Source organism: Apteryx mantelli, chromosome 7 (genome assembly GCF_036417845.1).
Source record: "Apteryx mantelli isolate bAptMan1 chromosome 7, bAptMan1.hap1, whole genome shotgun sequence".
Classification (NCBI taxonomy): Eukaryota; Metazoa; Chordata; class Aves; order Apterygiformes; family Apterygidae; genus Apteryx; species Apteryx mantelli.
In genome coordinates this window covers 24,902,454-24,963,401 of record NC_089984.1, presented here as the reverse complement: position 1 = coordinate 24,963,401, position 60,948 = coordinate 24,902,454, and the positions used below count along the sequence as shown (strand labels likewise).

At 45.4% G+C, this 60,948-nt stretch overlaps 2 protein-coding genes and 1 pseudogene across 2 annotated transcripts; all 3 read right to left on the bottom strand.

Moving 5' to 3' along the window:
• Positions 1-267: 267 nt before the first annotated feature.
• On the bottom strand, positions 268-11,539 carry LOC106487834 (lysosomal acid lipase/cholesteryl ester hydrolase-like). Its single transcript, XM_013946632.2, has 9 exons — positions 11,402-11,539; positions 9,183-9,297; positions 8,338-8,536; positions 7,659-7,768; positions 6,179-6,315; positions 5,441-5,581; positions 3,519-3,590; positions 1,566-1,634; positions 268-501 (listed from the first exon to the last, which is right to left on the bottom strand). Exons 1-9 carry the CDS (start codon positions 11,525-11,527, stop codon positions 268-270), a joined length of 1,203 nt encoding a protein of 400 aa, XP_013802086.2. The 5' UTR covers positions 11,528-11,539.
• A 6,664-nt stretch (positions 11,540-18,203) lies between these two features.
• On the bottom strand, positions 18,204-25,992 carry LOC106487835 (lipase member M-like; annotated as a pseudogene).
• A 19,080-nt stretch (positions 25,993-45,072) lies between these two features.
• TMEM72 (transmembrane protein 72) lies at positions 45,073-51,613 on the bottom strand. Its single transcript, XM_067299524.1, has 5 exons — positions 51,544-51,613; positions 47,106-47,172; positions 46,619-46,690; positions 45,758-45,897; positions 45,073-45,533 (listed from the first exon to the last, which is right to left on the bottom strand). The coding sequence occupies exons 1-5, from the start codon at positions 51,611-51,613 to the stop codon at positions 45,073-45,075; spliced, it is 810 nt and encodes a 269-aa protein (XP_067155625.1).
• Positions 51,614-60,948: the final 9,335 nt, after the last annotated feature.

The window sequence follows — 60,948 nt, the reverse complement described above, 5'->3', positions numbered from 1 at the left end:
AAATATTTTCATGCTTTCAGCAGCCATTCCTATATGCCTCAAACTCCTCTGGAAGACACCAGTCACCTAAATACTGTAGCACTGTGGAAAACCTAAAACTATTAGAAATGCAAGAAAATACAAACCAGTCTACACTGGTTTGTAACCCCCATACCAATATCCATTGTGTGTAACTGTGTGTTTACCCCTTCCCCAGGAATCACCCTTACTGCTAAACAGAAGTCTTTGAGGGCTTTTACTGGATGGATGAGTTCCTTCTGTGAAGCTTTAAGGGTTTTTTCTCATTAGTTCAGTGATTTTCAAATACATTCTCTTAGTTGCATCAAGGCCCCAGATGAAATCTAGGTGTCCCCAATCAGGAAAATCCTCATGGTAAATGAGCTTAGTGATCCGAGGAAGTAGCTTTGCCATGTCTTTTGTATCTGCAAACTTGTCGCGTCCACCGCTCCAAACAGCAACTGCTGTGTTCATCTTCTCTATCTCGTATACAGGAGGAGTAGACTGGAAGGAAGGGAGGAGACTTGAAGTGGATGCTGTCATGCCAGAAGTTGTTCTTAGAGAAAAGATTCTGTGCAAGCATCTCTTTGCTTCCCTCCCTCCCTCCCTCACTACAGGAAAACAGTCAGGACCAAGCCCGCCCTCCCAGCGTTTATTTCCCCCTACTCCATTCCTTGTCTACTGTGAAGAACAATGATCTGTCCTATTCCTCGGCCTCTCCATAGTGCATGGATACACGTCGTGCTGCAGTATGAGTCCTGCTCGTGCCCTTGAGAGGTGGGGCTATGGAGAGAGCAGTATTTGTGTTCATCAAGCAAGGACTGCAGAGCTGTTGTTCGTATGTGTCCCATCCCCACCTAGCCTGGGATGCTCTTCAGGTTTTGCTGGGGGCATGGAGTGAAACTGAAGGGCTTAGCTGTTCTGCTTGGGACTTAAGTAGCAAGAAGCAAGAAATACTTTGGCCATTTATAATCTGACATTAGACGGTTTCAGGGATCATGGGCATGTGTGAAACTGTCAGATATATCTTTGGAGCCTTTCTGCCCATGAAAAGCCACCTGCCCTGATTCAGAACAGGGTGCTGTAAGTAAGTCAAATGTGCTGATTAAAAATCAAACAATTGTCAGCTGATTGGAGAGCTCATCATAGCTTAGGTAAGAGATCCATTTCCTCCCTTAACTGAAAGGCAGACCTTGAGGACTTTTGGGGAAGAGTTATTGCTCCATCCTCATCCAGTCCCAGGACTTGAGTGTGGGTCTTGTCTTTTGGGAATGGCATGTAAATTGACCTGTCATGGGACACATCCCCGCATCAGTAAGGAAGACAGAATCAACCCAAATCAGCTTTTGTTTGCTGTCTACAAGGAACTCCCTATGCTTTGCCTATGAATAGGCTTTTATGCTCATGCGTATTAGGTTCAAGTGAAAGATTATCTATCTCAGACCACTTTCTTCTCCTCTCAGTAGCAGGTGAGGTCACGGGTCCTAAAATCTGAAGTTTTCTATTCTTAGTTTCTATTCTTAGCCAGAACCCAAGGATGAGTTCTCAAGAAAACCATATTGTCTTACCTGGTTGTATTTCTTCATGTTTTCCTTAGCGCCATAGTCATAAGCTTGAAATCGGTCTGCATGCCTTAGCTGTTAATATTGCAACAAGAACAGATACAATGAAAGTATTAAAAGACTGAGAGCAGAGTTCAGGGGCCAGTTTCCTCCCTGTGATTTAATGCAATGCTCAGACACTGAACTGTGAGTGACTCCTACCTTTTCCTCACTGTGGTTGGAGGTTTCCACAAGTAATGAGTACGGATCATAGGGTGAATGGCTTTATTGCCTTTCCCCTTGCTAACATTCCCTGCTGATCCTCAGACACCACCCTTGGCATGTTTTGTTATTAAAATGTTATTTGACTTAGTTGAGTAAACTTGGGCTTGCCATCCTGACCTGTGGCTAGGTACAAGTTTCCTGTTGGAAAGAGGACCTGGATGTCTAGAAGCTGTTGGGGCTATTACTAGTCTAGCGTACTGTGTGTTCTGTCTTCATACATCTTGTCTTTTGGCTGTCAGTTGTGTCTGGTGTGCTCACAGTAGTGGTAACGTTTCCAGAGATTCCATAATTCCTACAAGATTTTGGCTATAAATGTGTTGTGCTTTGAGAGCAATTTTGAGGCAGGACGTTGGATACTAGACATTAGCCACCTTGAGTATGTGTTGTCTACAAGACATGAAATCTGCTCTGCAGGACTGATGAATGAAGAGGTGAGTACATATGTTTGTTCTTTTGTTTTATTTGTTACTGAAACCTGATGAATAGTTTTTTCTTTTTGTTTTTTTTTTCTAGCAGCTGTGTATAATACAGGGTGAGAGAACATCATGGGATGGTTATTGCTGAGTTATTCCTGTAGTGTTTGGCTTGGATTGCGTGATTTAGAAACCCTTGACTTCAAGGCTTCAAGTAAGTGAGAAAGTGCTAGAAACCTGCTAGGGATATTACTCTTGCTTTTTTCTTCTGTTCTACTGTATCTGTGTTTGCTTTGTAGCCGCTTGACCTTGTTAGAGGCTGGCAAAACAGGCTGTAAAGCTACTGGCTGTCAATGGGTTGTCCTCATTTGTTAGCTCTGAGTAGATGTATCCTGAGGGATTGACTGCTGGGAATTTTTTGGGGGTGTCCCCAGGAGCACACCTATATTTAATACCATATTAAGTGTTGGCAGAAATGGGGGATCTGCCTATGGGATGTATGCAGATAGATCCTGGCTCTGCAGGTGCAATTACCTTGGACCCAGTGCTCTGCACGTGCAGTGATGTGTTTCTGGGCTGGAGTTCTCTTCCCTGGTCTGATTCAGAGCACAATCAGAACAAGCTCAGGTCTGCTGGTGCATAAGTAGAAACCTACCTTTAGGGAACTTGACTCCAGGAGCTAGACACTGGCATGAAAGATGAAGAGGGTTTTGGAAAAACCTGGCTGTTAAGAGCCTCCCTATAGAACACTGTTGCTCATCTTGTACTTGGCAGTGGCATAAGGCAGTTTCCCGCTTTCTCATTATGCCAGTGGAAGCATTTGTGTGTTTAACTGGCTCTGGGAGCTGATCCAGGCTGCAATTAGTTCTCTGGGGGAAAGCTTTAACCTGGATCACTTCCCTGTTCTGGCTTATCCCCTGGCTGCCCAAGTTTCCGCTATCCTCCTAGTGCCTGCCAAGTGCCTAGACTGTGCTCGAGTTCATTTGCAGCTTTTCAAGGCAAATGTCTTCAGCAATAAAGATGAAGGCTGGAAGCCACTAGAGGCTATGGAGAGGCCCGATGTGCCACAGGGAAATCTCAGTGCCTGATACTGAAGGTTCAGTTCAGTCCTGCCCTGGCCGGAGGTAAACAGCACTCCCTCTGTGGCAGGTGCTCACGACAGTACGTGAGAAGATGTGTTGGGCAGGTTCCCAGAACCACCGCCTCTGGACTTCCCTGTAGGCTGCCAGCTGAGTAGAAAGCAATAGTTAGAGTCAGTTTATATGTCAGTGCGCAATTATACCTGATGCCAATGAATGATGTTCTGAACCGATGTTCCAGCCGGGGAATGTGCTACGTATGCATCTATTCGACTCTGAAGAGAAAGCAGAAATGCTACAAATGCAGGGATCCAATGTTATGACAGAATAAAACTGTGAAGGACCTGAGTAATGTACGTCTGTGTAAAAACCCCACTTTAACAGGATATTCTTGAAATAGCAAATGGAAAACTGAGGGGCAGACTTGGGAATAGCTGGTTAATGGTACATGTCTACAGGCAAAGCTTTCTCCATGAGAGGGAGTCTGTTCCATAAAGATAGTAGCACTGTAGAAACATGTGGTTCAGCAACAGTAAGGAAAAAAAACAAAACAAACAAAAAATCCAACCATTTCCAGTCCTTTCAAAGGAGAATCGTAACCTCACACTCAACTGTCATGCATCTCTAAGTCTTTTGAAGATTTGTCTTACTCTTCAGTTTGCTCCTGGTGCCAAAGGAAGCCAGCTTACAAAACACCCCCATATAGACTGCCTTTTCTTCTACTTGAATTTTTCTAGTTCTGTTAAGGAGATGTTCTAATGTCTCCTTAGATTCCTCTTCCAGCTTGTTATCCTGCCCCGAGAAGCACATTAGTGGCTTGAATCAAGAAAGATGGTTTAGCTCTACTGTTTGAAAGGGCTGCTATGCCTTTAATTGCTTCTGCATTGGGCATTGGAGTCTCATGACTTTCCTGTATGTGCTATTACAAGTGGTTATAGATTGAGAAAAATGTGCCCAGGTTTTCAAAGATATCCCAGTAATGGGCATTGCTTAGGCCATGCCCACTGTAAAGGGGATTTAAGACACTGCAGTATCTACATGTTGGTAAGTGTGGGGACAACTCTCCTGTCCCTCTTGTCTCCTCTAACTGATATGCTACGCTTTGTGAATCCCGTTTGCAGGCATTCTACACTCAGGTGCATACAAAGACGTTCTGTAGCTCTCTGTGTTGTGGATTGAGCTGTGGGGGTCCAGTTCTGAGGAAAGAGGTGCTCTAATGCTAAGTATGTGGTACCTCAGTTCCCAGGTGGATCAAGGCTGGCAGAGCTTGTGTGGGGAAGACACTGACGAAAGAGTGAAGTTGCAGAGTGTCTCCTATGCTAGTGATTAATCAGATGGAAAAAGAAGTTCAGGGGAGTTCACTAGGAAGGCAGTTCCCGTTTCCCAGGGCCTGAGGTTAGCTCTGATGCCCTTGAGCAGCACTGTGCTTAATTAGTAGGGGATAATTGTTAATGGACTGCCTACTCATACATAATGATACTACATGTGTGGTAGGGTTTTATGGGGCATGGAGGCTTGTTAGATAATCTGAGTGTGAGAGAGCAAAAACCACCAGAGAAACAGATGTATGAGATATGGAAGGACTAGAAAGACAAAGCAGGACCCAGAACAAAAATGGGAATGTGCTACTTTGGGTAGTACTTTGGAACCAAGTTCTGGTGCAAGTAGCTTAAAATGTGGGCAGAGAAACAGCTGTTCCCAGTTCTTTAATTCCTCCAGTGTTTGGAGGACTATGGCGTCTACTTGCTTAGGAAGGAATTTAGGAACTTTATTACTGAGAAGTCCCACTCCGTAATCCCTTGGATCTTTTTAAACAGTATGTGTGTATGGCCAAAATTTGTTCAGCTCAGGCCTGAAAGAGGTTTCAGCTAGGCTCCAGACTGAATTCAGTCCTTTCTTCCTGTGATTTGAATGTGCCTGCTTATTGGTCACATCATTAGCTTTAGTCCTATTCAGTACTGTTCAAACTATACAGTGTCCTTGTATTCCCTCAGTCTATTGAGTATTGTGTTGTTTTATGTATGTTTACATGTGTGATGATTACTACATAAGGATAGAGTGCACAAATGAAATTTCAAAAATTACTTAAACTTTGCTTTGATAAAGTGTTCTTGCATATGCTTACCGTGTTCAGATTTTGTATGCTGCCCCCAGCTATGTAAGAGAGTATAGAGCCACAAAGCTTATCCAGGCTTGTACAGAGCTGTGTCACAGGTCCTTTCAGAAATTCAATCTGGTGCATGGTTCCTTTCCAGCCAAATACTAGCTGAAGGAAGGGAAAAGTACAACACTTTTTTTTTCCTTCTTTTTCTTGTTACAGGAGCATTTAATGCAGGAAACTTGCTGTTGTCTAATAGCCTACACTCTTAGCTCAATATTCTAAGGTTGCTGAAATGGTTTGCGCTCCCGATACTCATTAAAATGTATTCTTTGCCAGAGCACACCATATATCATTCCTGCCTTGTATTACTGGGTATCAATCCTGGTAGCCATCCTTCTTCTCCTAGTACAGTGACCTCAGTGCTCACACATATATGAAGTCCCAGAGATAGCCAGGGCTGTAATTGCAGATCTGTTTTGGCTCTTCTTGCATGAAGCCAGCACAATGTTAGGTAACAGCAAAAGTCCTATGACAAGCCAGTTTCACAAGTCTCTTACTTCACTGGGTCTGCTGCTGCAATCCCATCTTTCTGTTCTCCAGAACCTTCCCCATGGCACTTGAGGATATATTTTTCAAGTGCACTAGGTTATTCCTGAACTCAATATCAGCATATCACCCCTTTGGAAACATTTCTGCTCGGGTTGAGTGAACCCTGTGAATGTAAATCAGGCACTGGGCCTCTTAAGAGGAAAAATGACATACCCTGAGTAGTGATTCAGGAACATTTGTTATCTTAATCAAAGGGCTCGTACTGTGTGTGCATGTGGCTACTGGGCCCAGAGCAAGGAACACTTTGACCCTTTGAGCCAGCTCACGGTATGTAGAAAATGCTATGAACCCTGCAAACACAGAAGAGACAGCCCAAGTTAGTGAAGAGATCTTCCTTAGACAAAAATAAATAAATAAGCAGTAGGCAGCAAACAAGAAGTGAGACTAGATTAGTAGCCCATTGTCTGTCTGGCCATGTTTGTCTGTGCTGCATGTTTTGCCTAAGGAAAGTGTTGATGCTAAGTCCTGAAATGAACTTTATTTGGGAGACAGAGTTCATTCTGAGGATTAGGGGACGTCTGGACATTGACTTTATCAGAATAGTTTTTGTAGGTGATAGTCAGATTTTTATGATACGATCAGATTCCCTCTAAAGTTCACAAAGCTGTCATAAAATGATGAGTTTTCAGGTTGTAGTCTCTAAAGGACTACCTATGTTTATGCCTCCATGAAGTAAAAGAATAATTACCTGAATACCGGGAGCTTTGAGTTTTTTCAACTGATCACTTAAGTCAAAGGCAGCTAAAGACAGCCTAAATGGTTAGTTTGGACGTGAGAGTCTTTAAAGGCTCTTACAAGAGGAAAAGTAAGAAAAGATCTGGAGATGTGGCAACATATGCTTTTCCCACATTTCTTTCTCTATTTTCCAGGTAATTTATTGTAATGAAAGGGCAGTTGCTCCTTACCAATGACTGTCCATTCATGGATCTTAGTAATAAACCATAAACATCAGAAAATCTCAGTTGATGCTGAAGGAAAGTTAGTTGCATTCAAAAGTTATAAAATAAGTTCATGTTAAAGGTTGGAACTAACAGAAAGGAAGTTGTTAGTGTTCTTCCTAATTTTAAGTCTCTGGCAATATGTTTTTAAACAGTAATGTGGCCAATTAGAACCATTCATGAACGATGCTTTAAATTGTAAAACTGGCATTAAGTCATGCGACTTAGTAATGTTGAGGTTCTTTTTCTGTGTCTTCTGTTGTTTGAAATTAAGTAGTTTGTGCGCTGTTTTGGGGGAGGGGGTTGTTTTATTTTTCCTTCCAATTCATAATGAAAAGAATTGTATATCTTAATACAAAAGTTAAACTTAATGAAAATTCCTGTCACTGAGACTTTAAGAAAAATGTCCAGTGTCATATGTGGAGTACCCATTAAATAATGGCTTTTATGTCTCTATAATTTTTTAAAAAGGTGGAACTGTATTTGGATTTTCTATTACATTTCTTTGCTTATTTCTGATAAACAAAGCTGGTTTTAGAAAAGTTTTACGTATTTTGCAAATCTCAACTCAGAAGATGCTTCTACCTTAAATAACTTTCCACAGGCAAGAAGACTAGCTGAGCCAATGGGGAGACCCACCTACTGATTACATTGTAACATGAATGGGTGCGAACCCTGAGCTGTTCTAACCTTACCTATTGCTGAGCCTTCAGAGTGGCCAATGTAATATACACGTTTCTGTCCAGTTTTATTCATGGCGAAGTACAGCTCTGCTGGAAGATCGTATTTACCCATCTCATCAAAGCTACAGAGGAGAAACACAAAAAGCTGACACATGGACAGGTTGGCTCTCACAGTGTGAGTTACTGGATTTCAGCTTTGTTCATGGCACCAGGTAAAACCCATTCAAAGATGAGGTTGCACACTTCATGTGGATTCTTTGTTGTGACATGGGGAAAGGGGGGGAAGCATGCAGCTGCGCTACCAGGCTGCCAGAGGCCTTGTATGTTAGCTGTGGCCCTTGGGGAAGGGCCTAACTAGCATGGGTTAAAAAACACATTTCTCTCTCAGTTGACATCAGCTGTGAGAGATAAGAGATTTTGAGACAAGGCTGAGCAGCCTGCTCTTGTACTTCTCACAGCATTGCCTCTGTCTTCCTCAGCATCCCCTTTCATTTTCTGTTTTCTGAAATCTCTTCCCCAGGCACTGCTCCCAATTGTAAGTACTAGGGAGTATCCTTATTGGTCATGTTCTCTTCTCTCCTCAGCTGATACAGACCCTGCTTTCATACTGCTTTAGGTAAAAACCATCAGGCTGAAGTTATCTAGTCCCCTGGGAGTTGCCACCTTGAGTAATTCTCCCCCCACAGAGTACCTGAACTGCCAGAACTCCTTCTGGGAAGGCTTAAGGATCTTGTGTTTTGAAGACCAAGTGTTCCCTCGGCTGTTTCCCATCCAGACATCATAGCCGGCATCTGCTAGGATGAAGCCGAGGCTGTTGTTGGGCAGGTTAGAAATCCAGTGGGTAGAGTCTCCTAGAAAAGCATGCTGTAGGAAGACTACAGGCTTTTGCCCTGAAAAAAATGGAAGTATTCTTATACTGGAGCAGTAATTAAGTCTATTTAAGATTGGAGTGTAGAGTTTAGTCTGTGAGAGTTTTTAAACCCTTACTTCACAAAGCTCATGGGAGAACTAGGCATAGACATTGGGCTGAGTAACCTGGAGGATCTGATACGATGCAAGCAGTTTAACTGTATTATGTCAGAACTAGCAAATAAAGAAAGTATAGAATCGGCCAGTCTCATGTCCTTTTGCGCTGGAAAGGCAACTTACAGGTCCCCCAATTGAAACCATCTGTCTGCAGCTGAGAAATGTTAGAACAGTATGTGGATGAAAAAGAATAATTCATTCAGAGAAGTGTATCTGACCTTAGGTCTATTCACTATTCAATTGGACAAGACCACAAGAATCCTGATCTAACTTCGGTTACTCTTACTTTGAGAATTGGGTTGGTGCAGATGATTTTCAAAGGAGCCCTGGACAGAGACACTGAAGGTGCAGACTTGAGATGGATTCAGAATTCAGCCCAAATTCCTGACTAGGTGCTTTTGCTGCAGCTGAAGCATGTGGAACATGCTGTTGTATGTGCAAAGGTGAAAGATGGGTGACCCATGTAAGAGCTGGCCCCCAGACCTTCGTTATGTGCTGTAACTGACACACCTGTATTCTGACTGTTCCTCCCGCCAGGAATTCTGAAAACACGAAGCATGTATCCGTCCTCAGTAGTAACTTCATACTCCTCACTGGGGTACCCGTGGTATCTGATAATTTCACTCTGTAGGAAGCCAAAGGAGAGCTTGTTAACAAACTTTGACAGTGTAGAGGTGGGTGGAGAAGGAGGTGTCTGTTTGGAGGCTGCTTCTGTGCCAGAATGCGAAGCTAGCCAAGAAGGTACTCGGCTATGGAGGAGCTGAGGAAGGGCCAGGAAGGCGAATGTGATACCACGGAGCTTACTGTCTTCTGCTGCACCTTGTGCTGGTGGGAAGGGTCCCTAAAAAGATTCCTGCAGGACAGCACAGCACAGCACAGCTTTGCCCATGCCCCTCCCTCCTGGGGAAGAGCGGGTGCGTCCTCTAACGTAGCCATGAAGGGAAGGCTGGAGGATGCAAAAGGCAGTGAGAGCAGGGTAGCTTTGCTTGGGTGATGTGATTTGTGCGTGGTCTTTAATGCTGTGTCTCTCAGATAGAAATACCAAGAACTGCATTGTCCTATTTTGGAAGGTCAACAAGCTGGCCAGTGTGGCTGTGGGCTGTTTGGGGACAGTAGTGCAAGGCTGCTGGCCATGGGGACTGTGGCTGAGAGTTAAACATTACCGGTCTTGTGAAAGATTCATCAAAGGTCTTGTTGACCGCCTTCTGTTTTGGGGGGTAGCTGGGTAGCCAGACCTGTTTAGGTGGTAGTTGGCTGGTAGTTGGACTCCATATGTGCCAAATAGGAACTGCGCTGGGTGACTAACCTGCTTGCCTGAGTGCAGTCCTCAGCTGCATTGACTCCTTGATTGTGTCTGCCGCAGAGCAGAAATGTCAGAATTGCCTTTCAGCACCATCTTCTTCCTAAGCTGTACTGTGTGAAGCAGGTGTGTATATGCAGGAAGGCAGGGAGCTAGCACTAGACTAGGCTCAGCCTTCAGTGCATTACAGAGCTTGAAACCGTGGCTCATTCTCACCAGAACTGCCCCTCTGAAAATGGAATGAATGGATCCATTGCTTGCTGGGAAGTGTGGTGACTTGGGAAAGGAATGAGAAAAGTCGAGGTTCACTGAGTACAGGTGCAGCCTCCTAAGAGGAGGCAGTCTTATCTCCTTCAGCAAATGCAAGTGCAATAGTTTGTTGTGTTGTGCAAGGCTGATGCAAGTTGTGCCTTTCTGGAGAGTAAACATGTGGCAGGATCTGTGTTGGATTAATGCCAAACGATGTGGTCTTGATCCATAAGGAGTGCTTTCTTACCAAAGCATGATTAGGCAAGGCATACATAGGCAAGGCGAGGCGAGTTAGTTGAAGGAACTCCTGAGACCACCTACATGTAGTTTTGCCTGTGCCGTGGGGAGAGCTTTGGTAAGTCAGAGCATGGGGTCTTGTGTTACTTTGTGTTGAGAGAATCTACTGTTAGAAGAAGGGGTTCAGCGTCCCTTGCCACTTGTATTGAGCAAACAGGTTGTTAGCTTCTCTTTAGACAAGAAACCAGCTGCTGCCTCCACGGCTAAGGTGATGTTCTCTCTGGCAGCTCAGACTGTTCAGGTAAAAAGCCATGGTTTCCCCTAGGCTGGTGCTGCCTATCACGTTGCTGGAGGAACTCTGTCCTCTTGCCGTGATCGCACTCTCCCACTCTTCCTGCAGTAGCAGGCGTGACAATGTGAAGGCGCGTTGGGAAGGGTGACTGTGCGACGAAGACTCGGGGTTGCAAGCATAGCCCAGGCTTCTGTTCCTCGTGTATCTGTTGGGGTTCACCCGAAATGTAGGCAGGGAAAGGCTGGTGTTCAGTTTGGGCTGGCCTGGGCTGGGTAGCATGTGCTCTGGCCACAGTCCTGGACTGAGTGACATTGCTGGGGGTCAAAATTCAGTAGCCCAGATCCCAAGAGCCCTTCAGCAGGTCCTGGGGAATTGTTTGTCCTTTGAGTGAAAAGTAGCAGCAGGCCCTCTCTGTTCCAGTGCTTTGTGCCTGTCCTCGTGCAATGTGCAAGGGTGACATCTGTCCCCTGCACGTTCAGAGCTGGCCCTTGTTGCAGTCATGACTCTAATGCAGTTGCTTTGGCAAAGGGAGGTTGGGGAAAGTTAGAAATGGTTTCGGTGTCTTAACGCAGACTGTTAGTGATGGCACAGGGGTACTGCTAGTGCAACCGACGCTTTAAAAAGAAAGGCAGAGACAGCAACACAACTTACAACATTCATGAAGCATTCGGGGTTGCGAAGCTTCCTTTTCTGGATTTCCTCTGAGTTCAGAGTGTAGGGGAATCCTGCCGAAAAGGCAATTCCTTGGAAGCACAGCAGCGTAAGGAGGCACCGCATCTTGGGGCTGTGTGAAAGAGCACATGCACGTGTGTTTTCCTTGCTTTAGAAAAGGGGTCTTTCTGTGCAATGCAAGAGCACTAAGTGGGGAGTCTCCTGAAGGCCAGCCAGGGTGTGTTCCCCCAGGGTCTGACAGAAACAAGTACCTGTGTGAGGAGGGATGGTGTGCAGCTCAGGCCAGGTAACGGGGGTCGTGAGTGAGTCAGGGGCTCCAGGAGGATGTGGAACGGGCTTGGGGAATGTGCTTGTGTGAGATCAGTGCCAGTTTGTGGCACGGGACTATATCTGCTCTGTCTCAGAAATGGCTCTCCCCATTATAAATCTGTGTCGTGGGCAGGTGGAGGCAAGACTGTGCCCTTTCCTGGGTTTCTTGGGCTGACTGCTGGCCACAGGGAAGCTTTTCTGACCAGAAATTGCAGAGCAGCGTCTGCCTAGCACCAGCTTACGATGACTCTGCCTATGGTAGATTTCCTTCAAGGCTTTAGTCTTTTTTCTTTTCTTTTTTTTTCTTTCCTAGAACCTAGTGGATCAGAGCAGAAACATTGCTCTCTGTGTGCCTCCCCAGCATTTTTGTCAACGTGCAAATTTTGTGCAAGAGGCTTCCTAGAAAAGGGAAGGGCAGGTTGCGCGTCGTAGAGAGGTGCTGGGTGTGGGGCTCCCAGCTAAAGCTGTTTGGAGGGGAAGAGAAGTGTTGCCATGTTCAACACTCAGTGCAAGACGACCTTCCTTGCCTCCAAGACAGCTACAGGTAGGTGGGATAGGATTTTTCCTTCCAGTGTGAAGAACTGTACAAAGAGGATTCATCCTGAAGCTCAGACCCGTGCGTAACTGGAAAAGCCCTTTTGCATCTAGCAGTTCTTGTACACTGTGTCTGCACGAGTGAGGAGAGAATGGGGGCTATGAGGAGAAAAGTCACAGTCATTCTGCAGATGGAGAAGGACCTTCAAGATCAGGCAGGCCACCTAAAAATGTGCATCAACAGGATCTGTGGGACAAAAGGGATGCGTAACGCGATGTAAGGTTTCAGCTCGCGAAGGCTGCTTGTAAGACTGCCTCACCATCATGGGGACATTACTGCTCTTGTAGGCTTGTTTTCCTCAGAAGGAAAAGGCGTGTTTATATGACCATGGTGTGTTTATGTTAGTTCACCTTTCTGTCCATCCTGTAATTAACTTCTTGATGTCACTGGTAAATTTCTAGCAAGCTCAACAGTGAGACACAAGCCTGTAAGGTAATGGGGTTCCCAGGAGCTCCTAGGGAGTGTGTGTTGGGGAAGGAGTGTCCACTGGGGGTAGTGCCCTGCTGAGGGGAAGGCAGAAATCAGCTGTTACATGTTCTGTAACCAGCTGAACAGTCACAAGCATGAACTAGCCTGCTAATCAGCATACGAATAGCTTCATAGTAGCCACAGTATGCATGGCTGGGTGTTAGGGTTTGTGAGAGAATTTTGTAGAGAGCGCTGTCTGTATTACAATGTGTGTTAGGAAGTTAAACAGACTCAGGAAACAAGTCTTTCGGAAACCACTCATTGATAGGTCCACCAGAAGCGGAGAAGCCAATTCTTAATAAAGGGCAGAAATTCTTATGCAGTCACATGTTTTGAGAGTCTGCTTCTAGCATAAGACATCTGATATGAGAAGACATGCCTCTCTATGAATTTTTTTGTGCTTGGAAAGAGAGATACAGATCAAGGGAAGGTAGGAGAGCATTCTCTTACAAATAATGGGAAGATGTGCAGGAGCTGTGGGGGTGAGGAAGGGTTGCCCAAGAGATTTTTGCATTCTCTAAAACTCCTTATAGGACAGGGAGCTCCCAGTTTTTCTGGTTTTCAATTTCATCTTTAAATTTGACAGAACAAAATTAAAGAAGTTAAACCTCTTGAGTCATCAGACAAGTAGAACGAAACATAGTTTGGAAACACCCATCACTAAATTTGGCAGCACTCCCTTTGTATGCCAAATACTTCTTAATTTTTGTTGTCAAAACAGGAATCCTCCCAGCTACATACTTAGTACAACACTGTTTTCTGCTTTCTGCTATTTTACTCTTCTAATGGGAGTAAAATATGCCCCCCTCTCTCTGCACCTGAAATCTCATTTGGGAAGAAAACTTAAGTTCTGCTGATGTATCAGCTTGTTTTTGAATCACTGTCAAGACTAGGTGAGGCAATGTGGAGGTTAAATTATTCCTCTTGTTAGTGCAGGCTTTTCTCAGTGAAGTCTATTATCACCTAACTTAGCTAGCCCTCCTCATGGACTTCCAGGTACTTGCTTTTCAAATTAGGTACAGCAGGCTAAGTAACACCTAGCTTGGCAGGCCACTACTCCCTTAAACTTCAGAAGCAAAGACTTGAAAATAGGAGCCTTGAACAGCAATCTACACTTTTTATCTAATGAAATGAAGTCATAAGGAAGCATTGAATACAGTGAATTGTCATAAAACAATGTACTTGGAAGAAAAAAAGGACAGATAGACACACCCATACAAGTTCTTTAGGGACTTTTGAGATTTAATGAAATTAAACCACAAACCCTCTAGAAAGTCATCAATCTACCCTTCTGCTTTAGGCACTCTAAAATTTGTTTCGTGTAGACTCTAAGGGATAAACACAAGCACCAGAGCAGCATCTGTGGCTAAACATATATGAGAATCTACTGCCTTACTAACAAAACATACATGTGCATGAAACTGCAAGAGCAGAATGGCCAATTTAAACACACTTTTGGAATACTGAGACTTTAATTTCTGTGTTCTCAGATTGAAGAAAACAAAATAGTGGAAAATGAAACATTTAGTTGCTGTTTTTCTCCCCTTCGTGCAGGTCAAAACAGGGACCTTTAGGATAGGTTTCTTCCTATCCTAAGTTACAGCAAATACACGCTTCTATGTATAGCTTACAGGCTTACAGATCAGGGAGGAAACAAGCTGTCTACTCTCAGAAGCAACTGCACAAAACCAAGGCTGCACATCTTTCTGGAGACAGGCAAGAAAGAAGAGACCATGAACATATATGCAGAAGAAACTTACCTCTGCTTTGATTGCCTTACTTGTATCTTCTGCTGGCAGTTCCTAGGCTGCCTCCACTAGCTGGCTGATTCACTGGCAGAAACCTATGCCGAACAGACTGAGTATTTCAGGGTAGCACCAATGAGTGTCATGAGTTGGCAGCATGTATTGTAGAGCGTGTTTATGTGCTGATTTGGCAGTACTTCGGAAGTGGAGAAATCTTTATGATGAAAAAGATCTTACAGTTAAATTCACAAAACCAGAATGCACCATGGAGTAAGAGAGGTTAAGAGTTGCCTACGCACCAGTGGTTAGGATATTTAGCAGTATCTGGGTGTTTCAATCCCCTGAGGCTGTGGCAGACCTTTACCTGTACTGTCACCCATCTGGGGGGTGCTCTGAACATGTTATTTAGGTTGAAGTGCGGGAAGTGTCTGGCTTCTCTCAACATATTCTTCCAAGAATGCAGCTTCGGCTACAGCGTTTTACATTTGTGTTAAGTTCAGCATTACACACGTAACTGAACCTATTGCTCAGTGAGCAGCACAACCATGATGCCCATCTTACTCTGGATTAGTCTCTTGGAGTTGACATGGCTCCTGTATGGACCCTCTAGTGCCTAATAAGGCTTGAACATGTTGTGTAACCTTTCTTCCTGTGAGGGAACAGACAGACGTTTTTGTTTCTTCCAAAACATTTACATGCATTCTGTGAAAACATAATGTCTTTGGGGAATGCTGCCTCACCTCACTGAATTAATTTTAATCAGCCCAGAGGCTTAGTCTTCACTGAAATTGGCCAGGTAACCAGGGCCAGAAGGACGCATTCTGTGCACTTAGGTAGCAAGGCTACAAACAAAATAGAATCCTATTATGTTTGCACCCGTTTCTTCGGCTGGTTAACTCAGAGATGACTTCGGAAAAACTTGCTCCTCTTCCTGAACTGGTGAGCAGTCTGAAAACATGTAGAAGAACACCAGATGAAAGTAATGTTTTCTCAGGAACATGTTTGCAAATAATCTGCTGCCTTTGGGTGATGGGGGAAGAAAGCTGTGAACCAAGTCTTTATTAGAACAGGATGTGAGAGTAACCACAGGAACAGTTCTGCTTTACAAGGTAGAGAACTTTCTGTGGGTTGATGAAAAAGACAATTTCTTAGTGAAGAGCATCGGCAGCTCTGATGTCTCTGTGTGACAGTAACTTTCATCAAACCATAAATTCGTCACTCAGAAAGGCTCTGCACCATTGTATCTAGTCCATCCTTAGTGTACCAAGGTGGGATCAACAGTCCCTATGATGTTTCCAGTACGGCTTGCCTAGCCTGTTTTTTACTGATTTTCCATGACAGAAAATTCCACACCAGCCTTTTGTGTGGTCTCCAAAGGTGCAAAGTAGCTATGCAGCTGCAGTCTCTTTGCTAGGGGAGTTTGGAGATGCTCTGGCTTCTTTCAGGGATGTTGATATTGTATTTCCAGTCTTTAGTGTTGGAAACTCATAAACCGGGTCTCAAGGCCTGATGTTGTTTCTCTTACAAGCAGTTGAAGGGCTGATCCTCTGGAAAGCATTTTTTTCCCCAGGAATTTATGTTGGGTGGAAGGTATGTCCTTCCCTGGAGGAAGAGCTGTTTTGTTTGGGTCAAGCTCTTTTTATGTTCACAGAGCACAAGGAAACAGGATGGACTCCAGCAGTGGGCTCTGGAGATTAAAAAGCTCTGTTGGGTGTGTTGAAAGGGAAAGCCACAGAAGTGGCACCAGCTGTGGTTAATTTGTTTAGCTAATGAAGGATTTCATAGTTTGAGCAAGTGACCCTTTGGTTGTGTGGTATTACCAGTGAACTACCTTAGTGTGACAGCTGTAACTTCTGCATCCCAGACTCCACCCCCATTAACACTTGATCAAAATGGAGACTGAAGGCGTCACTCAGAAAAGGAAACCCCTAAATGCGCTGTTTCTTTTCACAGTGAGGCCAATACATTTTGTTTTGAAGACACAGTGACCCATAATGGTGTAACCTAAGAACCACGGAGGCTACCCATAAAGTGAGTGCCTTTATGTTATAACTACCTCTCTGAAATAAGATTGGCAGCAGCAGAGCTCCTCCAGGAAATTACATAGGATGATAGTTTCTTCAGCACTGTTTTCAAAGCAGCCCTTCCTGCTAATAGGTGAAGTGCTCTATATACCCAAGGGATGGAGATAATGGATTCTTTCTAGAAATGTCTGGGTACTTTTCATTTGAGTTTTTCCTGCTCAGTCTTTTCAGAGCTGTGATAAAGGGAGAACAGCTCAACTCTGTGGTAGCCAGTAGCTTCCACATAAATTAGCAGATGTGATGTTCCTGTTTGGTTTAGAGGATATTTTTGAACCAAAAGTGTCCTCCTGAAGTGCTGTTATTGCCAAGATGAAGTCAGCTTCTTTCTCCCATCCTGGAGAGTTCACATATACAAATCTGAAAGTGTCGTCAACAGAGATTGAGTCTGCTGAAATTTCTGTATCTTGGGGTGGGGGTAGGGGCTTTGACTCATGTTTCCCATCTTCCAGATGCATGCCTGAACCACAAGACTGCTTGTTGTTTTTTACTGCATCTTCCCTTTCTGTGTGCCTTGATTTTCCTCATGAAAAAGTGGCTGGTCCAGTTTCAAATGAAGAGAAACCCCATTTCTTTAAGGAGTGAGTTTTTTATGTGTAAACTGTATTTTACTTTGTGACTATCCTCTCATTTAGTAACAAAATTGAGCAATGTGATAACTGCTAGAATTAGTCTTGGCTTGCACTAATCTTTCAGAAACTGCCAACCCAATAAACTGAGAAGTAATGTGGGCAATGGAAAACTTACTGAGATCACTGACTATGTCCAGAAAAAGTCGGTGCTTTCATTACTGATAGCTCTAAAGAAGAGAGCAGGTGCAAGAAAACCCTGACTTCTGTTAGCAAAGCACAGCATATTAGAGAATCTAGGCCATAGCAATTCAAAAGTGATTGCTGAATGAGGGATTGCTATAAGATACGAAGTGCACTGGCAGAATGCAAAAGGCATTGCAGTGACAGGTGGTGTGAAAATAACATCAGTCAGGAGGAAATCTTTTTCTAACTCCAGCAGAGACTATCTATCTGATGAAAGAGTGTTTTCTTCCCACGTACTAAAAGCAGGAGTCATTGAATGAGTCAGATATGGCTACTGGTTGTGGGGTTAGGGATACTTCTGCATCAAATCAATAATTTCATTGTACATGCACAAAAGTGTATCCAATCCCCAGATGAAATCTAGGTGTGCCCATTCAGGAATCTTTTACAATAGATGAGCCTCTTAATTCAAGACAGTAAAATTGCTGTATCTTTGGGATCTGTGAGCAAACCTTGTCCTCCAGTCCACACTGCAATTGGTACAGTTATCCCTCCTACGTTGTAGAGAGGAGGAGTAGCCTGGAAAACATGAAGCAGTGGAGGAATGAATGTCTAGAAAAGCACAGCAAACTTTATATGGGTGCATTTGGGGTTTCCTTCAGTCACTGTTCAAAGTAGGGTGCCTAAAGCGATCAGAGGGAAAGTGCCCTCATTGCCTTTTCTGTCTGTGCTTGCAGGGAGTGACCCAGCTGATAGTACAGCCAAAGGAAAAATACCTATTGAATTGACAAAGAGTTAGTGCTGGATCTTTGTCCTCTCAGCTAGGATTCATGGAGCAGAAATGCAGAACAAGGCAGAAGATATTGAGATGCCTCTGGGTAAACTCCCAGCTTGGGAGTCTGGAATACGTATGAAGTTCTGGTCATCCCCAGAAGACATGGTCTAGTTGGAAAAGAAAAAGTGTGACAAGGCTGAAAAGGGGCATGAAGTGGTTTCTGTAGGAGGAGAGAGTAAGTAGCTTAGGACTGCTGAGTCCGGGAAAAAGTCAGAGCAGGGACAGGAGACAGGCTTATACAATCATGAATGGAATGAAGAAAGAGCACAGGAAGCAACTATCCCATTATTTCTCATAACAGAAAACCTAGGAGGTATCCAGTGACTTTTGAGGGACAAGTAATTCAAGACAAGCCAAAGGAAGTTGCCTTTCATGCAGGCTGTCATTAAATTTTGTAACTCCCTATGACAGGCTGTGTGGAGGTCCAAAGGATAGGAGCGTCAAGGATGGAATTAGTCATGGAGGAAGGAGAAGTTCCTCAGGGATGCTTGAGGACAAAGTCCTTCCATCTGTGGCTGCCAGAATTTGGGGGTGGATATTGGATGGGATTAGTGCTCTCCACTTGCCCTCTTCCTAATATTGTTTCCCTGAGCTCTCATAGTTGGCTAAGTGTGTCAGTTGCACTAGGAGGCAAAAGCCTCTTTGGTCTGATCCACTAGATGTGCTCTTCTTTTTCAAAATTCATTTTCTCTCTTTCCTGTCCTTTCTTCCTGATCATTTCATTTAAAAAGTTCTGTTTTCCTTTGTTTTTGTTAGAATTACTAATGCTATTAATGCTTGCATGTTTTGTCTGTAAACTTCCAAACTGGAAAATAGTAATACAGGTGGTGGTGGCTAAATCTTTCTACATGTCTTCATAAAAGGAGTCTCTTGCTACCTGCTTGCTCTCTTCCTCTGTGCCTCTGTGTTTTCTAAGGGTGATGATACTGTTTCACCAGAAGGTACCTGTTGGTATTTCTCCATGTTCTTGAACTGCCCAAGTCATAAGCTTGGAACTTCCCGGAATGGACCTCCCAATAGGATAAGCAAAAGAAAGATAGTTACAAAGTAACAGTCAAGAAGGTTATATGATCTTTCCCTGCTAAGCCTCTGACTCCAGTCTAAAGCCTTAACTGATGCTCCTCCTTTTTAAGAGCTATGAGGAGTCGACAGTAAGTTAATTCAAATTCTCAATCAGTAAAAAGCAGCCAGATGTTGTTGTCAGCATCAAAAGAATCACTGTTCCTGTGGTAAGACCCAGGGATGCATTCATAGGCAATTTCTTCAAGTTTGGAATCTTGCTGTTAGCAGCAGCCTCCAGCAAGTTCCCTCCCTGCTGCTGCTGGGTCCTCTTCTGGCAGCCATGTTGTCATCACTCAGCTCTGTAAGTGGCTCCTTCTTATGTTTTCTTTTCCCTTTCTGGTATGAAACAGAATCACCGTTTCTAGCTCTTCCCTTGTGCTCCTTGGCTTTGCCTACAACATGAGTTGTTACTACTGTGAGAGATACCACCAAATGGCATCTTACTGCTGAAGGCAAGTGTGCTCAAAACTGCTTCCTGCTCTGCTCCAGAGCCTGCAGTGCTGCCAGGAAGCTTCTCTTAGCATACAGCAGCTTGTGTGATGAGGCCGAGGCTTTATGAATCCTGAGGGTTTGAACCCAAAGACAGAAAGGCAAATTCCATTTGCTGAGAACATACTGTGACAGAAGAAGTTGCAAGTACAGGGAGATAATGAATCTACTAAATGGACAGTTTATTATTTATAGTTCTATTGCTGACCACAAACTGTGAACTTTGAGAGCAAGAGATGAAAATACAAGGGCTTTTACAAGTAAAACTTGGTGTTGTACAAGAGAACTCATGTCTTTGCTCATTTCTTGACCCTACACTGGAAACAGTAATGGTCAGTTCTTAAGGTAAACTCTGTACAGTATTGTAGACATTATTTATATAAGGTACTGGATACATAACAGAAAGAGTGATGTATACACCTGTATGCACAACTTCAAGCATATGTGTATTTACACATACACAGTACCTCATTGCTGGCTTCAAATTTACCTGTATCACCTGGGGAATTTCTGTATATATTTTTATAATATTTTGCATTCCAGAAGTTTAATAGTACCTGACTCCAGTGGATTATATTTTGCACAGAAGTTCCAGCAGGGGTTTGTGCAGTATACGTGTTGATTTGGTTCTGAAAGACAATGTTCAATGAGCGTTCTCTTCCTCCCTTTTATTCAGTTGTAGATACAAGCAGCTTCAGCAATGACATGTATCAATAAAACCAACAGAAGTTAAAGTGGCATGGTCAGAGACTCCCTCAGAGTTACTTCAGATGTGAAGATGTGCCAGCCTTGGAATTCAAACAGTAGAACGGCCCACAACCAGAACATTTTCCAGGATCATTAAGAATCTAAAAGAATCTAACAGCTAGAAGGGACAGAATAGAAAGTCAACAATCTAGATCCCAAAGTGGGTGATTTATTCAGGAGTCTGCAGCAGATCCTGTGTGAGGGAGGACTGCTCTTGGATAGAACAGCAAAAGGAACTAGCTGTCTGAGGAATGCATGAATATTTGAAAAAAAATACATCCTAGTCTGGTGAGGATTTCTTAACAAGTTACTGCACATTCTTTACTCAGAAGACATTCTCTGAGATTTTTTTTGGAAAACACTCGAGCAAAACTTTAAGGCGTAGGCGGTCTGGCCTGCAGGTGGACATAGAATGAAGTTCCTTAACATGTCTTATCCCCTAGTGTCTGCAAACTGTCTCTCAATTACTCCCTCAGTGTCTGGCACCTCTGAGCAGATCCCTGATGGTCCATAGCCTTGGAGGGGGAGGAAAAGGGGAATAAGTGTGTTCCTTTCTCCTTTGCTAAGAGCTACTGGAAGCATGACACAGGCAAGGTTTTATTTCTTTTTCTGTGGTGTGCCAGCATATGGAGGATCTCAGGTGAGACCAGAAGTCACAATATGAACCAGAAGGACATGGTGCCTTAGTGGGAGGCCTGACAGAAGGCAGACCGCAGAGTTTTGGGGCTCTTGGAACAGTGGTTGATTGTAGGGATAGAATCAAGTGCTCTTCTGAGGGATGAAGCAATGATCCCCCAGTAGTGATGGGACAACCTGAGGATATCACAGTCCATCACTGGGGACCGTTCCCTGCAATGGAATGCTGACAAATTGGATTTCAGGGTTCACACCACAGTGAGTTTCCCAGGAAAAAATGTTGGGAGCAGAAGCTTAAACCCTCAGAGCTGATGAGAGTTATACATATCATCTCAATGTTTTTCATGTTATAGCCACCCAGACTGAAGAAGACATTTCTACAAAGCTTGGCAAAAGCACGGTTGCTGCAGAGGGGAACTATTAGCTTTCTCAGGCATTCAGTCTGGGGAAGGAATTCTCTTTCGCCAAGCAAACCCTGTAAAATGCAAAGGCAACATTGGAGAAGCTGCCCTTTGTATGCTATTGCTTTTAAAAAGTCTTTGTACCCTTTTTTTCCCCCAGCACTTTCAGCTGTTCTCACTTATTTTCTCTTCATTTGCCAAATGGTTTTCTCACAAATGAAAAAAGTTAGCTATTTTTCCATTGCATCAGTCTGCTCAGGCATTGCCCAATTTGTATGTTACATAATACTTAATGAAGAGATTCATTAAACATTAACTCCAATTCTCATGTTTGCTCTAAGCTGCAAATAGTTATATGCATAAGTTGCTTTGCACATATGAGTAGGCACACTGCCTTAAAAGCAATGTGAATGAGTGAGTACAACCATTTCTGATTTTAGTGTTTTTTGGACTGGGGACCAAGAAATTAGTTTTTAATTGCTGTAATTGAAAGTAACCAATGCGATGAGTAAGTTTATACTGGCTTTGAAGGCAGGTCCAAGGGTGTCCTGGGACCCAGCCTACTCTCACTTCAAGAAAAATCTGTCAGATTTAGTGTGTGCTCATGTTATAAACTTAGGCAAGTTTTGAAGCACACTAGAGTGGAGTGGCTTGGCCTCTTTCTGCCTTTTCAGGTTAGCCAAGTTTGCCCATATCTGCGGTGCAGAATCTAGAGCCATTTTTTTCCATCATCCCCAGGGCATTGTCATATGGCTGATATACTCTTCTTAAGAGGGCCAAAAGGTCATATGTAACAAGAGTCAATGGATCTTAAGCACCTGAGATTAAAATGTCCTGTATTCAGTGTAACATTGAATTACATATCTCCTACAGCTAGCAATGTGTGTAACTCAAGGATCATATAATTTAGCCTTATCCTTGGCCCACTCTTCTTATGTTACTTTCACAAGGTCTAAATAGGCATTTCTTAAGTCTTCATCTTACATTTGTGGAACACAGCGTGAACTCATTATATTTTGGCAGAAGTTTATAGGACAGAAGGCAGTCATTTCTTTCTCCCATTATTGGGAGAGGACCTGAATACAGTAGAGACTGCAGCTTATGCTGAAACACATGAAATAGCTTGATTTTTTTTTTTTAGACAGCTGTTTCTGTGATAGCCTAAAACTCTGCTGCAAAACACACCAAGAGACTTGGCAACTTCTGAGTCAGCCAGCCTGCTCACTTAGAGCTGTGTCTCCTCATGTACCATTCAAAAGCTAACGTTTAAAGGAAATATCTGGCTTATAGAATTGCACAAATGTTATTTGGAAGAAACTTGGAAGTCTTATTTGGAAGTCTTCTTGTCTAACCTCCTCCTCAGAGCAGAACTATCACCTTCACTAGATCATGCCAGCTGTGGCTTTGTCTAAAAGACTCTTGAAGACCTCTGAGGCTCTGCATCTCCATACCTCTCTGGGTAACCTGGCCCAGTGCTGCACTACTGCCCTAGAGAAAAAATTTTTCTCAATGTCCAATCTAAACCTCCAAAGGCTTCAGTCACTGTAAGGTAAACCTATTCACAGGCAAATGAGTAGACTCCATAAAACCATATACTTTGAGTATATCCATTTTAAGAGCTAAACAAAAAAAGCAAATGGTTAAATAGTTGAAGCAAAGTCATCACATACCCTAAGCAATATTTCAGGAAGGTAGATGAGTTTTGTTGCTGGGCTTCTAGCATACTTAACAGTAGCAATAGGTGCCAATGCAAAATAAAGTTTGATTTTTTGAGCCAGCTCTGGCATTGCTGAAAATGTAATGAAAGCTGAGAAAATAAAAAAGAGGAGATAAAAAAAGCATCATTTGTGCATTAGACAGCTTCCAGTATTTATACAGGCTACTCTGCAACTTCAGACTTATATGCAACTGTGTCAGTTGTTCAAACGCTCTGTGTTCAGCAAAGATTTATGTGAAACCCCCTCTTCTTCCTCTTCTAACAGCCTGTGGTTTTATTTCCCTCTTATGAGAAAAAATTCTTTCTATATTGTGCCTTCATACTTTCTCCCAAGCCCATTTGAATATAAATGCACAGTTCTGAGGTACATTCATGCATTTTGTAGATTATCTGGAGTTGCAGGTGTTTTCTTTACAGTCAATGCTATTTCATTTTTTCTTTTCTTTTTCTTTTCTTTTTTTTTTTTCTGTCCAAACTGACCAGCTTCTCTTTCTGCACTGTCATCTTCCTGCTTTGTTTATTTTGGTTGACTGAGCCAGCTGCTGTTGGGTTTGAAGATGCCCTTGCATCTTGAAAAGAAATAATTGGCATGGCTCAGAGTAATTTACAGTATAATTCTAAATCAATAGACTTCAGCAGTAGTGTATTTGGCTCATTGTGTTTTATTGTCTTTATAATGAGTTAAAACAGCCTGCATGCTGAAAACAGCTTATCATGTGTTTTTCACCCCAACAAAGGTTTAATGAAAGGCCCAGGTACATTCAGTATCTCAATATCTCAAATTATGTTTTACACATGTGATTTCCTAAAACATCAATCTGTTTTTCCGTAACTTACCTATAGTAGTACCTTGTGAATAGCCATTATAGTACAATTTTTCCTGTCCAGTTTTCTTCACAATTAAATTTATTGCTGCTGGAAGATCAAAATTTGCCATCTTATCAAAAATGCAGGAAGGAGATTGAAAGAGAGGCATGCATAAATTAAAATCCCATTGAATTCACGTTTGTATTACAGGCTTGTCAGCACAGAAAAAACATGAACTGTTTTGTGAATCATTCAGCTATTTTAGATTCTGGGGTTTTGTAGAACTGGATATAGAAAATATCAGTCATGGTTTTCTGGGGAATTTTTTCCCTTGACATCATCAGAATGCCTGTTTTTAACTTCGAGAAGCATCAGATTGAACTCTAAATGTCTAAATGTTCTAAGGAACAGGTAGTGGTACAGTAACAGAGCTCTTTCCATGGAATCACACTTTTTATACCGTTTAGCATTAAAGGAAGGGTCTGGCTTTTAATGTTCATTAAAGTAGAAGTCCAAAAAGAATATCCATTTTCCTCTTTTGAGATTTTTGTGTCATGGTAATATATAGATTGGTGTTCCTAAAAAGTGAGACACTGCCTCCAAAACGAAGGACTGCCTGGGATATGAACAGTGCAGTTTCCTCTGAGTTGCCCTGTTGCTATGCTTCTAGTCTGAAGAGGAATGTTTTTTCTGAGTAATAGAGGAGGGTGATCTCCATCATTATTCAAGTCCACATGAGTGCATAGAGGCACTTCAGCAGAAGTGAATGTAAAAATGCTTTTTAAAAGGTAGTGTATTTAAACCCCTGATTTAGCCAGCTTAATAAATGTATAAGAATAGGTAGTGGAGATGCCCTCCAATAATTCAGTCTACCTGAAAACCCAGAACTCATCTTGATCAATGGAATAATTTTGATGTTTTCTGGACCAGCGATTCCCTCTGCTATTTCCCATCCAAACATCAAATCCAGCATCACCTAGTATGAAGCCCAAGCTGTTGTTGGGCAGGTTTGTGACCCAGTTACTAGCATCTCCCTGTAATCCATGTTGGAGAAATACAGCAGACTTTACAACTGAAAAGCAAAACAAAAACAAGCATTGCTTGATTATCTGGTAGTTCAGGAACATTGCTGTCCCATAGTCAATACTGGGATGTGGGCCTGCACCAACTTAAAGTGTATTAATCATCAGAACAAGACATTCCATTTTGTAAAGAGAGACCTTAAAGTTTTGTAAAGATTTATGGAAATATCTGCCTGACACCAGTGAAAACTAGCTTGGTACCCTCTGGTCATTGTTTGTATAGCTCAATCTCATTAACATGAGATTCTTAACACTGATACAAAGAATGAGGGTGTGGGATCTTTCGCAGAGGTTTCCTTTATCCAAAATATGAGTGAGTCACTGAAATTAACTAGATGTTAGCAAAAGCAAACCAAAATCAGATGCTGGAACTGTGTTTGAGCTTTCTCAGAAGGGGCTGACCAGGCAGATTATAGCCTTTACTCTATTCTCTTTTTTAACTTTTGCTTATCAACTCTGATGATAAGGGTATGTACATAGTTCATACCATAGCTGATTTTTATTTTAAATAGGTATGTTTGACATAAATCCTGTTGATCTTGCAGTCCAGTCAAGGCAACCAGAATTCCCTGCTTAAATTTTACTTGTGTATATACAAGTCTGATGGACATTTTACAAATATAAGCGATCTCTTTCCAAAATGTGTCCTATCTAATCTTTTTTGCCTTATACTAAGACTGTGCCTGGGTTCTCCTGGTTCTGTATACCATAAAGGATTATATTCTGTAAGGGTATAACCATCTTCAGTCATCACGTCATACTACTCACTGTGGTACCCTTTGTAAGTAATGAGCTCATTCTGCAAGTGAAAATGCAAATGCATTTGCTTGCAGAAGTCCATTTCCTACATTATGTGTATAAGATCTTTGTGATGAAGAAATATTAAAGAGCAGATACAGCTGGGGATTTAGTCTGTGTTTATTGAGCATTTGAATAAAGCAATATCAGATTGGAATATCACAACCTTAAAATTATCACAGATTTATTTTCACAGTCACCTTCATTTTTGTATAATCTCCAGGATTTGAGTATTCAGTTAAAATCTCTTTTATAAAAAATATGTTATACTGCAGCCATGCAATTGCAAACCCTTATATTATGGAGATACAGGAATCACTATAACCTCATAGCTGGAGCCTCTGATTCCCATAGCTGAGATGAGGAGCTGTATGTATAAATGCGCCTGGTCTGCTGCACTGCAAAGTGAAACTAATTCATTTAAACTACCTTCAGAGAAATCCAGTGAGCTTCACAACTGCCATGTCGTGAATGGCTGTTTTGCACTAGGATGCTAGTTCGGTGTTCAGGCTCTGTAAAGTATCACTTAAAATGCCATTTATTAGAGCTAACACTGTAAGGAGAAAGAAGATTATCTGTACTAATCTTATGCCCCTTCAGATGCTGGGAACCCTGAGCTGTGCAGCATCAAATGGACCTCCAGTCAGGGCACAGCATGCTGCGCAGATCCTGTCCATGGAAAGGGTAACTCTGTTTTGGTCTTTTGAGCTCTTACAGGGTTTTCTTAATAGAAAACAATTCTATTCATCACTTCTACTGTCAAATGAAAAGAATGTTCCCATGAAAATTTGTTGCTGCACTTTTAGATAAAGACAAGAACACACAGGTGCTGTAACCGCCAGTGCCAAGTGCGAGCTACCTAGAGACTCCTGAAAGGAGTCCTGAAAGGGCAGAAAACACGGTAGGATTAGGCTAGGGGTGAAAAGTTTAGGGAGGAGCTGGCATGGAGGGGACCAGTGGGGCAGAGTTATAACTTTGTTATTATCTTTGCCCTCTGAGGCCCATAATTAACACACACAGGGAGTTTACAAGTGGTCTGCTGTGCCGATGCAGTGCCGAACATAGTAACCTGAGTTGCCACATCATCCCAAAGCTTGTCTAACTCAAGAGGGCTGTCTGGTCAAGGAACACCAGAAAAGTGAAGTGAAAAAATATAAAGCACTGGTGAATACTGGTGCTGCTTGAGTGAGAGATTCTGTTGAGATCTGTCAGGCATGCAAAAATATTTCTGCTGCTCATAATCAAGTTAAGTAATATGGTCTTGCCTGAAGGTTTTCCAGCAGCTAGGTTAAGTGGCACAGTGTTCTTAAGTGATGAGTAAGATAGCTTGGAATTGGCACTTACATAATTATGAATATTTCATGTAACAAAGGTAAAGAAATGTCCAAGGGAAGGGCTCAGGAGGGATGGAGAGGGCTGCAAGCCTCTCTCCTGCTCACACTGCTGGCACCGTGTCTGGGAACGGCCCAGGCAACACTGCATTCCTGCCCAAGCCTCTTACAGCATCAATCACCCATAGAAGGGGCAGCTTAAAAACTAAAAACTCAGCCCTGGCCCCTCTGTTACATAGTCAAGGAGAACAACAACTTCTGAAAACAGAAATCATTTTCATAGTACTTTTTGGCTAATGCCAGTGTTTGTGAAATTTATGTAAAACAGGATTTCTTAACCTCTGAGGGTGGATGAAGTCTCTCTTGCAGTTCATAAGTTCTTCATAACTTTCCAGATCGTTTTGCCTCAGATCCACGGGTAATGTTTTTATCTTTGTGCTACCTTTGTAGCAATGTATACAGCATATCTCCTCACCCTTATATGAATCAGTTGTAATTAGAGAAAAAGAAATTCACACATCCACATCCACAATCATGGAAAGCTGAATTAAATATAGTTGTTTGGTTTTTTTTTCATAGACTTGGTAAAAGTCTCAAGAGCATGTACTCAAATCCTCTGGCAGAAGGACTAGAACTAGCATCAGGGCTAAGCTACAGTTACTCGGTGTGTACTGATCAGTACTGGTAAAGGTGTACCAAACAGAACTGGAAAGTGTGGACTAATGACCTAGCCGGGGTTGGAACAAGACAGTTGCTCAGGTAAGTTTTGTGTTGGCATCAGCAGCAGCTACCCAGCTAAGGATGGGATTGGTGGGTCTGTGGGCAAAGGGGCAGGTTGTTCTTAGAGCTAAGATTTAAAGTAAAGGGTTTGCTCTTGAGACAGAAAGAGGCTGCTGGGGGCTTAGAGATGGTGTCACCAAAGTCTCCATCCTCCATTCAAATTGGCAGGCTGGCACACACCTGGAGCTGGGGCTGGGCTGAGGTTAAGCTGACTACTGCCCGGAGGGGGCAGTGAGCCAAGGTCAGGGCTGGGCAGCTAGGACAGCTGTCTGTCTCTTCTGATGAACACCTTTCTCACTGCCTGCTTCCTATGGAAAACTGTCCTTCAAAAATGAATCCTGATACTAATCATCTCAGTCTTGCTTTGTTAAATCTTTTCATGCATGGAAAGTAACTCTCCAAAAACTTCTGCTAGGTCAGCAAATTGTATGATTATAACTCTGTCTTTCCAAATAGTGAAACTTTTGTTTTTCCCGTTATATACAGTGGGAACTTGTTTTGAAACAGTCAAGGTCTATTCAATTCATAGATCTGGTCCTTTTTCTTTAAAAAGTGAAGACATAGTTACCAAAACAACATGCTGGTCTACTCTGGGCAATAACAGTGATTTTTCCGCATTTATTACTCTACCATAAAAATAACAAAACATAAAATTATAAAATAATTATGAAACTAAGGTGATTATTTTTCACTTGGGTATTAGAATATTGATTTCATCTCTTGCAGGGAAAATGAAAGGCTATAAAAATGTTTCAACCTTGACTATAGAAATGTAGAAAGTACACTTTAAATAACAAAACTGTGTATTGAATATGGTCTATGTGTTTGCAATGCAAGCTTTCCCTTATAAATGCAAGATCTGTCTTCTGACCCCAAAGTGATGTCTTTCAAAACTAAATGAAGAGTCGTACAACACATTCTATTTTACTTATGTCTCTTGCTACATAAAGAAAGTTTACTTCTAAAGTGCTAGTGCCACCACGTTGTTTTACAATATTGCACAGAAATAGGACAAATGGAGCTTTTGGACCACTCTCAACCAACTTTCATTAACCCAAATAATACCAGACATGGGCATAGTTCTTACCATTACTCAGCAAATCTGTGTCTTTTTATGATCAGAATGATCTCTTTGCCTTGGAAGCATTTTGTGAAGTGCCTTGAGGAAGGAAGAGCCCTTTGCAGAGTTGTATCCCAGTTGGGAACAGATAGCAGACGCTGTCTGAAATGTGGCAAATTCCCCAGATCCACACAGGAACATGATGAGTCCATCAGCAGGGATGCCTCATGGCTCTACTCTCTCTGCTGGTGGGTCTGTCACTCTATGGCAGAGTAGCTCCAGTGCTGGAGGGGAAGCAAATCTGAATCGCTGGATATTTATGTTTTCCTTTTGAAAGCAAACAGAAACACTGGGCACATGGTTGTGATGTAGTCATCCCCACATTAATTCTGAGCTGAGCTTGTTGCATCCATACAAAGCAGCACAGCACCATAAAGAGTTGTTAGCTCAGACCTGGCTCTATTAGCCGCGCTTGTGTGGGCCTATACCCCATGTAACGAACCTTGCCTGTCAGCTGCAGCTGTGCAGCTCCCAATGGCAGGCAGGTAACTCTCTCCTGGATTCCCCAGCTCTGCTGGGGCATTGCTCAGCTTGAATGACTCTACACTTGTGATGCGCAGTCTCACTTAAGTCATCCCAGTGAATCGAAATAAGTTGTGTCTGGGTCTAATGAATAGGACACTGAACCATTCCTCGCTATTGTGTGATTCTGGCCAAGTCATTTCGACCTCCAGGGTTTTTGTTTTTTTCCTTTCCTATTGCTCAGCTGGCACCTCCAACTATAAGGATTTTGTGCAGGGACTGTTCCTAATACTTGTCTGAACAGGGTATGTCTGTAAAAGTTGCATTCCTATTAATCCAAATATTCGTTCCAATTTTTGGTAATTATTTGATAAATAAATAAAAATCATGGCTAAAATCCTTACTTGCCTGCCTTAAGGTTGTCAGATTTGATTAATCTAAGCCATAAAGACAGAAAGTTCCTTATTATGAGGTGTATTGCCAAAGACTTAAGAGAATGGACTGCTGGAAACTAACAAGTCATTGAAAAGATTTTCCTTTAAAAAAGAGAAATAAATACCTGAGAACAGATTTAAACATAGTTTTTTGATAGGAAGGCAGGTTCTTGGAGCTAGCAATGCTATTAAAATTTTCATTTGATCATGTCAGAATTCTTTCCTGTTTAAAAGAATGTTTTAGTGCTTTGATAAAGGATTGTACTATTGCAAAACCCAAATGATTTTTTAAACTAGTGTCATTTTCAAATGATGAAGACAAGTACAAATATTTTGTGTAATTGAGTTCCTCTGATGTTACAGACCTCTGATGTTACAGACTCACCCTTAGCCTAATGGGCAGTATGCAGCATAAAACTTCTACCTGGTGCATATAGTGGGCACCCTTCTTTTTGAGTCCATAAGAAAGCATTTGTTTTCCACAAAAGACACCAGCTTAGGAAGCACCCTCAATTTTGTCTCATTGCTTTCTGTACAGCTAAGCATGGTACAGTTTCAACCATGGAAGAACTGAAATCAGATCCATTCACAGAAGGCCTTATAAGGCTCACTTAAAAATAGATGGGAGGTCCCTGTCTCCAAGTGTTTTGGTATGTACACACAAAGATGCATTCACATTTTTCATAGCGGGAATTCTCACCTAACATGTTCAATGCTTTGGAAGTTGTTCTGGGTTGTACAGAAAGGATCCACCTGGTATCCTATTCATCCCCTTCTGTCCTGGTGAGGGACACTGAGGAGGGCTCAGTTTGTGAGGTAGTGTTGTTCATGTTGCCAGCAATGCAGAAGTCCGCCGTTTTCTGGATCTTCCAATGCCCTGTGCCCTGCTCCATGGACATTACAGGTCTGCCATTCTCAAAGCTTAGAGAAATATTTTAATCCTCCGAGTCATGCCAGGTATATTTGAGAATACGGTGAAAGCTGAGGAGAAGTGCATTGGGTTATCTCTGATAGCAGCCAGGCTCCCCATCGCTGCAGCAGGAGAATCTAGCCCCGCAGGAGGGTGGTGGAGCTGCGCTGTCCCATGCATGTGATGCTTTCCCCCGCTGCTCAGCTGCGACCGGTACCACGGGGGGAGCAGCAGCACAGGCAGGTTGGCTCTGACATGGCTTCTCTGATGGCTAGGTTTCAGTCTGTAATTTTCATTCAGGGCTGAAGGGATTTACAACCCTGGAATTTATTTATTTGAAATTAAAATCAAAGCCAGAGCTAGATAATTGTTTATGACATACATGCTTCTTTAAATTGTATGCCAGCTGTAAAACATTAATGGGTGTAATCATAAATAAATGGTGTATATGCATACAGGATGTGTACATACAACCCCTGCTCATAACATCTTTTCCCCCTTAGATGACAATTCACCTTGGAGTGAATTCGGGGGAACATTTTTTCATCTAGGACTAAATCACAGAATTTCAGCCACTAATCTGGCTCCCATATTTTTTATCATTCAGAATCTTAGGTGACTGCTACCTATGGGACATTGGACAAAGAGGAAGAGTTTAGCAAGGAGCATACTCAAGGACCCAATACTCAGTTCATCGATCCCATTAGCAAGAAGTATCCAAACATGGGTATATAGGGCCATTTGAGATGCCCTCGAACATCCTGCCTGGCTCTAGAATTTGTGCTAGGCTGTGTGTGTATTCATTTTGACTGAACCAGTTTCTTGCTGGATCACGTTTGGAGGAACCTTATCTATTAAATACCAAATTTTTGACAAAAATATTAGTAAATAGTGACTGGATTTGCAGGTATCCTTCACTCAGTTTATGCAAAGCAGCAGCAGGTCCATCTATCTGCCAGATTTTCAGATGTATTTTTTTTCTGTGGTATGGAACAAAACTTGGTTAAGTTAAGCGTATTTGGTCAAGGTAGGCTTTCTTTTTCTTTGTGATGATGAAGAAGACAATCTTCAGCAGCTTAGAATTACTATGTGGCTAGAGGGCTTAGCAACAAAATATTTTCTAACTTAACATATGATGATCTTCAGCCTAAAAAAAGAGGTATGGCTTGCTTCTTTGTGGTCTGCATTTGAATCAACAGTAAAGGTACTGCTGCATTCAGTGAAGCAATGTCAAGTGCTAAGTTAGTGAGGTTTACTGATGATGTTTTGTTGGGTGTAGGGAAGACACTAAATCTCCCCAAAGGCAGTTGTCAAAATAAAATTTCATAGCCTAAGTGATGTTTTTTAAAAAAAATTAATTTGTTGTTCCATGAGGGGAACCACTGTAATCTCTATATAAGTGGCTTTCCATCCCTGATGACTGATGGACACAAGTTAAACTTTTGAACATCTGTCACCTGCAAAATGTTTACTCTTCGTAATTGAACATCATAGAAAACACAAATGAATGAAAAGTGGCAAGTCATTTGTGAGGGGAATTCTAAACAGTTTTTGCTTTTACAGACAATGCAAAATAGCCAGTCTGTAGCATTCAAAACCATGAATGAGCTCTCCAGGATCACAAGGAGGTTGCAGTTTTCAAGATTCTTGTCTACAACTGTGAGGCCAAGACACATCTTTGAAAGGGAGATGAGAGTTCTACATAATCATATGACTCCAGGAGCAGTATTTTTTAAGGAAAAAAAACCAACCAACCTTTCAATAAAATCTTAGCTGTGTACTAAGTAACTATTAATGATTAAGCCCTTATCATGTAACTTATGACTTTCCATAGCTACTGCAAGCATGTGAGTATTATTATGAGCAGATAGAGTTTGATATTATACTTAGACTTCAGAATCCTTGATAGGTAATATTATAGCTTTCTATCCAGTTCTTTAATGTGCAGGTTAGTTGGTTTTTTATTATTGATATATTTAGTTTTAATATTAACTGTAGTGGTAAGGCTACTTTATGCCAGACCTTTCTAATCATGATACATTTCCTTGCGCAGACTACTGAGAAACAGGACATTCTGCTTGCACAGATCTGTAAAACACATACTGATTGAGCCTGCATGTGCTGCTGAAAAGCATGTGCTGCAGATGTCAGCTCTGTTAGCGTAGTAGTTCCAGAGTGCTTGCTGTCTTTGAAATATCACATGCAGCATGCAGGAGCTATGCAGCATGCACACATGCATTTCTGTTTGGGAAATCTCAGTCAGAAATAGTATAACTCCACCTAACTGGAGACAATCATTCTGACACTTCCCTCCAAATCAATGCGATTTACAGATGTGACACAAAATGGAATAGCAGGCTCTCACTTTGCAATGCACATTTATCTCCTTTATAAGTAATAAATAGAAGTCATTTAGGAAGAACCGGATTCGCTAATTACAGTTCCAGTGTGAAGAGGCGCAGTACCTCCAGTATGCGCAAAGGAAAAGCCAATTACCTGTAATTGTGGTGCTATAAGAATGTGTCATTCCCTTACACGCCCTAGTGGGCAGTGTCTCTGCGTCCCATACAGTCACCTACATCTTGACTGTGAGGTGGTGCAAATCTTCCCTCTGTATCTCCATTCTTTTCATGAAACCACCCAGCTATGCTGCAAGAAGGAGGGGAGTATTGCACAACACATGTTCAAACCATCTCAGAATTAAAACTTGGTTGAAAAGTTATAAAGGATAATAAATTATCATGTAGATGTCTTCCCCCCCCCCCCCCCCAGTCTGCCTTCTGGTCTTTGAAGGGAAAATAACCACTTCTAATAGAAGTTTCACAATTCATGGTTACAGATTCAACCATACATTGCCATGCTTCTGGTCTGGATGAGTGAAACAAGTCTTCATTTACCCTTTCCTTGTTTGTGAGGTGAGTCAAGCTCCTAATCCAGCCAGTCTCCCTGTCCCTTTGGTTAGTCTTCTGTTCTTCATTCTTTGCAGTCCTATCAATGTCCTCTACTCTCACTGTTTTCTTGCATGTCCCTTAGCATCTCTTGTCTGTCACATTTGCTTTTCATTTCATTATCTCTTCACATTTTTTCCCTATCTGTTCTTTTTTCAGCTCTTCAGCCTTTCTTAAAAGGCCTTCAGCTTTCTTGTGGACCTTTTTCTATACTGCCTTCATGCTCCTCATATGTATTTTCTTGCCTCTTCAATTTCTGTTCTGTCCACTATGCTCCTTTGCATACCATCAAGTGCTTGGGCACATCAAGACCCCAAATGAAATCCCAGTGGTTCTTGTCATGGAATTTCTCATACTAAATCAGATTACGGATCTGAGGAAGTAACTATTCAATGTCATACTGTTGGTCTTTTTCTTCAGACCATACTGCAGTTGGCATGGCCTTTTCCATCTTACAGAGCTGACAGGCAGGTGTGGAAAAACAGTACATTTGGGAAATCATCGTAGTTTTAAAACAGAATCACTAACTTGCCTTTGGATTTCAGTCCTTGTCCATCAATGAGCAATCCTCAGCAATTCCACATTTTTAGTAATGGCAACTTGAAGAGTTATTTATATTAGAATTACATTTACATTAAGCAAAGTTGTTCTGTTCTGTTCTATCTATCTACTCTGTTCCCTGACCCATGTGTCCTCCTGAAACTCAACATATTCTTTCTTATAAAATAGATTATAACAGAGGCGGTTGTCTCAGGTCTTTTTATGAATTTCAAGAATGTATATTAGATGTGATTTCTTAGATGCTGGCTATAAGACTATTTCCTGACTGCCTTTTGTACACATCTATTTGTAAGTGATTCATCTGAGTCAGAGTAAACTTAAAGACTTGTGAACTCAGAGGTCTTCTAAAATTTCTCATAACTCTTTTGAACAAATCAGATTTTAAATGTGATTAGATAGATCAAATAAAATATAAACCATATACTAAACTGTGTTAAAACAGAAACTGTGCTTGCTTTAGTACAACTTCTTCTTAGTAGTTGTCCTGTGTAGTTGTTGAGCCATATAAACACTTACTCAGCTTTGAACAGAAACTTTTTAAAGATATCAGATTTTTTCCTAGAAGAACAGAGGCAAAATGCTATTAATAAAAATATCTTTCATCTTGGTAACTACAGCATAAAAAACATTGAGACTGCCAAAAGAAAGGAATGTTTTCAGAAATATGATCTAGCTTGTATTTTCTAATTACTGTTACATGACAACTTTGCAAAAATTAATTACAAATTATTAATGATTTTCTTCTGGAGACTAGTCATATCTTTGACCAAATCCCATTCAATTCGTAATTTTCACTGTGCTTGCCTGGGACGTACTATCTTTTTTAGTGGGGAAAGCCTTAATCTCCTCTGAATGCCAGTGACATGGGAGTTACAGTCTTAAAATGTTTAAGATGTTGCCTAAGCTAATTATTCCTACATATTTTTTCTGTTTTATTGCCTTGGGTGCTTGTGGGGCAATAGAAAAACTACAGTAATTACTTTTGTTAATAAAGCAATTGAGTAATAATACTAAGCTTTTGCATGGTAGCTCCATACAGAGTCCTGGGTGGCTGTATGAATGTTTTGCAAGTGTCAGCTGCCCGAGAGTGGAAGGCATGGAAAGGGCTTGTGTAGGCAGCTGGAGCTGAACTTTGAGTGTTTCACTGCTGTCATTTACAACTCTAAACGAAGAACAGGAAAGGAGGGAGCCTTTCTAGAAGGGCATGCCGGACTGTTTCAGGGCAGAATTAGCACAGGGGCTGCAATAACATTTCCATGGCAATATAAATTCTTTTTAGAATATTTTCTTTTGCCTTGTCTGGTAGTCTGTATCCCATGATCTGCCATGGTACTTCTTCTAAAAGCTCAGTGTTCACTGTTCATATATGAAGGCAATAACTCATACATGATTTGCTGCTTCAGGAAATAACAATGCTATAATTAAAGGGTTTGAAGCATTCTTAGTTGTGGCTGCAGGATACAAAGCAAAAAATATTTTGTCTTTTTGTGCCAGCTTTTCCATGGTTGAAGTTGCTATGAAATTGAGAAAACAAACACATACAGTAACAGCAACCTTATGAATAATATCAGGCTACAGCAGCTAAAGATAATCTGTATTTATAACTGATAGATACATCAGCAGAGGGATTATGTTGTGCTTTCATTCGGAGACTTAGTTTAGAAGGAGTCAGCCTGAGTCAGGGAATATTTGTGCCTGCGACTGTTAGCTGGAAGTGAAGAAATCATAAAACAAGTTAGCAACAAGGGAATGATAAAGTAATGACAAGCTGAATGAGATACCTTAGTACTGAGTAAGAGCCAGGACAAATGATGGCAACAACAGAGCATTCTCCATTTCCAAACCAGTCAACAGGAATTTGTTTGTAATTTCCTTCTTATGACACTTTCACATGAGAAACATTGACAGTAAGATTGTCATATTTTTAAACTGTGACCATGTGCAGCCCCAATATGAAACACTTAAAAGCCTATTGCTGGAGAAGATGCTTTGGCTTCCATTTATACAACTGGTGATTTCTTCCGAACTTGCAGATGCTTGCATCAGAAACAGATGTTGACAGTGAATAGTGACTAATGTGAGAGGCGTAAGTTGGAGCTCATTTTCACGCCCAGGCCTGGGTTTTAGAGAGGAAGGAGTGACTAAAAAGCTTAATTCCCTTCCCAAACTCTTTCCCTGAAGGCCTCCCAGATCAAGCTCCCATGCCATGCTGCTACAAAGTTATATACCCAGTGAAGCGCTTCAGGTTCTTCTTCTCCACTTCTAGTGACATGTAGAGGATCTACAGTTTGTCATAAGCCTGCACCTTCATTGTCAGCCTTGTGTTTTGGTCTGCCTGAGCACATGTATGGGGCCGTAGCTATATAGTTTGACGTAAAACAGCACGTGGCCCCTTCATGTGCTCTGACTTGGAGGCAGGCTTGCTCCCACGCTGTGAATCGTCTCCTAAACGGTCTGCTTATAGGCATGAGAATGAAAGAAGTAATAAAGAACCTGGACATAACCTTCCTACCTTGTGAGAGAGAAATGTTATGCTGCTATATCAAATTCAAATGTAATGCTACTGTAACAAATTCTCCCAGCATTCCTAGCATGCAGCCCTGAGAACAGCCAGCGAAGAGCTTCTTCAGTTCAGTTTTCTGCAGCGTAAAGCTGATCATTTTTGTGCAATTCTATCTGGGCTTCCGTTTTTTCACTCTGTTAGAGGAAGTAATCAAGTGTACCACAATACTACTGAAAAAGCAAACCTGCTTTTTTTAATCATGTAAGGTTTGCAGCACATCAGCAGGTATAAAGAGTTGGAATGTGAGGTTTGCCTGAAAACAACGGAAGAGAACTTAACAACCTGGTTTAAAACTTACATTATTAACTGCTTTATTTTTTATCACTGTTTTTGTAAGAGATAAAAATACTCTGTCCCATCAATTAAATGTGATTGGAGTGTGCTTTTGATCAATCCAGGCATGTTCTTCTTGGCATCACACAAGAATTATTTTAATTAATGGTCCAAAAGAAGAATTTTTTCATTTTTAATTTAGTAATTTATATTTAAACTTCTTACATTAAATCAAACATAATAGTCTAATCAGTAACTAGCCAGCTAGATAAACTGACTGATAGTAAGCAAAAATAATTCCCTACATCTTCATCTGCTAGCAATTTGACTGTAGAGCTGTCCCATTAAAGTGTCTCCATGGAGAATTTGAAAATGACCCTGAACTGCTGAGAAACCTCTTTTAACTATTTTTACCTGACACTTTTAAAGAATTTTCTGCCAGTAAGTGTGTTTCCAGGCTTTCTTCATCACAGTTCTGTTTAGAAGCAAATGTCCCTTTTACCTGAGCTACCTTTCCACAGGCTAAGAGCATGCAGATGGCTAAGTGTGACTCAGCTGAGGCACAGTGATCCGCTTAGGTTGTGGTCACCAATGGTGATCCTGAGCCTAAAAGAACTATTTCCAAGTGTGTCATTAAGAATCTATTCATGAGGACAAGCAAATGAATGTAAAATACTTGTACCAAAGAAAAATGATATATTCAGATTCCCTTGCTTTGCAAAGATGTGAGGTAAGAAAAAAAATCTTCTCGAATTTTAGTAATTCTTGTAAATACCCTTAGGACTGTATTTATTCTAGGGCATAGAGAACCTAGAAGTTTAATTAGAAATGTGCAGGCAAAAACAGCTCGTGCCTGTCATTCATGGTATGGAGAGATGACATGGGCATTGAAAATGGAAGTATTGTTACTCTAACAAGTCAGCATGGAGACACTAAGTCTCAGGACTGCATCTTACAAATGGCTTTACACCATCAAGTCAGGTACTGAAAAACTTTAGTCAAGGACTTGTCTTCTCAGAGTTAGGTCTACCATATACTCTCCTTTTTCTGGATTTGTCCTCTTTTGTTGCCCTCCTTTTCCTCTAGGCACAATTCAGTAGGTGTTAACTCCATCTGTGCTGTTGAAATCCTTACCCAAAACAGCAGCTGCAATTGTAGTTCTCCAGTGAAAGCAGGTGCAGGTGCAATGGGCGATGCACCGAAAGTGTGAGGAGGGTGCCAGCAGGAGGGGGAGTCTGGGGCTGGAGAACAAGGTTGGGCAGCCTGGAAGAGTACCAAACCCAGCCCCTGTTACTGGGGAGTTTTGGAGAGGCGTGAAGTGGAAGATTTAGAGCAAGGAGGAGTTGTGCAATCACATCGCAGTGTCTATAATTCTCCTCATCACAGAATGATCAGGATTATATTCCATTTTAAATACCTGTTCAGAAAAAGGCCAGCTCTGGGATGGAAAAGTCTGGGGCAAAGGAAAGGCTGGGCAGAATGAAGAGAGAGCTGTGAGATGGGGTTATCATTAAAAGTCAACAACTTCCTCCTGGCTGTATGAGGTTCCCTTCAGGTACAGGCTGGGGTGAGGAGGAGGTCCCGGGAAGCATGACCCTATCTTTGTTTGTTTGTTTTTTTTTTTTTTTTTTTGGCCTGTCTGAAATATGTCTTCTCTACTTAGTATGTAATCCAAAGACCTGGGTTGGGAAAGCAGTTGGTTTCTGGTGTTGTACATAGTTCCTTAGAACAGGAACCATTAAAGTCGCTTGCTGAGTGAATAGCTGCCTACAACTAATTTACTAAAGGTACCTTAATCATTCACTGGATATAACCTAAGTGCAGTCATTTCACCAGTCGTATGCAAGTTGATATATGACAGCTGGAAGTCAGATCCCCACTTTTGCCAAGCGCATGTGAAGCAGACATGGGAGCTGACAGCTCCAAGGAATCTCAGGCAGATTTGGGACATGGTCTCTGGTTCCTCTAAGTTCCTACCTGCCACAAAATTCAGGAGTCCAGCCAAAACAGGACCTGTGTTTTGGCTCAGAGCATGGGAAACCCCTCAATGGGATGAGATATGATGCAGGGATGAGAAGGTGCAGTAGGGTTGCAGGTGAGTGAACATGCAGCATTTAATTCTTAGTTCAGGGAAGTGAATGGAGTCAGGCCCTCTCCTGCATGTGGTATGACTTAATACTGAATCAGGAGCTGCCCGTGCCGCTGATGCCAATACAGCTGTTTGCTCCTGTGGGTGTTAACAGGCACTGCTGCCACTGGTGTTACACACAGAAGTGGAGGCTGGCCATTTCTCATTTTGAATACTAACACTGCAGAAACTGAACAGTTTTCTCTCTAAATAGGCCTTATTTTCCTAATACTGTTGTTACATGGGTAAAATGTTCTTATCCGTGTTTGCAAACATGGAGAGCAGTGCCCAGAGAAACAAGAGCCAGAATCGCCTGGGGGGAGCTACAGAGCTTGGGGGGTGAACATCTAGGTGCCTTGGCCAAGGCTGGGGGGTCTGTGGCAGGGCAGGCGGCGCACCTGGCTCCGGGTCTGAGTAACAGCTATGCGCTCTAGTTTGCACTGGAGGCAAAGAGGAATTGTAACTGAAACCTGCACTGCAACCTATTTTGGCCTTCATATAAAAGCCAAAACTGAGTAATTGTTTGCAACATACTAATTCACTAAGCTGTGACAGGGGCTGTCAAGTACCGTTGTGGAGTGTTTTCAATGCACATATGCTACCCTCTATGCAAAGCAGGAGGATTTTTTTTCTCATGCAGGAAAACCTTTGGAGGAAACATTGGAGGAAACAGTTTCTGCCAGGATTAGCTCAGAGTTTCACCTTACACTTACTTATTTTGGGTGTTTCATCTTGCTTCCTTCCAGTATTGGAATCTGTAGAATTTTTTTAGCCATATACAGTCAACTGTAACTCAGCAGATTAATCTCAGTGGATTAGTTGCGTCATGACTTAACTGTAATGCACAGAAAAGTGATATAGCAGGGTGGTGTGGACTTACAGTTCCGGCAACTCAAATTCAGGTATCACTGCACTGCACAGTTAATAATGTCTAGTTCTTCCTTTTCCTGCAATTTCCCTGCATATGTAGGAGTTTATCATATAGAGCCCCCCCCCTACAGTTCTGTACTATTTCTGGTACTTTCAATAGCCCCTGGGATGCCCCTCATAGCTAATTGTAGGGAAAGGGACCAACAGAGAGGTGAACACTTGATAATCTCTGAGCCCTCTGCAAAGTCATCTGACTCCCCCCTGAGGCTGAACATTTCCTCTACACTGGGATTTTAAGCAATGCCTGAGACTGCATTTCTCTGAGCTGCTGAGCTGCTCTAACAGCCTGTTGCCTCTGAAAGAGGTGGTCTTATCGCCCTCCCACTCATTTCACAGCTGGCCCTTGCTCTTGCCTGCACGATTCTGACCCCTCCTTTGCACCAGCTCTGGTGCTCATCAGTCCTTCCATGAATTAATTTGGCTCATTATCCCAGAAGATAGCTGCCTGCCTTCTTTTTCCTAATTGTTTTTCCTCTGGGCTAAGCAGTTCCATCACCTGATGGAGCCAGCTGGCAGCACTGAGGCCCACAGGGAAGGGCAGGGATGGGCAGCAGGGAGCAGAGCGGAGGCGTGTAGAGATGGACTCTTTGGCAGGGGTGACATAGTGCAGTAGCTCAGCACATGCTGTGGAAGTGCATCCTTGTGGTGCCATTTCCTGCCCACAGTTCAGCTGCCGCTGACGGAGCATCCTGCCCCCCAGGTCTGGCTGCCCAGTGCTTCCCTTGAGCTAGTGCTAGCTCTCAGCAAACTCCATGGTGAGCCAGCCAGGGAGCTTAACTGAACAGGCAATTTAATACCACAGAAAAAATGAGTAGCTTTTTTCCAGGCTTTGTCTCCTGAAACAGCTAGCTGTGGGGTTGGAAAAGAGCCAGGCTAACACAAGGGAGTGTACAGGAAAAGCAACTGGGGATGCAATGGGGAAACAGGACCCTGCCCACCGCTATCTCCGGTAAGCCTGAGCAACCACTTCACCTCCAGCTTCCCTCAGTCCTGCTTCCCAAGGGAAACCTACAACATGCTTTCAAAAGATGAACCTAGAAACCAATAATGCCTAATGCTACAGAAACTAAAGATTACAAACTCAATATATGCATTTCAGAGAGAATGAAATCCACCTCCCCCTTCAGTGTGCCACAGGGGCTGTCACCCCATTGCTGTTCCCCTTGCCAACGGTCCTGCTGCCCCACAGGTACGGACCTTGGGGCTGATGGAGCAAGAGTTGACTGAAGAAGGTCAGTGCCAGGCAGCTGTCCCCACCCAGGCTCCCCTGGAACTTTGCTCGGGGCTAAAGAGGAGGCTGTGGAAATGCAGTCTTTCTTTTGTAAGCAGATTCATTGATCTATTAGGAACATTGCTTTACCTCTGTGTGTGTAATTAATGAGGCAATGTTTAATGAAGAGCCTTGGATGATGCAGAAAGCAGAGTTTGCCATCAAGAGCAGATATAATAGGCAGATGTGTGACTGAGATGGGGATCCAGCTCTGAGCACAGTATTTAGGGGCAAGTGGGCAAGGAGGGGTACCCTGTTTGCCTGGCTGGGCCAGGACCTTTTCTGGTGCAGGCTTGCTGCTTGACCACGAACTTTAGAAGGAAGTACCTTTATTTTTATTTCTTAATGTGATGAATACACTATCTTGAGGGTGAAAGAGCTGCGGCTTGATCCGGTGGCTAGATCCTGGGCTTGCTGCTCTCAGTGTTGCAACATTAGGTTTTAAAAGGGCACAATTTTCTGAAGACATTTTTGCAGGTGCAGGAGGAGACTGAACCACCCGGGCAGATGTGTACGTGACTCTTCCCCAGGAAGCAATTATGGACTGGAGTGTTAATCTGTGCATCCAGAAGAGGGAGGTCTCAAACCTGTGTATCATATTTAAAACAGATTAACACCAGTTAGCATTTTAAATGTTGGTGATGCTACAAAAAGCTTTTTGTTCATGTCTAGAAGTTATAGTAATGACTGAATGTATGAGACTATTCAAAAGCTGCCCTTGTGGACAGAGTTTCATTATCAAAGACAGCCTGTCAAATGTTATCAGCCAGCATCTTCTGCCTTCTTGCCTACCCATCTCCCAAGTCAGGAGTGACTTAAACAGAATGCATTACAAAGTAACATGGGGTTCTTATCATTTGCCTTCTGATTTTTGAACACTCAAGATTCATGTTTTCAATCTTCCTTAAAACTACAATGGCCACAGTGACTCTGACAGACTCAGAGAGCTGAATTTTAAAAGCGGAAATAACATATTTCCAAGAAAAACAGTCAGCCCCATTGGGTTCTGCCTTATAATCAGCTGAAGTAGGTCTCAGGGATCTTCCCTTCCTATGACCGTCTCACCCCAATCTGGCTTTCTGGGTTCAGAGCCTTTATAGTTCCTCATCTCAGCAGAGGTGACAGGGCAACGTGTGGCCACACGTCCTGTGTCTGAGCAAACCCACACACCTGTCCTCTTTCCCACATGCAGCCAAAAGAGCTGCCTGACACTGATGAGAAGGTCTTTGCCATGATATCTGCAGGCATTGCAGGTGCTTGTCATCTTGTAGTTACCTACAGCAGCAGGCAGCTGGCACAGTTCATGGCACGTGGGACGCGGTGGGGGATGCCCTTCCCGGCCACGTGCCTCCTGAAGTAAGTGTCTTTCCTGCATCCAGCACAGTGATTCCCTGTCTCTGCCCATAGTCTGCTTCATGGCCTGGGACCTTCTCCTACCCCAGAGCTCTCTTACTCAGGGCTTCTCTCTCCCAGAGTGAGTTCCAAACAAGCTGGTCCGGCAAATAGAGTATATAAGGGCTAGCAGAGAAGACGGGGGGCATGATGTCAGTTCCCTGAAACCTCTTATAATTGCCTAGTAGTGTAAAGAAACTGCCTTGCCCTCCAGCAGCTGTTAGGACCAAGCCGGCAGGGAGAAAGGAAAGGATAGCCCCTGGGCTCACACACACATGCTCATAGCAGCCAGCCCTTGGTCCTATCACACCCTGCTCCTGAGGAGGAGATGGCAGTGGAGCAGAGGCTCTCTACAAGCCTTGAATTGTGTGTCCCTTCTCTGCCATGGGCAAGGAGCAGAGAAAGGAGCCCTGGGCTGCCTGCCCACCATACCACCATGGGTAATATCCCCAAAGAAGTAGCAGGTTTTTGCCTGCAGGACAAAATCAGGGAGATTAAGGACTAAAGTACTGTGGGGCACTAACAGCATTTCCTGGTGTGTGCTGGGTCAGGAGGGAGATTTATCTTGGAAGACAGAAGGCAACATGACAGGAATGAGATTGGCTCAACCTGCCCACCGGTGATAATCTCCAAATCCATGGGGTTGGCTGCCTGGATGATTGGGACCAAGATGCAGTTAGGGGGCTGGTTAGTGGATGCTTGCCCCCCCCCCCCCCCCAGCCCCTCAGACAGCTGGAGTGAGAAGCAGAAAGTCATAGTTAGAAGGTGAGAGAAAGCCAAGGGGATGGGATGAACAGGCAAGAAGTGCTTGATTATAGGGAAATGGTCCTGAAAGGGCAGAAAATATGGTAGGATTAGGCCAGGGGTGAAAAGTTTAGGGAGGAGCTGGCATGGAGGGGACCAGTGGGGCAGAGTTATAACTTTGTTATTATCTTTGCCCTCTGAGGCCCATAATTAACACACACAGGGAGTTTACAAGTGGTCTGCTGTGCCGATGCAGTGCCGAACATAGTAACCTGAGTCGCCACATCATCCCAAAGCTTGTCTAACTCAAGAGGGCTGTCTGGGCAAGGAACACCAGGAAGCTCCACAATCCTCCGTGCTTCTGCATAGGTGTCCCCAAAGTCAGGGGTGATTTCTCTGCTGGGCTCAGAGCGTGTCTCAGGTGAGATCACTTACTGGGTGCTAGACCCAGGGGTGTGATTTGTCTCAGTCCCCCCTGGAGGGATGTTTTGGATGTGCTAGGCCTGCTGCAGCCTTTGCTGTTGCTGCTAGGGAACTTGCAGGTTGAGGTGCCTGTGTGTTGGAAATGTGCCAGTCCTGAGCTTTTTCTAGCACAGTGAAGGGAGGCAGGCAAAAACCGCCCTTAGCGGAAACTGCTCTGAGAGGGTGGTTGTCTCCTCTTGTTCTGCCAATTGCTGCCTCGTGGTAGGCAAATGCTGTGGCGGAGGTGTTAGGCAGGAGTTGCTGCTTTGACATGTAGTGCTGTATCAGAGGCCCATGTGTCAGGCCTTAAAGAGAGATTCCCTAGGAGCAGAAATTTTAATGTCTTGGGAATACTTTGACTGAACCATGGCCTGACCCCTGGGTTTGGTGTAGCAGAGGCTGGGAACCACCACTGGCCATCCTCACAAGGTTTGGGACCGTTGATTGCCAGCAGCCCCTTGTAGGACAGGTGGCATGGTCCTTCACACTTTTTCCTTTAGGGCAGGGAGGTTGGTAAACAGAGCACCAGCCACCTCTCCTCCCTTGCCCTGATAGGGCACGAGTGCTCCATCCCCTCACCCCTTTTCCTCCTTGGTGGCTGTAAGGTTGGCCTGTTTGGTTGTCTGCTGCCTTGCTGGGGCCCATGGGACATCCCCATGGAGAATGTGGTGCTCCAGCCAGCACTGCAGCTCTGCCCACAACATGCAGCAGTGGTGCTGGGGTTGGCTCAGGACCTTTTGGCTGCCAGAATGACAGGGAGGGATGCTGACATGCAGGTGTAGTTTCTCTGCCCTGTCCTCATTGCTGGTGAGTGCTCAGAACAGGCCTGTGGAGCTGAGAGGAGTGAGGATGACGGGGGTATCTGGAGGGGTGAGGATGGGTGCTGTGTCCAGTGTGGTCTCTTCAGCCTCACTCTCCACATCATCCAAGCTGTCACTGATAGAGGGGATGATCCGCACCACTTTCTCCTGGAAGTGCACTTGCTTGCGTGGGGCTGATGGGGATGCTGGTATGGATGGAGCTGCCTGGGCTAGGCTCTTGTCCCTGTTCCCCTTCAGGATGCTCTTCATGTGGCCAAGCAGTGAGCAGTGCTGCTCCCTCTGGGCCCCATGGAAAGTGTAGGTCTGCTCAGTGTCACCAGTGCCGGCTGGGGCTGCCATGGTGGCTGAAGGGTCCACGTATTGGCCTGCTTGGGGTTGTGCCTCTTTATGCCCTGGGCTCTTTCTCCTCTTGCTCAGCAGGAAGTAGGCCAGGGCAGTGAGCACCAGCATGGAGCCTGGGGAAGAGAAGCATGTTGGTCAAGGGCTGGGGCAAGGAGACGAGCTAGCCAAGCAGTGCTAGAAAGGCACAGCATTTAGTCCAGCTAGCTCAGCGTCCCCCACAACTGGTCTGGCACCCCGCACATCCCCACCATTTCTGGGTCTGCCAGCCTGGTGCCCCAACATACACCATGCTCCTCTTGCATCTGCACAAGCCCCCACCCCAGCATGGGCTCCTCACCAGGGATGGTGACGTGCCAGACAAGGACGGGATGCAGGAAGCAAGCCACCGAGAGCAGCGTGTACCCCATGAATTTCTGGAAGCTTCCTGGGCGTCTAGCTCGTTTGCAGCAGGCATGTGCCAGGGAGCCTGGCTCATATCTGGGGAGAGAGACAGAGGCCCTTGTAGGCTGGGGCACCAAGCCCATGGCAAGAAGACTTGCACCTCACCCTCACCCACCTAGAGGTTCAGATCCCCACTCCAGTTTGTCAGGAAACCGGTGTGTTGGTCAGGGAAGCTAAGTAATGCCTGAGCCTTCCTCATAGAGGGTGAGAGGCCCTGGGCTACCTCTGCCAGAGGTCAGCATCTCAGGAGGTCTCTCCTTGGCATGTTTGCCTGCCTGGCCATAAGCAGGGTACCTGTTAGCTGGAGTAGGGTGCTGCCTCTTCAGCTGTCAAGGGCTTTTGACTTTTTGCTAAACGAGATCAGAGTGCTCAGGCTCTGAGAAGTGCCTAAGAAGTTTCTACATCTTGGCTTGAATTTCTGTGCTGTCTCTGGAAGGGAGGTATAGCTCATCCTGGGGATGTGACTCTCCTCTCAACCCCAGTCCCTTGCAGGACTTCACATGTTAAAGGGATGCTGCAGACTAGGGTCGGTTGTGTTGATGCTCAGCAAATTGTGGCACAAGTTTGTGTTAAAACACAAGTGTAATTGGCTATGGGCACAGCCTCACTTACCTCCTCGAGCGCATGCCATGGGAGTAAGGGCAGTACCTTTGCTTTGGCGCTTACAGCTTGGCTAGGTCTGGTGTTGCCTGTAAGGGGCAGGTTGCCTTAGGCAGGTCCCACCAAGGCTGGAGAAGACTGGATAGGGTCTACTCACGTGAAGCACAGCCCCAGGAACAAAGTGATAAAGAAGAAGCCTTCACAGACCGTAACTGCAACCCCTGAAAAACTGAAAGGTGGAGGCGTCAAGGGGGCAGGTTTGAGTATCCTCTCCAGATGGTAGAAGGGGCATAGAGGGCCAGGATCTACTGTCCAGTTCACAACACAGTCTGTGTGCTGGGGTCTGAACAGCCTCTGCCCAGTTGGTTTGAGGAAGAGATCTCAAAGCTCTTCTGCCTGTGGGTGTCAGTTTGCGGCCACTGTCAACTCTGGCCTGCCTGAGCTTGCAGGTAGCATGGGGAGAGGATCACTTTCTCTAGGAGAAAGAGCTGTGTTTTCTGAAACTTGAAGATGGGTATCTAAATGCCCCAAAGTCTTGGATACTGGTCCCTGCTGCTGTTGCAGTCTAGTCTGGTGCTATATATGGTGCAGGTGTGGAACGTGACAGCCCCGCAAGCTCTAACTACAAGGGCAAAAATACTCACAGCAGATAGAAAGCCAGGCTTTTGAACTGTCCTTGCTGCAGAGTTTCTATGCCCACGCCGATCAGCACTAGAAAGAGAAGGCAGGAAAAATGCTGACTGCAGGTTTGGTTCCTGACTCTCGTGTGCCCCGTCAGCTCCTAGGATCTATGCCTCAGTTTCCGCAGGTGGCTAGTGAGCCTGCTCCTCCTGTGTTGTGCAGCACGTTAGGACTGCCAGCACCAGTGATTCATGCTGACACATGAATCCAGGGGGGCCAGAGCTGAATGCTGGCCTTGACAGACAGCTCAGAAAGTCATCCCAGTTTCATTCCCGTCACTGCAGCTGTGTAGGCTGGGGGGAGGTGCTCAGAAGGTACCAGCCGGCAATGGAAAGTGGGAGAGGTGAGCATCAGTGTGTCAGTGCCTCTCCTGCCTCTCTGCCATGCAGCTCCAGCAGTGCTGCCACAGGGGCTTCCCTTCCACTGCCCTGCCCAGCTCTGCTCCTCACCCCATGCACCTCTCCCAGCCCGGGGGGAATTCAGGCCCACACTAACACCTCTGCCTGGGGTCTTTTCAGGTCATGCCAGTCTCACTTTCCTGGCCCTCCCAGGCCTCCCAGCTTGCCCAGGCCTGTTGTACCCAATATGTTGCTGCAGAGCAACAGCATGATGGGGGAAATGTGCCAGCTACATTAATGAAGGGCTGTAGTCATGGCATTAAGATCACTTACTAGCCTAACAGAAAGAAAAAAGAACATAAAAAAGGTAGCAGGCAGATTAAGAAGAAGGAATGAACATCCCCTCAGTGCCCCAGCCAGGACAGCATACTGAAGAGTCAGAGGCTAAGGGGGATTAAGAGTATTAGTATGGCAAAATCTTACTTGGACTGGTAGTTGGGGGCCTATAGCTTCACTGGATGGAAAACTTCCCTTGATATCCTTCCACTCCCCACAAGGTTGTTTTCAAAATGGCAAAGAAATGAAGTTCCTCACCCCCATTGCAGCATGTGCTGTGGAAAGAGAGGTTTGGGACCTGGGTGGTCATGGTGCTTGAGTGCCAGCGGTGTGGGGCTGAATGGAACCACACGTTTCATGCAGGGCTTGTGGCTCGGCTGGGGGAATCATTCTAGATAGTCATAACACTCCCTTATGCCATTAGGCATTGCTAAGCAATGAGCTCAGCTGGAGCTTTCTGTCCCTGGTGTCCATGTGTGCATGGGATGTTCACAGCTGGTTCTGCATAATACATGTTGAGATACTGGTTGGATTTGTGGCGCTGAGTTGTGGCTTTGCTCTGGACTCAGAAGGGCACCAGTCTCACAAATGGGGGAGTAAGCCCCAGTGATGCTGGCTCCATCATAACCATGAGATGGGTCAACGACAAGCATTTGTGCCTGAGCACACAGTGCTTCTGACCTCAGTGCGCAAAGCCAGTCCTGAAGGAGAGCCTCATGTGCTTCTGCTTCACTTATAGCCTTGCTGAAGTGATGCTAACAGGCTGAGCCTGCTCTGGTAGCAAAGCTCTCCCTCTCTCCTCCTTCTAGTCTGCTTGAGCCAAGCCATGGCACTAGGCTCTCCTGCTGGCCACCACTGCTGGGGCTCACCACTGCACCCACTGCTTGGGCAGCACTGGCCTGAGTCCAGGACAGGGCAGACAGTTCCCCTGCCACCTGCCAGGCCCTCAGATGCCCCATCAGGACCCTGTGGTCTCACTTGGGTTCCCTCTGTGTCACTGGCAGATGCTGGTCCCTCATCAGCCAGAGAAATGACTGGGCTCACACCCCAGCCTCCTCCTTGGAGGCTGCCTCTCTAGCCCCAAGCAGAAGCATAGGGGAAATCAATCTCATTCAAGGTCTGCAAAAAAACACAGGACTTTCCCCTCCCAGGCTGTCAGCCTGGCACCTGTCACCAATTCATGCTCCTACATAAAAAGTATTGTCCTTTGCTGCTTCATGACTGAACAGCCTTCTTTATAATCTTCCCTATAAATGCAGAATTCATTCATTCATTCCTTACAGATGAATGCAGAATTCAACAGCTCAGCTGTTATGCTAGAGTCTTTCCTCTGGATGGGAAGGTTTCCTGATTTTGTGCAGCTTCTGCTTTACCCACAAAGCTGTTCGGATGAAGTATTTGCAAAGGGCTCTTTCTGAGGCATTTGTTTGGGCTAGTTGCTGCCTTAATTTGGATGTTATCCAAACCATGTGGCTAAAGACACATGATTGGGAATTAAATGGTTGAAAGCATGAGAATTAAGAAATAACTAAGAACTCTCTCTCTAGATGCAGAAATCACAAGGCCTAAAATCTAAGAATTACAGAGATGTCCCAGAAACTGCAATGAATTGCAAGGCTGTCACTCATCACCAACTAGCCATGAGGCTGTGCCAATAGCAGGACTGTTCGATTTCTTGCATGCAGTAAACCTTATAGTCCCGCCATTGCAGACAGCCAGTATTTTCAAAGATCTGGTGGTGGGGGGGTTGTATTATGTGGGTAGCTTTTTCTGTTTGTGAGCAGTTTGTGGAATTGGCCAGGCCTTCTCAGAATCAATTAGTGAGACTAATGCATTCTCCTCTCTCTTTCATATTTTTCAAACAAAGCCTATGGGATTCTTTTCTGCATGATCGCCATTTCATGGAAAAACCTCACACACCTCATCAGGCACTAAACACTGCATCAAGCTATTTTCTTACTCCATTGAGACACTCAGAGGAATAATATACAGGCACCTCCCACTCCTTCCTTGGCGTTTTGGGAAAGTCAGGTGATACTGGGAATGCATCAGAGTTGAGAGATGGAAAAGTACAGAGATCAGTATTGCAGCTGTCTATGTTCTGGGATGCTCGGCTGAGAGATGACTGCACTGCTAATATCAAGAAGAACTATAGGTGCAGATGATGCAGAACAAAGAAAAGAGTGCAAGCAGAAGGAGAGATTGTATTCCATTAAGACATTTCCAAATTGTAAGCTACTTCCAATTTTGCTGTTTTAGCTTTACTTTTCCCATGACAACAAGCTCATGTTTTCTCCCAGGAAGGTGTCTATGAGCTTCGTTGGAACATTAAAGAGAATCTGACCATCATGGGGCACATGTGGCCTTGAGGGGGATGGGGAGGAGAAGAGATTTGCATTTGCTGGTTAAAAGCTGTGTCCCAGCTCCTATCTGTTGCAGTCTCATCACGATACGCACTTATCTAGTGGGAGTTTGTACAAACTCAGAGACTCAAATCTCTACCTGTTATCAGTCCTTTAAAGCACATTCCAGAGCACAGCCTCCAGCTTCCTCACTGGGCTCTGGGTGTCCTTGGGGACCTGTCTCTCTGCAGCTGACCTGTGTGCTTTTTACTTTACTCTGACTCGAGCAAAGTGTCTCTCAGGGTCGACTGCATTGATAAAGGACATTCCAAGGTATGAGGGCTTGCTGTGACCTGTTCTGCAGTGTCTGAAATCCACAGGGGTCTGCCACGGCAACCACAGGCACCAGCTTAAGACATCTTTCATCAGAAAACTTTGGTTCACAACTCCAGCCTTTAGACAAATCAGATACTTTGATCTCTGCTTTACTGGTGGGGGAAACTGAGGCATGGAGAGCAGCCTGCCCTGCTGCATGACAGAAAGCCAGCAGCAGTGCCAGAGTGAGCCTGTGAATCCACCAGGCTCCTCATAGCCTCTGTGTGAGCTGTTTTCCCACATCTCCATCCAGAGATGTTTCATGTGAGGCGGTTATTCTCCACAGTTCAGTCTTTCTTGGTGAGACGCTGCGCCTGAGATAGCCGCTCAAAACGTCAGCATTTCAGCTGAGACCATATGCTCTGATATGTCACCAAACTCAGAGGAGGCTGGTCCCAAGCAGCTCTTGGCACTGGGAGAGAGGAGGCAGCTAGCCAGGTGGGTGAATTTATGATGTCTGTGCTGTGGCTATAACCTTAGCTTCTCCCTGAATTTGCTTCCTGACAGATTATCAGAGAGGTGGAGAAGCACTTTTGCAGCAACTGTTCTGCAAGGGCTGCAGTCTCTTGATCCTGTTTGGCATAGGACACCCTCACTGTGCACAGTGCAAGGAAATCCTTCATTTTCAGGTCCCACAAAGCAGACTGGCAGTTTTGTGTAGCCATGAGCATTTTACATCTCCATCTCATTGCACATCTTGCCTGTCACCATGTCTGTTTTCAAACAATGTAATTTAGTTTTCTTTTCCACTCATGTTTTAGCTTGTCTCCCCTCATACTGAGCGCTGACTCTGATGCCTCATGGTGCCTCTCACATCATCTGGGAAGATCCTGGCCAGGCATCCAGCACTCCCCCTCCCTGGGTCCCAAAGCAAAAGTGAGCAGTTGTCCTTATCCCCTTTGTCAGATGGGGCAGTGGCTGCATTGGATCAAAGGCAGGGAGACAACTTGGGAGTCCCGACGCCTACTCAGTGCCTTTTAGTGGCAAAGGAAAAGAGAGCTAGCTCTTACCTGCTGCGGTGGAGATGCCCAGCAATCGGCAGGTATACTCCAGAGCAGTCCAAAATGCCTTGTGCCGCATGGCGAAGAGGTGAAAACCTTGTGATGCCGACAGAAGCTCCCTCTTCAGACCCCCCCTTACGTGTAACCCAGCAGCTCCCAGCTGCAGGCAAAGCCTCCCATCCGAAGGACCAAGTTACCTCCCTGAAGGAAACGGCAGTGTATGTGGGACACCTGGTCACCTCCACCGAGGTCTCTCAGGGGAGAGTGGCCAGAGACCGAGCTGCCACCAAGGAGAACCGGTCAGCGCTGCCTCCTGCTGCGCCCGGGGCTGTGGAGAGTTGGCCTTTGCCTGGTTGTTTGCCGCTTGCTCGCGTTGCCGGCCCAGCGGTGATTAATGATTGGTAAGGGGGGTGGTGCGGCTTTGGGAGCACTTGCACCCGGGGTACACGGCCTTTCCTGCTCCTGAGGCAGGAGGATCTGGAAGCCCAAGCTGATTAAATGCATGTGAAGTCATTAATGCTCTGCAGTTCCCAGCAGGTTAACCATTTGTGAGGACGGCAATATTTGTTCTTGGCAAGAATGCAGCACATTTCTGGTAGCTCTGCAGGGCTCCCAGAGCATCCCAGCCCTGCTGCTTCATGCTGACGGGGCTCCCTGCCACGGCTGTTCATTACTGTGCGGATTTTGCCAGGCTCCCTGTACAGCCCGGGAACTGTCAGGGTAGATGTGCAACCACAGGCACGAGGAGATCGGACTATTCCTGAGGGTCATACAGACCCGGGCTGGCCAGAGCAGGGGAGTTGTGTATTTCTTTTCTTGGGAATCTCAGTAAAATGTACTTCTATACTGCAGTCACCTGGCCATTAAATGAAACAGAGTCATTCATATAGTATTGGGCTCACACAAGCGCCCTGACAAGCGGAGAGGGGTTAGAGGAGAAGGGCCGCGCAAATGCGCTCTGAACCCTTTGCACTGATTTGGTGCACAGCTGCGGGGGCCCTGGCTTGTCTCTCCAGGACATGGAGCCTCTGAAGCGGGGCTGCTCTAGATATGTCCGAAGTCCAAGATGGGACAGAGTCTGCCTCCTGCTCCATACCCAGCCCCATGTCCTTCCAGGCAAGAATGTGGTATGGCTCTCTGGGGGTCTCTGATTCCCACCTGGGGGAAAGGCAGTGCCAGCAGCATGCTGCGTCATTACGGACGCTGCCTGAGCGGTGTGCATACAATCACCCCACTGCCGCAGCAGGCAGCACGGGCGCCTCCTGCCCATGCCTTCCCCGGCAGCACCCCGAGCTCACCTCGCGCGGCGGCCCGTGCCACGTGAGTCACTGCGGCTCCCTGTCCCTCGCTTTGCTTATGTCGAAACTGGGGCTGTGGAGCGAGCAAGGGGGCTAGGTGACTCATGCTCAGCCCCAGCACAAACAGCCCCATGGGGAAACAGCAACAGGCTGAGCCTGTCCGCTGCGATCCCTTCCCAGGGTTGCTTAGAGACCGCAAAGCTGAACCCAGCCAGTGCGTGTTGTGCTAATGCGTCCTGCGGGGTAGAGCCAGACTTGATCCAAGGACATAGCGACAGCCTTTCTTCCAGAGGAGCTTGGTTTGTATTTCAAGCTGGGATTTTCCCAGACCAGCCAAATGCCTAAGCTCATGAAATGGGCCCCTAAATCCTGTAGATAACTTCAGATAATGCTTTCCTGAGCGCTTCCAAGGTGGTGGGCTGCAGGGATATTGCCACCCTGCCGGCACGAGGCAACACTGACAAGGTTTAGGGGCAGAGAAACACGCTGTGCATTTTCCACACAAGCACTTTCCGTCAGAGAAGGGCTTCCACGGCGTCTCAAGAGGCAGTGCTGAAAGGTGTGGGCCCAAAATAGATTTTTGCCTTTCAGCATTACCATTGCATTTGGGTGTTCCTGTTTCCTTTTGTCCTTCTAAACCACTGAGTGCATTTGAAAGAGCTGCAGTTTTTCCACAGCTGATCACTTGCTACTGTGTCGCAACTTCTTTTTAAAAGAGACAGGCAAAACAAAAGGCATGTCACCTGAGAAGTTTACAGTGAGGCCAACCTGGTATATCAAGATCCTGCTTCCCTTCCCATCTGGAACTTTAAAATACCTTACGGATCCCTTGTGCCCTCTTGTGGCATACTGCTACCAGCTCAAAAAATCACCCTCAGGTTCCAGAAATCACAAAAATGGCTTAAAAATCCTGAAATTGTGGAAATAGTTCCGATGTCTTTCTCTTTGCTATCTAGTTTTTTAACACCGATGGACTGAATTTCAAGTGGTTCTTTACAAACATGAAAGCTAGAAAATTAGTTGAAAAGTAAATAGATCAGAGGAGGCAAAGAGTCTTTCAGAATTGCTTAGAGTCACGAACCAAAATTTGAAGAAAAACAGCTGAGACCTGGCAGCATCGACTTGCTCTTCAGGAAAGGCCTCTCTCTGCCTGACCTTCAGCGGCTCAGGGCACCTCCCAGCCCGGGAGCCGCCCGAGGCCTCCTCCTGTGGCCGGTGTCCTGTTCGCCAGCACTGGTTCGGCTACTCTGCAGCTCTTATCAAACTGGACTGAGCTCTCACCCAGAAACTAAATGTCTTTGTCAAAGTGCCCTTGACAATAATGTTTCCTTACTTGCAAGTAGCAAGCCCCAGGGCTTAAAATAAGCACGAATTTACTGGTGGTGGGGACAGAAAACATCTGGGAAAGGCAATTAATATGTTAACAATTTAACCTGCCATCTCCCTTAGCTATGTTCCCTTAGCTATTGCCCAAACTCTGCCCTCTGAGCAGCGGATAGCGACAGCCTGCCTGGAGTCCCCCTTTCCATGCCCCTCTGTGTTGCCCAGGGCTGGCGAAATGCAAAGCCTGCGCAGGGCTGTCTCCATCCCTGCCTTGGGCCCTGCCACTGAGCTGAACGGCACTGCTTGCCAGACTACATCCCCACTGGAGTCCTTTGCCAACACCATCTCCACTTCAATCCAAGCAGCTGCTGCTCTGTTCACCCTGTCCACATTTCTCAGCTTTCCCAATTGCCTCCAAAGAACCAGTGGCACCCAGGACCCCAGTACAGCAGCTCCTGGATTTACCTACTGGAGGGTGCCTGCCCCTCACTCGGGGAGACCCCTGGCCTGGTGTAATGTAAGCTTTTCTCTAGTCACTATTTCACACGCACACCAGTGTTTCTTTCACTCTGATTTCAACGTGCCTCCACCTGCTTCAGCCCTGGAGCAGAGGCAGCTGCTGCAGCTGGGACTGTTCCTCCCACCTCACCCTGCACTCGTGGGCAGCTGGGGCCGCTTTCCTGCTGGTTCCCAAGCGTGTCCGAGCGCGAAGCTTCACATCACCACAGCTTTGGGCCAGCAGGATGAGCCGGTATCTGGACAAGGGTTGGCACTCTGATCGCCCACAGCTCCCGGGGGCTGGCAGAGAGCCGTGGTGGCCACCTGGGCGCAGCTGTGGCCCTCCAAGGTGGCAGAGGCCATGGCTTGGGTGAGGGACCTGGGCACAGAGCTGGCCTGCAGGGGGTGGTTCAGCTCCCCCCCGGCCATCTCGGCTGCTGTGAGGATAGCAGGAGGCAGAGATGTTATCCCAGAGCAGCAGGGGAAGTTGACAGCAGTCGCCAGCCCAGAGCTGGCCAAGAGGCCACCCAGCTGGGGACACAGTGGCCTCTGGTGTCCATAGCCAGGGCTGTCACTGCTTGCAACTGCAGCCTTGCAAGGGCAGGTGGCTTGTGTACTCATCTCACAGTGCCCCTGACCACTCAGGACAGACAGCAAACTGCACACATCAGCCTTGGGAGCTGCTCTTTGAACACTCCAATAACACCTTTCTGCAGCAGCTTCTCCTGTGCTGAGGCTGGAGGGTGCCTAGGAAGGGGGCACGGAGGGAGCAGCACAGGCATCCTCCGACTTGCTTTGTACCCGCTCCCCTTTGACAGCTGCCCTCATGTAGGAATCTCCTACGAAGAAGCCTCTCTTGGCAGAGAGGTCTCTTCTTATTCTGTCTCCTTACAAGTTAGGGGATGATGCCCTTGGTGAAACTGTGAGCTGTGTGAGCGTGTTTCTGTGAGGCTTTTAGGAATGAGCTTATGCAGCCAGAAGAGAACTGAGAACTTCTGACCTTGCAGGGATTTAATAGCCTGTGACCAATGCTGCAAAACCCCAAGCACCAGCCCAGCCTGTTCTGGGACACTTAATAACAGTGGTCTCCACTGTACATTAAGCTGCTTCCCTTGCACAGAGGCCTGCCATTTTCACTTTGGCTGCCAGCCAGGATTCACATTTTGAGGCTGCCTCCAGGGTTATCTGGATTGAGAGGGTTTTATTTCAGTGTTAGGGTTGCATAGTAGAGTTAGTCCCCACCTTCATCTCTCCTTCCTCACATCTTGCTGTGGTGCAGCCACTGTGGCCACTATCCTGTGATCGAGGCCATGATGCCATGGCCATGTCGAGTGGCCTTGGACAGCCGGAGGAGACCGGCATGCACCTGGCACCTCACCCTGTGAGACAGCAAAACTCTGGGAGTGGCATGTCCCACAGGAGGACACATGCTGCATAAGTCGTGCTCTGTCAGCAACCTAGAGGAATGTGCTTGACTAACTCAGCCCATTCTCACTCTCTGCCCATCATGTAAAAACAGTTCCCAAACTGCCTCACACAACCAGTGAATTCCCTAAAAATCTGCTTCTCTCTTCATTCCCCTCCTTTCACTAACTCCGCAGCTATAACCACCATTTCGAGCAGCCTTGTTCGGCAGTGCTGGTCCTCTCACTGGCAGGTCACAGCTGAACGGGGACGTCCTTCCACCAACAGCTGATCTGCGACAGGCTCCAGCTCTCCCTCCTTGGCTATTGAAGGGCTAACAGCTGGCTGGCGACTGCCCATGGCAATTGCTGTGATGCTGCAACATGCCTTTCTGCACCCCCTTGTCCCTTCACCAGGAGACCTTTCACGGAGAGTAAATGGGCTTCCTGACCACCGATGGATGGTAACTGAGCGCAGCTGATGCGAAGCAGTGATGAAATCCAGCTGTGAGTCCGCTGGGTGCAAATGCCTCCTCATAGTCAACGGGAGTTTTGCTCTCCCTTGTATCACTGCTGGCCCACAGATTTCCAAACCATCTGGACGAACCGAGCATCCTGACGTGAGCTTAACAGATCTCCCTCCCCTCCTGGGCAGGGGCAAAACATGGCACTAGGGAGGCTGGAGCTAAATAAACAGCAGAGCTGGACAGGAAATCCTAAGCGTGCCCCCCTTCCTTTGCTTTAACTACTAAATCACGCCCTCCTTGGAGACTTCAAAGCTGGATGAAAGCAACTATGAAGGGATTAAGTGCTTCATAATAACTTCATAAATTTGTCCCTGGCAGGGATCTGAGTAGTTTGGTCCCTGCTGTGCCCAGCGTGGCAAGGGGAGCCTGCCAGCAGCCCCTGGGCCTGGCCCAAACCCGAGGCAATGCCGCCAGCTGTTTTGGGGCCGCCCGGCAGGGGACAGCAGGGTCCCACCTCTGCACAACAGGCAGGCTGCAGCCAGCCCTCTGCAAGGGGACGAGGAAAGCGCACCATAAAGCTTTACTGTCTGGACAAGAAAAGTGTGAGAGACACCACATGGGTCTGGAGGGGTCTGGGGAGAGCCCAGAGCCACAGCAAACATGAATCAGTAACTGTCCTGTTTTGCTTGATGCTGTGCCAGCAAAGGGTGCCCGATGTGCCGCCGTCCTGCTGAACACTTGCCCACTCTTCTGGGACATTCCTGGCCCTGCTGGGACGGGGATCAAGGGCTCCTTAATATACTGCTGTGATTATCCCGCCACAGAGAGGCATCCCCAGGGGCTGTCAGAGTGAATGGCAGTGCCGCAGGCTGCGGCAGCAGACGGGCAGAGCTGGAGGGTCTGGTCAAAAGCCTTTGTGTTCACCCCCTCTCGCTGCTGTCACGGACGAAGGGGCACTGCTTCGTAGGGTGCTGCTGGGCTGACTCGGAGATGCCTCCATGTGGAAGGAGGCGGCTCTCCTGGGGCCGGGTCTGGCCTTCACTTGTGTGGTGCCTTGTGCCTGGCAAAGGACAGGGGTGAGCTCTGGTCCAGACGTTGCTAATCGCTTGGGGTGGCATCAGGGTGCAGGCAAGGAAAGGGAGGTGGATGTTTGTGCCTCTGCGGGGAAGGCAAACTGGACATGGGAACAAGTCTGGTGTGCTTGCAGGGATCTCACAGCCCTCAGCAGCACCTGGCATCCAGCAGAGGCAGGGCACGGGGCTGGGCAGGCTGTTACTGACTGCTGCTCTTCCTGCGAACCCTCCAAGCCTCTTCCCCCATCCCAGGCCATCTGCCCTGGCCCTTCCCCAGGTCTCTGCTCTGTGTCCAGATGGTCGGGGCAGATCCTCCTCCCCCTGCTGCCCCATTCACCAAGACGGGGTGAGGTAGGCAGTGTGGTCCGAACTTGCTGGTATTTTGCATAGTGCATGGCAGAGGGATGTACAACAGAGATGCACGTGCAGACATCTGGGTGTGTATGTAGTGAAAATCCATACATGTGTGTGTCTTAAACCAAGCTGTAATAACAAGAACTATCAAAAGTAGATTTATTCAGTATTCATCCACTCTCCAGTTCAACAACAGGGGTCCCAGTGGTTGGTACTCAGCTCCCAGAGCAGTGTGATTATGCGAGACTCTCTGTGAAAACACATTTCTAGCTCAGGAAGTTGCAGAGAAAAGCTGTGAAAAGAGACTCAAAACCAAGAAGAAAAAAAATGCCACCTGAAAAAAAAAAATCCTTTTGTTTTTAGCAGTAGTACTACCTTTAATCACACAATTTAAACTCATGATCTTTGGGGGATGACGGTAAAGCTAAAGCAGGAATGCAGCAGCAGAATGCAGGACGGGAGACATCAAGAGAGCTGAGTCTTAAGTTCAAGGCATTGCTAAGCCCCAAGGAAATCAGCCCCTCCTATCTGGTCGTTTCTCAGCTGCCTGTGAAGTTTCTTTGCTGATAGCAGTGTGTGAGTGATTAGCAGAGCTGAGACAGAGGCGAAGCGGTGAGGCTGTGCACTGAGGAGGTCTGTGGAGGAGGTAAAGCTCTGGCAGTGACAGAAGCGTGCTGCCAAGCTGGCCAAGGCAATGCTGCTCAGTGGATTGTGAGTGGCCTGGTTGTAGCCCACTGGGCTCAGGCCAAGGGGCTTGGCTGCTCCTGTAGCAGAGGATGTACCCGGTGCGAGAAGCAGGGAACTACTCTGCATTCGAGGCGCGAGCAGCCTTTTGCTGGCCTGTTGCTGTGTCTAAGGCAGCAGGACAAGTGAGTCGGTCTCCCTGGTCTCTTTGGCACTTGCCTCTGCTGAGAGGGGACGGAGCAGAGGCATCCCCCAGGCCACGTGTGGGCATTGCTGAGGAGCATGAGGAGGAAGGGGGAGCAGTGCTGGGGGCATGGCAGGAGGGGCTTTGAGCCCTCCTCCCCGTACTTTGGGAATTTGTGATCTTTGGGATCCTGGACCAGAATCTCTGGGGTATGACAGGAGATTGCGACAAGGCGTGTAGCAGCAGAATGATGGCAGGGAGACATGAAGGGCCCTGCATGCAGGGCTTGGGGGACAGCGATGCCCTGGGAAGTCCCTGCTTCTCCTCCATATGTCTGCTGCCCTTGGGTCCCAGCCTGTCCTGCAGGAGTGCTGGCTTGGTCACACTCCTCTGTTGCGAGCTTATCCCACACGATGACTGCGTGACTCCAGAAGTGTTCAAAGATAAGTTGAAATGTCCCGTAGATGTGTCCTATCCACACGTGCAGGAGCCTCCTCCCACAAAGCAGCGAGCCAGCCTGCTGTAGGACTTGGAGGGACTTGCCACGCTGAAGCTGGTGTCAACGGTTCTGAGTGGACTGACACACCAAAAATAGATTCATCGTGTTTCTCCACAAAGTCTGCATGCATGGGCTGAAGTGAGGCCGAAAAACTCTCCCACAGTATATTTAGTCCGATGTGACAAAGCTCTCCTGGCAGGTGGGTATGTTCATCAGCACTGTTTAAAAGGCAGCTAGAAGTGATTGGTAACGCAGATGTGGATAGCAAAAGCAGAGGGAAAAGGCTGTGCTTAAAACCCCTTGCTACTGCATAGACATAGCCTATGACTCGGATGTGAAGGCCTTGGATTTTAGCCCCATTGAAGGATGTGAGTCATCTGAGACACATCCACTTGTGCCACTGGCACTGAGAAATTCCTCACCCCTCAAGAAATCCCATGGGACTGAAGTGGTCATGTTGGGAGGTGAATAAGGGGCTTGAAAGACCCATCCTCACTTTTAATAATGGCCTTTTATTTCTAAGAGAGAGCCTGTAGTAAAAGACATCCAGCCTCACACCACAGGTCAAAAGAAACCACAGAGCCCAGGGTGGACCAAAGATAATTGCACAGGAGCAGTGCAGAGACAGAAATATTACCCATGAGATACTCCAGAGCAGTCTCGGCCTATTTGTGTATAGCTGAAGAAAGGCTGAAATCAATCACACATATTCTCTCTGAATCACCAGCTCAGCTGCTGTTGGGACCCCTGAATTAAGATTGTAGCCTGTTCCCAAGGCCAGTCAAGTCCCTCCTCAGTAGCTTCCAGCTGATATGAGTTCTGAGCTGTCACCCTAGGAGGGATTTGAACTGCTGGCCAAATTGCATAAGGCTCCATCTCCCATTTTCCAAATTCTCCATCCCTTGAGCTCCCCCTACAAAAAACATGCCTAATATGAGCTGTTGCCCTGGGTGCATATGAGCAACTCATAGCAGGCAGCCCAGGAACCACGTGCAGGGGAGAAGGGAGCAATCAGAGGCAAGTTCTTTCCCTGGAGAAGTCTGACATGTTATAATGTACTGCACAAGTAAGCTGACTCTCATCATCGACTCTCATCTCATCATTGAAACCTGACAACATTGCCAACAGAAGCACTATGTCGACATAGAGTAAATGTTCTTAGCTTTTCTATCGCTCTGATTCATCTCCATTTTGAATGGGGAAGCTGAGGCGCAGAGTGATGCCTTGATCCAGGCAGTATTGCACAGCAAGTCAGCAGCACAGCTCAGTCCAGGGTGATGAATCCCAACTGTCTGTTAATGAGTTTGCCCATCCCTTGTGAAATCAGATGGCAGCTCTCAATCAAGAAGAAAGCTACTCAGCTAAACTGTAACCAAAATGAGCATGATTTGCTCACAAGACTGAGACTAAGTACTAACAGTTATCGTATGATGGTGTAGAGTAAAATTCACCTTTGTGCAGAGTGGGTCTGTAACAAGACCATACACTACCTGCACTCCACAGAATAGGGCTGATGTTTTACTTATTCTAGTACAGAGAGGAATTGCTACTGCAGGGGAAATGCAGTAGTATAAAAGGAGATCACAAAGAGATCAATACGCATGTGTAGTCTGTTGGTCTGGCATATATTT

Bases quoted from the DNA above. Each gene is read 5' to 3' on its own strand.
- LOC106487834 (XM_013946632.2), bottom strand. From the start codon at position 11,527: ATGCGGTGCCTCCTTACGCTGCTGTGCTTCCAAGGAATTGCCTTTTCG. The intron at 9,298-11,401 runs GTAAGTTGTGTT...GGCTTCCTACAG, and splicing joins CCGAATGCTTCATGAATGTT to AGTGAAATTATCAGATACCA. The intron at 502-1,565 runs GTAAGACAATAT...CCTTCCTTCCAG, and splicing joins ACATGAAGAAATACAACCAG to TCTACTCCTCCTGTATACGA.
- TMEM72 (XM_067299524.1), bottom strand. From the start codon at position 51,613: ATGCGGCACAAGGCATTTTGGACTGCTCTGGAGTATACCTGCCGATTG. The intron at 46,691-47,105 runs GTGAGTATTTTT...TCCACCTTTCAG, and splicing joins AGCCTGGCTTTCTATCTGCT to TTTTTCAGGGGTTGCAGTTA. The intron at 45,534-45,757 runs GTGAGGAGCCCA...TCTCTTCCCCAG, and splicing joins CTGGCACGTCACCATCCCTG to GCTCCATGCTGGTGCTCACT.